The following is a 72,089-nucleotide window of genomic DNA, read 5'->3' on the forward strand; positions in this document are numbered from 1 at the left end:
CATCCAGAACTCTAATTTCAGCAGAAACCACCCCCCCATCTTCTGTCTTCTGAAGGTACCAGGCACACTCACAGGGTTCACAGAGGCTGGCAGGCAGGCAGACATACAGCCAGTGTATGTGTGTGATATAGAGCATGCATGTACATGCCCTATTATCCTTTATGAAAGGGCAATGGCACTATTAAATTGGGGTAGGTCTCAGGAGAACACAACCCCAAATCTCTGCTGGGCAGTGAGCACAGGAAACCAGACTCTAAGCTGTAGCCTTGGAACCAGTTCTGGAACTCCCAAGTGCCACCACTACACCACCCAGCTGGATCTCTCCTCTTCTCTGCAGGTGGACATCAGTTTGACTGATGGTAGTGATGGCACTACCCAAGACAGGAACAAATGCACAAATACCACTGTGGGCATCCTAGCTCCTCTGTGCCTACCACTTAGGCCCTCCCTCCCTGTCTCTGCTTTAGAACATGGGGCTAGACCTCCATTGAGAATCTCTAGGAGGAGCCTAATTTTCTACCTCACAGTGCCTGATGGCTCTCTGAACCTTGGTAAGACCAAAGAAGGTTTCCTCTGCAGCCTGTGAAGGACAAGATTGTCTATTTTAATCCCATAAAACCCCTCCTGTAAAGTCATGTACACCTCCCCCCACTAGCCAGCACTGTCTTTCCATATTTCTTTGTTCATATATTGACGTGGGGGCATCTCTTTACATAGCCCTGAAAACATAACTTTCAGAGTTCACAGAGTTCACTCTGCCTCCTGAGTGATGGGATGATATTAAAGGTGTTTTGCTTCTATTTATTGTACACTTAGTTTAATTTTAAATTTTATTCAAGTGTTTCTCTGTGTGTTGAAGAGTTCAGGAATAAGAAAATAAAAATGTAGGTTCCACAAATAAGAATGTAGAAATAAAGAAATATAAAGATATTATTGTTCTTTTTAAAAATAATATGATGATGGGATGTCCCGAGCGGCTCGCAGAGCAGCTGCTTGTGGCTGTGGGTCCCTGCAAGATCTCCAGGATGGTAGCGCCATGCGGCCGGGGGAGTCAGGCGGGTTGTTAGGGCAGATAAAAGGCTCACAGAACATAGTATTTTTTAAAGAGGGAGACATTTATTGCTTAAAGAAGAGGAAAGCAGAGAGACATAGAAAAAACATAGAGAGAACAAAGACACACGTACACATGACATGAGACAAACACACACGAGAGAGAGAGAGAGAGAGAGAGAGAGAGAGAGAGAGAGAGAGAAGATGGCGATGAGGGGGAGGTCAAAAGTGGCTGGGGTGGGCGTGGTTAGTTCTTAAAGTGTTCCAAAGGAATAACAGATATAAGTCTAGGAGAATGAGAACAGACTATCGTCAGCTTTCTCAGCAGATCAAGGATCATTCATTCACAGTGAGCTATTTTCTCAGTTGCTTGGGAAGCCTAGGTCATTTTACAATTGGCTGTTTTATTTACAAGGCCAGAGTTTCACCCTACAAACTGAGAGTAGTGTCCTGGCCATCCCTGATAAACTGAGATAACCTTTAGGAGACAGAGATATGTGACCTCTGGGTTAGACACTGTCTGCATTGTGGAAAACTGGTGCCACCAGAGGAGAGACAAAAGACTCCAGTTTACACCTAGAGGTACCTGTCCCGCACTACCTTCTCGTCCGCAAGAACGACGCGGGGCACTTAGGATTCTTCTGCAGTAAAGCTTTAATGCGTCTTGAGAGGGAGAGCATCAGCTTCCAAAGCGGAGACCTGGAATGAGGGGAACCCAGCCCTTATAAAGGAAACAGTCCTCGCTTCTGACGTGTCACTCTTGGATTGGTCCGCTGCCCATTATCCCAGATGATGCCTCGGAAGTAGGCAGGGACTCAGGAGTAGTAAGTTACCAAGAACATGCGCTGGGATTAAAGGCGTGTACTACAACATCTTGAACTCACAGAGATCTGCCTGTCTCTGCCTCCCAGGCATTGGGACCAAAGGCATGTACTACCACACCTTGAGGTCACAGAGGTCAATCTGCCTCTGCCTCCCAGGCATCAGGACTAAAGGCGTGTACCACCACACCTTGAGGTCACAGAGGTCAATCTCTACCTTTGTCCCTTGAAGCAATGGAGAATGTGGTTGCAGCCCTCCACAGGTACCAGGAGATAGTGAACTAATACAATGGTTTAATTAATGAGCTCTGATAATGGAGGTTGTAAAGTATGGCAGTCAGTATCTTTGTTTTACCTTGAGATAGTGTGAAAAGCTTTCTGCTATCTCCTAAATTCTCAGTCGAAGAATCAGTTAATCCTAATTTATTAAACTTCTAGTATTACTAGCAGTCCCTTTCTGACTAATTATTAAAGACATCTCTTTTCTCGCAATAAGTGACCTTTGCTGTAATCTCCTCTAAAATGTATTTCATGATGGCTGCCTAGTTACCCATTGACATTAACACTCACTCCCCTCTTTAGGCTCTCTGCTGACCAAACCAAGGGTCAGGTCAAAGTTGTAAAAATTCTCTTGTTCAGAGTTAATGCTTGGTGTCCCTACTATAAAAAGTGGGTTCAGAAATCGGCCTTTTGCCACAGCCTAACAAACACCATCTCTGCCTGTGGTCTCAGCTAGCTGATAAACTTCTGTGCCTCACAGTGTTTTATTTTTATTTTTTTTATTTTTAAGTTTGCTTCTAGTTTTCCTACTATCTGGTTTCTGGAATAAAGTTTGCTTCTGGTTTATTAGACTTGGTGGTGTTCTCATCTTTGCGTGACCCCACTGGGACCAACATATGTGTGTGTGTTTGTGTGTGTGTGAGAGAGAGAGAGAGAGAGAGAGAGAGAGAGGGAGGGAGGGAGGGAGAGAGAGGGAGGGAGAGAGAGACTGAGACAGAGGGACACAGAGAGAGATAGACAGAGACAGAGAGAGTAAGTAGAGAGGGTGTTGAGTATAAAGTTATTCTCCAGACACTTTCTAGGTCATGAAAGACCTGGATAAATCCAGATCCCCCTAACAGGAAAATAGAGCCAAAAATTTAACAGGAAGAGAAGAATTAGAAATCTAAGGTTAACCAGTTCCAGGGTTCCAGGAACAAGCTGAAGATAAAGGTAGATTGTAATCTTGAGAGCAATCTTGAGAGACAAAGAGATTCCCCCTAGTAATTGTCACCCCCTAATAATTATCACCGGAATAGGAACTAGCTGATTATGACCTTTGAGAATGATCTTGAGAGGCAGCGAATTGCCCCCTTGTAATCACTGGAATTTTCAGAATCTTTTGTGACATCCTCCCTGCCCCCCCTTTCGGATTACTGGGCTATGTGGTTTCTTCCTATAAAAACTACTTCTCCGGGTCACTAGGGGTCGAACTCTTCCCCTGCATGGGTTATGAGTCTCGGCCCCAGTTCACTGGTCCCTGTCTTGTCGTCTTGTCATTAAACCCCGTGTGATTGCAGCAAGGACGGTTTCTCGTGAGTTACTGGGGGGTTCGCGTCTTCCCGAGGCTCGAGTGAGAGTCTCCCCAAATCGAGGGTCTTTCAGTCACATGTCAAAAGTTTTCATTATAAAAACAAAAGTCAATAAACAACTGTGAACTTTTTCTTTCTTTGTTTGTTTGTTGGTTTGTTCGTCCATTCGTTCATTCATCTGTTGACATATTTGCTTACTTTATTTATTTACAATGGAAGAGTTCAGCTAGGGTTATGAATCACCAGTACATAACGATCCAACAAGATGGAAGGTACAAAGGTATCCTGGGAAGAGAGTAAGATGTCATGACCTTCCCTTTTGGGAGGGAGCATTCTGAGGAGAACAGATCCTGACAGCAAGACTAAGAAAAAAAAAACCCCTAGTTTCAAGTGCTGCCCTCTTCCCACAAGTCCTTTTCACAAAGTCAGGCATTTAGATAAGAAAGGGTCTCCATTCAGTCCCTTTTGAGGAACCTCAGGCTCTGACATTAACATCTGACTGGGGCCTATTGGCAAGGTCAATGCTAGCTACACTCCTCCTCCAGGGACCTGAAGACACACCCAGGTTCACTTCTGCTGGCAGCCATTGGAATTCATTCTCAGATACTGCAGCCCCTTCAGGACACAGATCATTTCTTTTAGAAATCCCTTCCCCACCAGCCACATATGTCAGATACATAAATACTCACCAGCAGAAGCTTGAAAGCACTTTCTAAAATTTTTTTTGATTTTTTTTTTCTCGAGACAGTGTTTCTTTGTGTAGCATTCCTAGCTGTCTGGCCATGAACACGCAGAGACCTGCCTACCTTCTTTGTGGAGTTTTGGGGTTATATCCCTGTGCCTCCACCAGTTCATTTCTTTTTTTTTTTAATGCCAGGTTATTTAGTTTAATTTTAGTTAATATTCTGAAATTGTATGCTTCCTTTTAAAACCGAACCCATTGATGTACATTAGCAAGAGACTTGCTGTTGATTTTGGCATAAATTTCCAGCCAATCTCACAGGTCTGTCTTTAGATTAGAAGCCAGTTTTGGACCACGGTGCTGAGTTTCTTCTGCTCACCCGCCCCGTCACTCAGACCGCACCAGCCAATCAGAACCTCCAGCAGACCTGCCACTCAGATGGGAGGGTCCTAACGGTAGCCAGACTTCCGATCCATTTCCCGGGCTTCGGTTCTCTTGTGGGGGCACATAGCAGTGTGAGCTTGGCAGCTGCACCATGGTGAGTAAGGGATTGCTCTACACAGATGGGAGGAGTGGCCGGGCTTGGCGAGCGAGGGGCTGCTGTCCCCAAAGTATGTGGAGAGGCGCTGAGACTCGCAGCCCATGTGGTGGCCGGGTGGGAGCCAGCGGACAGACACAGAGTTTAGCGTTTTCTGCTTGAGTAGTCCTAAACTTGCATCTCTCTGTTGGCAGCCGCTGAATCCCTTGACTGCCTGGGCTGCGTATGCACAGAGCAGAGCATGGGGAGCCGCAGATGGTGGTGTCTGTCGTGCATATATCGTTGCGTGTGGAGAGATATCAGCACATTCGCCAAACGCGGAGACTCTTGGTCTCTCCTGGGTCTTCAGAAGTTCTGCACTTTTAACATTTAGCTTTGGGATCCGTCTGTAGTTAATTTCGTGTGGCTTGTATATGGTTTCTACTGTGTAGAGTAGTGCTCCGCTACTAAACTGTGATGTAGAAGATTATAGTGATCATAGAATTAATGGTATAAGGATTTACCGGTGCTTAGGAGACATTAGGTCACACAAAGTAGAATTAAAGTGAGGGAGGGCTGCATCCCAAATATCCAAAGATGAGTAGCATGCACACCATGCCTGTTAGAAATTAGTATGATGAGATGCAAATGTTTGTTCAACAGGATTAATCAGCCATTAAGGTACATTCCTAATGAGACAACCATGATTTACAAGCAGCCAGAAGACCCACTTCCCCATCAAAGGCCTCTGACCTGCTGCTCAGGGCTCGTTAAGGTGTCACAACCTTGTGTGCCAGGAGAGTATAATAATTCTAGAACAGCTGGTTTTTTCAGCTCTTAGGAAAGGAGATGTGACTCAGTGTCCCCTGTGCTGATTGAGGTGGACTTGAATCCTGTCTGTAGCCACACAGGGCATTGCCCTTAACTATTCTCCTGGCTGAACACCATAAATTCTTGGATTACATGTATCCTGCCCCACCGAGCTCTAAAAGTATCAGTTTGAGTCACACAGTGGGACTGTTCATTGCAGTAACAATAAAAGGATTTGCATGTGGAACATGGCTTCTCCCGTAAGACCTGAGAAGTAGGAACCGTGTACTGTGTACATTGGAGGGGGTAAACACACTGGAGAATAGCTAGATCTTAGTCTGAAGTTTAAGGCCACAGGTTGCAGGGGTCTCCATTACAAAGAAGGACCTAATGGGGTACAGTGATTGAATTTCTGTGTAATTTCCCATCATACATTAATTCCTTCCTTGTGAATGAAGACAGACACTGGTGGGTGTACGGTTTAGGGAGGAGAGCTTGAACTCCTAAGTATTTAGTTTCCAATTAGTGAACTCTCCCATGCAGATATGTTCAATCCTGGTTGACACAGTGAAGTCAGCTCAGACGTTTGAGACATAGGCCATTGACTGTAACTCCATGTGTCAGCTTACAGCACTCAGCAGCTAACATTTTACATAGGACAAATTATTAATGGCATTCTCCCTACCAGGGAAGTGCCTACTCTGTTTCAAAGTCAGTATAACTGAGTGTTGTCTTATTTTTTATAATTTTAAGAAGTCAATTATTGGTTATCGTTTTTTAGATTTCATTTTCTCCAATGGCATAAGTGCTATAATCTCTTTGTTTCTATTTTCCAATGTTTCCCAGTTTTTGCATTTCATTCCATTTTTAAAGTGCTGTTTATTTCTCTATTTATTTATATCAGTTTAGAGCAATAATTCTCAACCTTGTGGACCATGATTCCTTTTGGGGGATTAAATGAACCTATCATACCATTGCCTTAAGACCATCAGAAAGTAGAGATATTTATAATTTATAACAATAGCAAAAACATAGTTATGAAGTAGTAGTATAAATAATTTTATAGGTGGGGTGTCACTACATCATGAGTAACTGTATTAAAGGGTCATAGCACTAGGAAGATTGAGAACAACTGGTTTAGATGAATGTCTCCTGTAGCTCAGGCTTGTATCATACTATGTAACTGAGAATTGCTGTGCACACCTAATCCTGCCTCTGCTACCTAGTGCTGGAAAGACAGTCCTGCAAATCCTACCAGGCTAGACCTTGGCTGGTCTGTGTCATGGAGAAAGATCAGTGAGTGAGCATCTTCCAATTTCTGTAGATTTTATTGTGAATTTAAGAGTGAAATGGGACCTGTGTAAGAAATGAGTTCACTGACCAACTGTAAAGCCAGTGTAGTCACCACAGACAAAGGATGGACAAGAAGGAGGGTAAAATCTTTCCTGCTGTGACTGTAGTTGACATTAGCTGTGAGTAGTGAGGTGATCAATTTTAGATGTTCCATAAATGTCCCATCTGGCCACTTCATGGGTCCACAGACCACACAGAAGACCTAGTGTCTTGGAGGAGGAACAGGACGTGCTCTGGGAGAATGGGAGATTTTATTAAACTATAAATTTCCCAGATTAGGGTTTTGTCTGACTATAGCGTGTAAGGACAAAACTGGAGGATGTTTGCTTTCTGAGATATTTGATCTCTGCTCATGCAGTAGGGTAACTGCTAATGTCTTGAAGCCCAGCTGGGTGGTCCTAGTGGGACTCTGGTTGGCAATTAGGAGCACAAGAGATAGTTTACAGGTTCTTTCCAGGATTCTCTTATTCTACTGTACAGAGCTGTAAGGAGGACCACAAGCCATGCCTTGGTGAATGTAGAAGCAACTGTCCTCAGTCCAGGAAGAACATGTTGGCTGAGCTGTCAGAGCTTCATGGACAGGGATGAACCATGAGCCATGGCCATAAATCCTCTTTCTACTTTTCAAAATAATTTTTTGAGATTATAACTATATTGTATCCACATTCTCTTTCCTGTCCCCAAGCCTTACCATGACCCTTTATTATCTTCTAATTCATGGTCCATTTTTTTTAACAACAATTGTAATTGTGACTTGTATTTGGCTGCAGGATTTCCCCGGTATGAGGCAATAGGTTTCCTGCACTGCTCATTGAGTATATAATGAAATGTACAAACAAAGAACCCTGTGATTTGAATGAGGAAAACTGTATGCTCTAGGAAATTGGATGAATGTCTACTAAAATACAAACTTTTTGAACTAGGGCCTTGTCTACTGGACTGGAAGGGCCAAGCAGAAAGTTCTGTGATATCTGAGTAATTTGATCTCTAATCACACCCAGTAGGGGAGCTGATAATATTCTGAGGCCCTGCTGGGTGGCATTAGCCACTGACAGACTCTGGGAAGGCTTCGCAAGCAGGAATAATAGTGGGAGGTAGCTTACAGGTGGTTCTTTCTAGGATTCATCTTTGCTTCTGTTGTAATGAGTTGTAAGGAAGACCACAAGCTGTGCCAGAGTGAGTGTAGGCTGTTCAGAGAAGGTCTGTTAAGCTGTCATTTCTGCTGGAATTTGGACGAACCATGAGCCAGGCTGTGGTTCTATTGCTCTATGTAATGACCTGGGCAGTGGTCCTTGTCCTCTGAGCCTCCCTGTGTATGGATTTCCTGGGGAGAGGGAGACTCTGCAGCCCTGGCATGGTAGGATATTATGCTTGAAATATCACTGTCCAGTGTAGAAACAGAGTCATGCTTTTAGTATGCAGTGGGAAGACAGGTTTGAGAACTGATAATCTGGTTTCTAGAAGTTCTGAATATTGCAGCCTACTTTCAAGTTTGTCTTATATATGTTTCAAATAGTTTAAAAGCTGGTAGAACTTTAATGATGTTGATTTAGCAATGCAGGATTAAAATGTTTCTAATTTTCTGCTACCACCAGCTGCAATAGTGTGATTCAGTGATGTTTAGTTCCAGGGCACAAAGGGAGTTTCAGGTCTGCAGAGGTTTCTTAGGTGTGTATGGTGTTGGGCAGGTAGATAGAACAGAATTTATATCTTGTGCTATAATCCATTTGACAGGAAGCAGAAATTATTCTATATTGTTTTGTGATTGGGCATCAGTATGGCTGGGTTTACCTGAAAACAGAAGGAGGTATAAGGACTTGCAGGACCATAGCAGTAGATCATCTCTTTTTGAAGAAAAGGCTCTAGGCATGGGGCCTCTCAGGAAGAAATACCAGTAGCTGGGGCATCAGTATCAACAGTTTAAGGGTCACTTTGAGTTAATTTTGTGAAAATTATGAAGTCTTTATTTAATTTCTATACACATAGAATCATAGGTATCTGGATAACATTGGTCAAGATAACACATTTCCTGACTAAGTTTCCTTTGGTCTTTTGATTAATAGCTGACTATATTTTTCTACCTTTGGTCTTGAGTTTTTCTCACCATTCTCTTTATTCTTTCCCAAATATCATACACATTCTTGATTGATCAACTTTGTGGTAATTCCACCCCACCCCCCCCAAGAAAAGGTTTCTGTGTGGCTTTGGAGCCTGTTCTGGAACTCTCTCTGTAGACCAGGCTGGCTTCAAACTCACAGAGATCCTCCTGTCTCTGCCTCCTGAGTGTTGGGATTAAAGGTGTGTACCACCACCACCCAGAAAGAAGTCATATTATGTCAGTCTGTGTACTATTTTTCATAATCCCATTGAGTACTCTGTGTGCTTCCAATACGAATGTAGCTTTGTAATCAGCTTTCCTGTTATAAATTGTTGGGAATTATCATTTTACTGTAGTCCTTTAGGTGCAAATTTAACATACACATCATCTTAATTTTGATGCATCCCGTTTCCAAGGATCATTTATTTACTTCTTCATTTATTTAGGTTTTGTTGCTCTTGTTAATCTGTGAGAGACTTTTGGTTTATTGGATAAAAGGTATTATGAAAGTTGGCAGGTGGCTCAGCACATATTAGTTTTGGAGGTGATCTAAGTTCAGATACCTACCATCAAGTTGTGAGGCTCATAACTCTACCATTTCAGATTGAGCGCATCTGAATCCCTCTTTTCTTTGTTACTTGTATACATGTGGAAGAAAGACTCACTCTTGCACAAACATATGCACAAAATGGCAATAAACTTGTTTTCAAAAGTGCTTGTGACTTATAAAGCAATAGAATAAAACAAGTTGCTTTAGGTGTCCACTGATTCTTTAAAAATCTGTTATCTTGCATTTTGTTTTAAAATGTTTTCTTTTCCTCACTCTGATTGCAGACTTACAGGCAATCATCAATCAGGGGGAGCAAAATGGTGTGTAAGTGATCCTAACAGACATACTTTTCTTTACTATAAGATAATGAAATTTTTTAAGTAGTCAAAACTATTTTCTATGAAGTTAAGGAACAAGAAGATTTCAAGTGAATCTCTCCAATTCTGGTAAAAGAGCCTTCTGCACCCAAGCCATTTTCTATTATTGGTAAAGGATAAAGAACTGAAGTGTATAGGATGAGTGCTTGTTAGTAATTTCTTAGAGTTTTATTTTGGTTAGAATCTTGTTTTTATTTAAAGGAGCATAATATGTCTTTGTCAGTGCTACCCATCTATATTATTGATTTTATTCATTTTTATCTAAGTATATTGTTTATTTTCTGGAAAATAATGGTCTCACCAATTTTGTATTCAGAAGGTTTCTCATGTTATGAGTTCCTTGAGTTTTTGTTGGTTTGGGAAGTTTCTGTGCAGTGGCAGTTTTAGTTTTCTCTTCTTTGTCTTAGATGTTTGCCTCTTTCCATTTCCTGGCATATCGATCTTTATTATTGTTTTTGCTGCTTAAGTGATTGATATGATTAATACATTACCTTTAGATCTTTAAAATCTTCTTGTATATTATTGTCTCTTTCTAGATAGCCTTAGCTATCAGCATGACATAGCTTTTACTGATTTGAGAAAATACCAATTGAGAATATGCCTAGATCAGAATACCATATTAAGGTATCTGAGAGAGATTTGTTGATTTTGATTGATATAGGAAGGCTGTTTCGCTGAGTTGGCAGTATCTCTGAGCAAGCAGCCCTGGGATAGATAGGAGAGCTAGTTGAGCACAAGACAGAGACAAAACCAGAAAACAATGGTTCCACATGTTTTGCCTTTAGTTATTAGCTTGAGTATCTATCCTACACTGTCATAAGGAGGAATTGTGAAATAGGGTTAACAACCAAATAAACATGTTCATTACCTGAGTTGCTTTTGATTGCATAATTTAATAACAGTAACAGAGAAGAAAGTTGGAACTAAAAAGGTACTCAAAGAGGATCTTGTTGCTGCAAAGGACCTGGGAATGTTGACTCTTATAAGAATGCTTAAGATATTAGAAAACTGGACAAAGAGCTTAATCATCTGTTCTTGTAGGACCTAGAAGATGGGAATGTTGTGAGTAATGGCAGACAGTGGAGGTCAAGGTCATAGGATTTTACTAGGCAATAGGCTCTTCTGGGAATCATGGACCTGGCCCAGCCTAACTCCCTTGAGAGACCAGGTTAAAGTCCATGCTTACTGGGTCACTATATACCTCCCAGTTCCTGACAGACTGTTGCGTTCCCTCAGGCAGTGAGGCATTGAGGCTGATTTGGGCTTCTTTGTATGATCCCTTAGTAGTCAAGGAATCATGAATGCTTAACAGGACAATTGAACTTAGATATTAATCTTGTGTGTGCTGTATAGCTTGCAAACTTTATTATATCCTTTTATAGACATAAGGTGCTTGGTCATTTCCCCACTGCCCAGACTCATAATAATTATACAGAAATTTTATGAATTATAAGACTGCATACCCAATAGCTTAGGCTTCTTATTAAGTAACTTTTACATCTTAAATTAACCCATTTTTTAATTAATCTGTGTATCACCACATGGCTGTGACCTACTGGTAAGGTTCCATCCAGCATCTGTCTCCTTCAGTGGCTACATGGCATCTCCCTGACTCTGCCTTCTTTTCTCCTCTATCTCCATTTGGCATTCTTATCTTGTTCTATTCTGTGCTGCCATAGGCCCAAAGCAGTTTCCTTATTAACCAATGGGAATAAAACATATTCACAGCATACAGAGTGTTACTCTTACATATTAATTTAATCAATTTCTATTAATCTGTGTATTGCCATGTGGCTGTGGCTTACCAGATAAATTCCTCAGTGTCTGTCTCTGTTGGGGCTACATGACTTCTCTCCAACTCCGCTTTCTTCCTTCTACCATTTAGTTTAGTTTTCCCCACCTACCTAAGTTCTGTCATATAGCTCTGTTATAGGCCCAAAGCAGTTTCTTTATTAACTAATGATAATCACAGCATACAGAAAGGAATTCCACAATTTGAGTTTCTATAGCCTCAACCCATTTCCTGTTCTTTGTGTCTGCTGTGTTGTGGTTGAAACTAATCAGTCAGCTTTCTTCTTTTTCTGTCATAACTTTCCACCATCATAAACTCTATGACTCAATCACACTAGATTAAATATACTTAACTGCTATTTAGTGCTAAGGTGGTTTGGTAGCCTACTGTTTTCATTTTTGTTTGTTATATTTTAAAGACAAGGTTTGCCTGTGTATCCCTAGCTGTCCTGAAAGTAGCTCTATATATCAGTCTGGCTTCAAACTCAGAGATCTTCTGACTCTGACTCCCATGTGCTGGGGTTAAAGGTGGGCTTTTTAAAAAAAAAAATAAAACAAAGTTCTTTATTAGCCAAAGCAAGAGCGGCTATCACATTTGGTATGATTGTTCAACCTGATGCGTGAGTTTAGCATTTTTTTCACAACTAATTAGGGCTACCCAACCTTCGGCAATGTCAGAAAATCACTGTTTATCCACCTAGTCCTGTAATGCTATTTTTTTTTTAATTTTTGATTTTACCCTCCCGCTTCCCCCACTCCCTCTCCTCCTCCCTCACCCGTCCCAAGAGCAGTCAGGGTTTCCTGCCCTATGGGAAGATCAAGTTCCTCCCCCTGCCCTCCGGGTTCAGGAAGGTGAGCATCCAAACAGACCAGGATCCCAAAAAGCCAGTACATGCAGACGACACAAGACCCAGTGCCATTGCCAATGGCTTCTCAGTCAGCCCCCATGTCAGCCTCATTCAGAGGATCCGGTTTGATCACATGCTCCTTCAGTCCCAGTCCAGCTGACCTTGGTGAGCTCTCATTCGATCAGTCCCCTTGTATCAGTGGGTGAACGCACCCTTCGCGGGCCTGACTTCCTTTTTCATGTTCTCCCTCATTCTGCTCTTCATTTGGACCTTGGGGGCTCAGTCCAGTGCTCCAATGTGGGTCTCTGTCTCTATCTCCTTCCATCATTGGATGAAGGTTCCCTCTGGTTCTGCCTTCCTTGATCACCTTCTCCCTCCCTCTGATTCTCATTTGGACCTAGGGAGTTAAGTCCAGTGTTCCAATATGTGTTTCTGTCTCTATCTCCATCCTTCGCCAGAAGAAGGCTCTATGGTGACATGCAAAATATTCATCAGTATGGTTATGGGCTAAGGCCAGTTCAGGCACCCTCTCCTCTGCTGCCCAGGGAACAATCTGGGGACCTCTCCCTGGGCCTGGGAACCCCTCCAGAATCAAGTCTCTTACAAACCCTAAAATGGCTCCTTTAGTTGAGATATAAACTTCCCTGCTTCCATAACCATCTTTCCTCCCATTCTGCCAAGACATCCCCAATCCTCTACCTCTCCCCTCTCCCTAACCTCCCCTTACTTCCGTCCCCCCCCACCCCGTGCACCCAAGTTTGCCTGGCAATCTTGTCACTTCTAATATCCAGGAGGATAACGAGATGATTTTCTTCAGGTTCACCTTCTTATTTACCTTCTCTAGGATCACGAATTATAGACTCAAAGACCTTTAACTATGGCTAGAATCCACTTATAAGTGAGTACATACCATATTCCTCTTTTTGGGTCTGGGTTACCTCACTCAGTAAAGCATTTTCTATTTGCATGCAGAATTCAAGATGTCATTGTTTTTTACCGCCAAGGAAAACTCTAATGTGTATATGTTCCACACCTTTTTTAACCATTCTTCTATTGAGGGATACCTAGGTTGTTTCCGTGTTCTGGCTATTACAAATAGTGCTGCTATGAACATAGTTGAACAAATACTTTTGTAGTATGATAGGGCATCTCTTGGGTATATTCCCAAGAGTGGAATTGCTGTGTCCTGAGGGAGGTTGACTCCCAGTTTCCTGAGAAACAGCTACAATGATTTCCACAGTGGCTGCACAAGTTTGCATTCCCACCAACAATGGATGAGTGTTCCCCTCACTCCACATCCTCTTCAGCATAGGCTATCATTGGTGGTTTTGAGTTTAGCTATTCTGACAGGTGTAAGATGTTATCTCAAAGTTGTTTTGATTTGCATTTCCCTGATCTCTAAGGAGGTTGAGTATGACCTTAAGTTTCTTTTGACCATTTGAAGTTCATCTGTTGTGAATATTCTGTTCAGTTCAGTACCCCATTTTTTAATTGGGTTAATTAGAGTTTTAGTGTCTAGTTTCTTGAGTTCTTTATATATTTTGGAGATCAGACCTTTGTCTGATGAGGGCTGGTGAAGATCTTCTCCCAGTCAGAAGTAGCCTTTTTGTCTTACTGACAGTGTCCTTTGCTTTACAGAAGCTTCTCAGTTTCAGTAGGTCCCATTTATTCATTGATTCTCTTATTGTCTGTACTACCAGGGTTCTACTTAGGAAGTGGTCTCTTGTGTCTATATCTTGTAGACTACTTCCCACTTTCTCTTCTATCAGGTTCAAAGTGTACAGATTAATGTTGATGTCTTTACTCCATTTGGACTTGGTTTTGTGTATGGTGACAGATATGGATCTACTTTCATTCTTCTACAGGCTGACATCCAGTTATGCCAGCACCATTTATTAAAGATGTTTTCCTTCTTCCATTGTATACCTTTAGCTCCCTTGTCAAAAATTAGGTGTTCATAGCTTTGTGGGTTAATATCCGTGTCTTCTATTCAATTCCATAGGTTGACTTCTCTGTTCTTATGCCAATACCAAGCTGTTTTCAATACTGTAGTTCTGTAATAGAGTTTGAAGTCAGGGATGGTAATGCCTCCAGAAGTTCCTTTATCGTATAACATTGTTTTGGCTATCCTAGGTTTTTTGTTTTTCCATATAAATTTGATTATTGTTCTCTCAAGGTCTGTGAAGAATTTTGATGGGATTTTGATGGGGATTGCATTGAATCTTAGATTGCTTTTGGTAGAATTGCCATTTTTACTATGTTGATTCTCCCAATCCAAGAGCAGGGGAGGTCTTTCCATTTTCTGGTATCCTCCTCAATTTCTTTCTTCAAAGACTTAAAGTTCTTGTCAAATAGGTCTTTCACTCCTTTGGTTAGAGTTACCCCAAGATATTTTATGCTATTTGTGGGTATCGTGAAAGGTGATGTTTCTCTGATTTCCCTCTCTGCTTCTTTCTCCTTTGTGTATAGGAGGCCAACCGATTTTTTGGAGTTGATCTTGTATCCTGCCACATTACTAAAGGTGTTTGTCAGCTGTAGAAGTTCTTTGGTAGAGTTTTTGGGGTTGCTTATGTACACTATCCTATCGTCTGCAAATAATGAAAGTTTAACTTCATCCTTTCCAATTCGAATCCCCTTGATCCCCTTATGTTGTCTTATTGCTATTGCTAGAACTTCAAGCACTATATTGAAGGGGTATGGAGAGAGTGGACAGCCTTGTCGTGTTTCTGATTTTAGTGGAAAGGCTTTGAGTTTCTCTCCATTCAATTTCATGTTAGCTGTCGGCTTGATCTATATTGCTTTTATTATATAAAGTTTGATCCTTGTATCCTCAGTCTCTCCAACACCTTTATCATAAATGGGTGTTGAATTTTGTCAAATTCTTTTTCAGTATCCAATGAAATGATCATATGGTTTTTTTCTTTCAGTTTATTTATATGATGGATTACATTGATAGATTTGCGTATGTTGAACCAGCCCTGCATCTCTGGGATACAGCCCACTTGATCATAATGGATAATTTTTCTAATGTGTTCTTGGATTCGGTTTGCCAGTATTTTATTGAAAATTTTCGTGTCGATGTTCATGAGTGAGATTGGCCTGTAATTCTCTTTCTTGGTTGTATCTTTGTGTGGTTTTGGTATCAGGGTAACTGTAGCTTCATAAAAGTAGTTTGGCAATGACTCTTCTGTTTCTATATTGTGAAATACATTAAGGAGTATAGGTATTAACTCTTCCTGGAAGTTCTGGTAGAATTCTGCATTAAAACCATCTGGTCCTGGGCTTTCTTTTGGTAGGGATATTTTTGATAATAGATTCTAATTTTTCATGACTAACAGGTCTATTTAGAGTGTTCACCTGTTCTTGGTTCAACTTTGGTATATGGTACTTATCTAAAAAAATGTCCATTTCTTTTATATTTTCCAGTTTGTGGCATACAGGCTTTTGTATTAAGATCTAATGATTCTCTGAATTTCCTCTGTGTCTGTGGTTATGTCCCCCTTTTCATTTCTGATCTTATTAATTTGCATGTTCTCTCTCTGCCGTTTGATTAGTTTGGAGAGGGGTTTGTCGATGTTGTTGATTTTCTCCAAGAACCAGCTTTTAGTTTCATTGATTCTTTGGATTGTTTTCTGTGTTTCTCTTTTGTTGATTTCAGCCCTCAATTTGATTATTTCCAGTCTTCTACTCCTCTTGGGTGAGTCAGCTTCTTTTTTTTTCTAGAGCTTTCTAGTGTGCTGTTAAGTCTTCAATGTGTGCTCTCTCCGTTTTCTTTAATTGGGCACTTAGTGCTATGAAGTTTCCTCTTAGCACTGCTTTCATTGTGTCCCATAGGTTTGAGTATGTTTTGTCTTTATTTTCATTAAATTCAAGGAAGACTTTAATTTCTTTCTTTATTTCTTCCTTGACCCAGGGGTGATTCAGTAGTTGACTGTTCAACTTCCATGAGTTTGTTGGCTTCCTGGGGGTACCATTGTTGTTGAATTCTGACTTTAATCCATGTTGATCTGACAAAACACAGGTGGTTACTAATATTTTTTTGTATCTGTGGAAGTTTGCTTTGTTACCGAGTATGTGGTCAGTTTTCGAGAAGGTTCCATGACCTGCAGACAAGAAGGTATATTCTTTCCTATTTGGGTGGAGTGTTCTATAGATGTCTGTTAAGTACATTTGATTCAATACCTCCAATAATTCTCTTATTTCTCTGTTAGGTTTCTCTCTGATTGACCTGTCCATTGGTGAGAGAGGTATGTTGAAGTTTCCTACTATTAGTGTGTGTGGTTTGATGACTGCCTTGAGTTCTAGACGTGTTTCTTTTGCATATGTGGGTCCCTTTATATTAGGGGCATAGATATTCAGGATTGAGACTTCTTCCTGATGATTTGTTCCTGTTAGGAGTATGAAATGTCCGTCTCCATCTCTTCTGATTGATTTTAGTTTGAAGTCAATTTTGTTGGATATTAGAATGGACATACCCACTTGTTTCTTAGGTCCATTTGCTTGGAAAACCTTTTCCCAACCCTTTACTCTGAGTAGGTGTCTGTCTTTGTGGTTGAGGTGTGTTTCTTGTAAACCACAGAATGTTGGATCCTGTTTTTGTATGCAATCTCTAAGTCTGTCCCTTTTTATAGGTGTATTGAGTCCATTGATGTTAAGTGATATTAATGACCAGTGGTTGTTGACTCCAGTCATTTTTTTTTTTTTTGGGTAGTAGAGTGTATGTGTTTTCCTTCTTTGAGTTGTGCTTGTGAAGGGTCGGTAGATGTCTGAGTTATTGTAGGCAGTGTTGGGAATTATGGATTCCTTGGATTATGATTTTCCTTCTAATATTCTCTGTAGGGCTGGATTTGTAGCTACATATTGTTTAAATTTTTTTTTATCCTGGAATATTTTGTTTTCTCCGTTGATAGTGATTGATAGCTTACCTGGCTATAGTAGTCTGGGCTTGCATCCATAGTCTCTTAGTTTCTGCAGTACCTCTATCCAGGACCTTCTGGCTTTCATGGTTTCCATAGAGAAGTCTGGTGTAAGTCTCATAGGTTTACCTTTATAAGTTACTTGACCTTTTTCTTTTGCAGCTCTTAATATCCTTTCTTTAATCTGAATGCTTTGTGTTTTGATTATTATATGGTGAGGAGATGTTTTTTTCTGATCCAGTCTATTCGGTGTTCTGTAGGCTTTTTGAACCTTCAGAGGAATATCGTTGTTTAGGTTGGGAAAGTTTTCTTCTATAATTCTGTTGAATACATTTTCTGGACCTTTGATCTGCCATTCTTCCCTTTCTTCTTTCCCTATTATTCTTACATTTGGTTTTTTTTTTATCATGTCCCAGATTTCCTGAATGTTTTGCGATGATAATCTGTTGGATTTGTTGTTTTCTTTGGTCAGAGCGTTTGTTTTCTCTATGGTGTCTTCATAATCTGAGATTCGTTCTTCTGTCTCTTGTATTCTATTGGTCATGCTTGTTCCTGAAGTCTCTGTTTGTTTACCTAGATTTTCCATATCCAGCCGGCCCTCGGTTTGTGTTTTCTTCATTGACTCCATTTCAGTTTTCAATTCTTGAACTGATTCCATTACCTGTTTCATTGTTTTTTCTTGGTTTCCCAGGGTATCATTTACAAATTTACTCATTTCTTCAAACTTTTTGTTATATTTCTCTTCCATTTCTTTACTCATTTCTTCAATCTTTTTGTTATATTTCTCTTCTATTTCTTTAAGTGAGTTTTTCATACCCTGTTTAAGAGACTCTATTGCTTTCATAATGACACTGTTTTCCACTTCTTCCAGAATAGGGTGTTCAAGTCCTTCTGTCATAAGATCGCTGGGATCTGGTGTTTTCATGTTGCTTTTCAGATAGTTGGAGGAATTCTTGCCTTGGCGCCTACCCATCTCTTCCTTCAGATGCTTTCCAATGGCTCTTCCCTCCGCTGGGTCTTCTGATACAGGATAAGTGCCCCTTGATAGCCAGGAATTACTTTGCCTGCAGTCCTACCTTGCTGCAGGCAGGCTATTCAAACAAAGGAACTCCCTCCTGCCTGTTTGCACTCATCGCCCCATCCATTGGCGCCCACACCGGCTGAGGTGGAAGATTTTATGCCCTGAAAAAGGGAGAGAGTAAGGGAAGGGGTTCCTGGCTGAAAGCAGGGATGTGGAAGGAGGAGAGAGGGTTTAGCTGGGGGAAGCCGCCCCTTCAGAATACCCAGGGAGATAAGGATGGCAGGAAAATTGTGTGTTCCCTTACCAGGCTTGTGTGGTGGGTCAGGAGCACACTTACCCCTCCTTTGTATCTTCTGCTACAGGATCAGTGCCAGTTGCTGGTCAGAAATCTCCCTGCCTGTAGTCTTACCTTGCTGCAGGCACCCTATTAAAACAAAGGAAGTCCCTCCTGCCCATTTGCACTCACTGCCCCATCCCGGCAGTGCCAATGGTGGGCTTTTTTGTTATTATATTGTTGTATGGTGGTTTTGTTCCTATCAAGCATATGCTGTTGTGCTGAGCTTCACCCAGATCTTGAATTTTAAAATTTGACAGAGGGTATCATTATGTTTCCCAGGATGGCATGTACTCATGAAATTAATACTGCCAGTGCCTTCAGTGTTATTGGATTATAGGTACATAACCTTCTTCCTGCCTGTTTTGTTTGTTTTGAATTTTTATTTTAAAAAAAGTATTATACCTGGATGCATGGATATGTACCATGTGAGTACATGGTCCTTACATTGATGAAGAGATGGTATTAGAAACCTTGAACTCGGAATAATGGATAGTTGTGATTCCCCCATGTAATTCCTTGAGCCCACCTGTATGCAAGAATAGGAGAACTCTTTGCTGTTGAGCCATCTTTCCTGCTCTGTGTTGATTATTTGTAATCAGCATATTAATTTCTATTGTTTTCATTTGTCCATTTGTAATTTTTTAAACACACAGTGCCTTTTAGTAAAATCTCATTTTTGTTGCAGTTTAAATTGGGCAACTTTAGGTTTCTGGTAGATGAATAAACAGTTGAAGTGAATGTGTAACTCTTTGTAGAAAGTTTAGCAAAAACCTATGAGTTATTTCTAGCCTTTATGTTTCTTTGATTAATTTTTTTCCATGTGAAATAGGCATTTAACATGTATTTCTGGCTACCCTAGAAGTGATTGCATGAACTAGGGTGATTTTCAACTCATGGTCAGATAGATATACATGCCTCTGCCTTCTGAGTGCAAAGATTAGAGGCATGATTCAATGCATCTAACTTTTTCATTTTATTTTCTTTTTGTAGTTAGAAATTAATCATTCATACAATTTTTTTTATCTGTACTCTATACTGGTGACCTGTTTATGTATCTTTCATTGTTGGTTAGTAGGCATTTCTCTTGCAAGGTGATATCCCATTCAAAGGGTTCAGAAATGACAGAGGTGAACCTCCTATTCAGTTTGCCTCTGAAGTGACTTGGTGATTAAATTATGATGTCTTTGTCATGGAATATGTATGGGGAGAACCAGAATTATATGAATATACTGTCAAAGAAGTATACATTTGCAGTGTTGTCAAAATCATACTTTCTGTTGTACACCTATATGGGATATTTTAGAATTCAGTGACCTATGATGACGTGCATGTCGACTTCACTTGGGAAGAATGGACTTTGCTGAGTCCTTCTCAGAAGAATCTCTACAAAGATGTGATGGTAGAAACCTACAGAAACCTCACTACTACAGGTAAGACTATATTATCTTTCATGTTTCATATAAGGAAACAACTATTCATTGGTTAATGATGCTCTTTTGTAATATGATTGAGAAAGAAGAATGGGGTAAATAAATCAGGCATGGTTGTAAGGTTTGCTTCAAACGGTAACTAAATTTTTTACAATTTTTAACATAAAACATACAATTTCTGGCATTATATTTTAGGATACGGTTGGGAAGACCATAATATTGAAGAACATTGTCAAAATTCTAGAAGACATGAAAGGTAATTTTCATGTATAAGTTGATAGAAGTGTACCTCTGAAGAATTTGTAATTAATTCTATATGTTTTAAACAAAAGCAACAATGTAAATAATAAAGTAAGTTGATGTTTATTAAATTCTCACAAAATCATATACCTTAATTTCAGATAGGTGAACTACATTTGCAAGTCATTCTTTTAAGAAAGAAGAAAACAATGTCTTAACCTATATTACCATTTGAATCATAATACAAGGAGAGCTATACTGTACAGTTGTCAATCCATTTATCTCATATTATTCATATTATGAAAGATATACATGTTGATTAGGTGATAAGTAGATCTCTAAAACTATCTATTACACTAATAGTCCATAGAAAAGGTAGTTTAACCCATATACTTGTGGCTGTGTTAAGTTTAGTGAGGAGGCATTTAGGGTTATGAATCAAGGGGCAGCTGTTTTGCAGTGGCCTTAATCCATATACCACAAGTCTATGAGGACAGAAAGTCAAACTGGGTGAACTCAATGTGGAAACCTTATATTTGTTATTCTTCCTTTACTAGGTACATCATATATTACTCTGGATACAAGCCACATGAGCATAGGGATGTGAAAAGATATAACATACCTCTCTCTCAGAACAAATATAAAATATGTAGCAGTCCCCATGTTGAGTATACTTGTTGAATTTGATATACACGTATACAAGTAATTGGTTTTCTAGTCCCATTGTTAATATATCAACAAATTCACATTTTAGAAAAGCACCATGAGTACTAGGACTGTGTAAATAGTTCTGTTTGTCCTAGTTCACTTAGCAAATGTAGCATCACTCGCGGTATAGGAAACGTTATGAATACAATAAGAGTGGTAACGCTCTGAGTTTTTCAGTTCTCTTCAAATACATGAAAATTCTCATATAAAAAAAATTCTGTAAATGTGAACCATGTTTTAAAGGCTGTTTTAAGTTATCTTCAATGATGAAAAGCAAGCCTTAATGAAGGGGAAAAACAAGATTGTAAACAAGGTGATAAAACCTTAACATATAATTCCTCTTTAAAATAGGACTAAATTGTAAAATTAATTTCTTCAGATAAAAATATTCAATAATGTATTAAATGTAGTAATGCTTTCACATGTACCATTATAACTGTAGGCATGAAAAAAGTCAATCTAGAAAGAAACAGTCTGAATATCCTCAATGTGTTAAAACCTTTGCATGTGACAGTCATCTTCACAGTCATGAAAGAATCCATACTGGAGAGAAACCCTATGAATGTAATCAGTGTGGTAAAGCCTTTGCATATCACAGTAGTCTTCAAAAACACAAAAGAACCCATACTGGAGAGAAACCCTATGAATGTAATCAGTGTGGTAAAGCCTTTGCACGTCACAGTCATCTACAAAGTCATGAAAGAACCCATACTGGAGAGAAACCCTATGAATGTAATCAGTGTGGTAAAGCCTTTGCATGTCACAGTCAACTACGAATTCATGAAAGAATCCATACTGGAGAGAAACCCTATGAATGTAATCAGTGTGGTAAAGCCTTTGCAGATCAGAGTAGTCTTCAAAAACACAAAAGAACCCATACTGGAGAGAAACCCTATGAATGTAATCAGTGTGGTAAAGCCTTTGCACGTCACAGTCATCTACAAAGTCATGAAAGAACCCATACTGGAGAGAAACCCTATGAATGTAATCAGTGTGGTAAAGCCTTTGCTCGTCACAGTCATCTACGAATTCATGAAAGAACCCATACTGGAGAGAAACCCTATGAATGTAATCAGTGTGGTAAAGCCTTTGCACAGCACAGTAATCTGCAAAGTCATGAAAGAACCCATACTGGAGAGAAACCCTATGAATGTAATCAGTGTGGTAAGGCCTTTGCACAGCACAGTAATCTGCAAAGTCATGAAAGAACCCATACTGGAGAGAAACCCTATGAATGTAATCAGTGTGGTAAAGCCTTTGCTCGTCACAGTCATCTTCAAAGTCATGAAAGAACCCATAAGGGAGAGAAACCCTATGAATGTAATCAGTGTGGTAAAGCCTTTGCTCGTCACAGTAATCTTCAAAAACATAAAAGAACCCATACTGGAGAGAAACCCTATGGATGTAATCAGTTTGGTAAAGCCTTTGCATGGCACAGTAGTCTTCGAAAATATAAAAGAACCCACACTGTAGAAAAACCCTATGAATGTAATCAGTGTGGTAAAGCCTTTGCATGGCACAGTAATCTACAAATGCATGAAAGAATCCATACTGGAGAGAAACACTATGAATGCAATCAGTGTGGTAAAGCCTTTTCACTTCAGTGCACTCTCCAAACACATAGAAGAACCCATACTGGAGAGAAACATTATGCATGTAATTAGTGTAGTAGACTTTGTTTATAATAGGCATCTTCAAAGACGAGCTAACACATGCTGGAGAGAAGCCCTATGAATGTAATAAGTGTGGTAAAGGCTTTGCACTTCACAGTACTCTTCAAATGCATAAAAAAATCACACACTGGGGATAAACTTTATGACTGTAACTAGTGTGGTAAAGCATTTGCATGTATGAATAATCTAAATCATGAGAAAAAATCATACTGCAGAGAAACCCTATAAATGTATTCAGAGTGATAAAGTTTTGTACTTTATATAGGAGTAAAACTTTTGTGTGCAACACTCTGTTAAAATCTTTGCATATTACAATAGACATTGACTACATGAAAAAGATACCGAGGACTTCTTATTATAAAGTATTTGGTAAGATCTTTAGCCAAAACACCAATAATCAGCTACACAATGATTTGGGATTCTCTTTTGTATGCTGTGAATGTATTTTGTTACCATTGTTTAGTAAAGAAGCTGCTTTGGGCCTATGACAGGGCAGCATAGAGGAAGGCAGGAATTCCAAGCAGAGATAGTAGAGAAAAGAAAGTGGAGTCAGACTCCATGTATCTGCTGATGGAGACATATACCCTTACTGGTAAATCACAAATTTTGTGGAAAATACAAAATAATCAGAATGGATTTATTTAAGATGTCAGAGTTAGCTAATGAGAATTCTGAGCTAATTCTAGGCCAAGCAGTGTTTTAATTAATTAATATAGTTTCTTTGTGATTATTTCTTGTCTGGGTAGCTAGGAATGAACAAGAATCCTCTGCCTACAACACAAGACTATTTCTTCTGTAGAAATAAATTTGACAGTGTTAACAATCTTTTCAAGCATTATTATGTCCTTTTTATAATGTTTGTACTTAGAAACTCATGGTAAAATGAATTTGTGAATTTATAAAGCTCTATGTGTAGGGTAAATGGGCCAGTCAAAAAAAACACATCCGGACCCTGAAACCAGAGTCAGTGAAATGCATGATTTTGACTGTGGAATTGGCGCCAAAGAAATACATTCTGACTCGAAAACCGAGACAAAGAAACACACTTTGTTCCTGAATCCAGAGTCAATGAGAGAAACACCTGACCCTGAAACCGGACTCATTTCTTAAGTCCTCCCAAATGATTTATTCCATCAACTTAGAAGGGTTGATTTCTCAGACTTCAAGCCTACCTGATTGCTTCATGGTGAAGAAAAACTCTGTAAGCCATTGGGTACCTTAACAGCTGTATTATAGGAATGAATTCTTACAAGAGAAAAACATTCATGAGTGAAAATATGTTTAAAGAGTTGTTTTAATTGTGATTATGTGATATCAGTGTGTTTTTCTGTGGGTATGTGAATGTGCATACTGGTTTCTGATAATGTTAGACCCTAGGATTTTTTAGCTGAAGTTACAGGAATTTGTGAAAAATTAGACCTTGGTCCTGGGATTGTACATTTCTTAACTGTCCAGCCATGTTTCTAGTGCTCTAAATATTTTAAAGCCCATGTGTTTCAATTCAAAGTCAGGAACTAGGGATAAACTCACACAGATGAAAACTCTAAATCTGAAAATGATTTTGTAAAGACTTTAGACATCATAGTTGTCTTTAGCTTCAAGAAAAAATATTTCATTTATTTATTTTTTTTATCATAGCCCCATGAAAATGTCATTAATAGCAGTAAGGTGTGATTGGTTGTTCCAAGTTCATCTTTACCTCAACCTTGATGACTCAGAAGATTGATAGCATCAGAAACTAACTTAGACTTGGGGCTTAAAGAATTTTCCAAGCCAAAATCTCCACAAAATGAGGGAAAAGTACAGTGAATGATCAGGAGAGAACTGACAATAAAAGTCTTTTAAAGATGGATGACTATTTAACTATAGCCACAAGAATGAGTTTATTTCCAATAAGGTACTGATATATTTTTTATTTCAATTCTAATGTATAAGCTAAAAGATAGTTTTGATCTGTAAATCTCCATCTGACTAAGTAGATAGACTTGCATCCTCCTGTCCCTATTTAAACTGTTCAATGTATAACCTCAGGCCTGACCCTAAAAAAAAAAAAGACTTAAGGATGGCAGTGTATGCAGAATGTCAATCTGGGCCAGGTTGTCTCCTCTTTTAGCATTAACCACCATTGAATGCATACTGTTGTTAAAGGAATTCATGTCTATTAAACTTTAAGTGTGTGAATGATTTATTCCTGGGAAGGCATATTAATTCTACAATAGCAGTACCTCCAGCATTGTAGAAAAATGTTTTTGAGACAAACTTTTGTATGTTGGATAAGGTAGCCTTGATCTCAAACCATTGCTCCCCAGAGCAATGATCTTGTTTCCCTTGTGATTAAACTAAATTATTAGATTAAAGAACTCAACCACCACTGAGCTCTAAAATTAAAACTTCGAGTCATGTAGTCAACTGTCCATTTTATTAATAGGAAAAGGATTTGTATGTGGAGCATGGCTTCCACCTTCAGACCAAAGAAGAGGAATAGTTTACTGCATACACTGTCAGTAAGCAAATAGCTGCTGGTGTCACCATTATGAAATAGCATCTAAATGTGAGAGGATCAGTGATTTTGTAATTTCCCAGCACGTGTTAATCTATGTCATGTGAATGAAGGCAGGATAGATTTTGGGTGTACAATTCGGTAAGGTTAGCTCGAATCAATAAATATTGAATTTCTAACAAGGGAACTCTCCTATGCTTATATGTTCAATCCTGCCTATCATTATATCCATTAGCTGTAGCTGTGTGTTTCAGGTCACAGGTCTCAGCAGCTGACCTTGCACATAGGGGCATGGTGATGTAATACCTTTTTAATGTCAGTCTTTCTAGTAGGGAATGTTTTTATCTTTTTCAAAGTCAGTATAACTGTGTGTTTTTAAAAATTATTTTTATGTTTTTTTAAAAAAGAATTCCTGTTTTTACTTTTTAAATTTTATTTACTTTATATGCATCACTGCTCTAATCTGTTTCTATTCCCTATTGTTTCCAGTCATTAAGAATTTCTTTCCATTTTTCTCAAATGCTGTTGATCATTTCAGTCTTTGGTAGCTTAGGCTTATCTCACACTATAGAATTTAAAATTGGTTTGAACACCTAATCCTGCTTCTGCTGCCCAGAAAGCAATTCCTGCAACTGCTTTAACACTGGGCCTTAACTGTTCAGTGAGAAGGAAAATAGATGAGTAAATGAGTGTCCTCCAGTTGACAAACTATAAAGCAGGTGTAGTCCCAGCACAGAAAGGGATGATGAAGAAGGAGCATGCAAATTTCTCCCCTTAGACCATAGCTTACATTAGAAATAAGTAGTGAGGCAATCCATTTTAGATGATTATTAAATGTTCTGACTGGCCATTTCTTGAATCCAGAGAGCAAGGAATCAAGAATCTGGATAAAGAACATAACTTATCATGAAACCAATTTACAATAGTTACACTAGTTTGACCAAAATAGAACTGAATAAAATGGTGTGGCCCTGCCTAAAAGAACTGTTATTTTACATATTTAAGATGCACAGCCTGAGATAAAATGTGTGACTAATATTTTGTTGTCTCTAATACAAATCCCGTCTCTATAGCACGTGATCATAAAGCCTTTTTATCAATAATTTTTCTAGAATAATTTTGTGAATTATAGTTACATCATTTCCATCATCTCATCATCTCTTTCTTGCCTCTAAGCCCTTCCATAAACACTTCATTGTTTTCTAATTCATGGCCTCATTTTGACTTAACAAGAGTTATTGTTTTAATGTGACCTTTGTTTGGCTTCAGAACTTCTTAGCTCTGAGTGAACTGGTTGGTTGCACTGGTCAGTGAATCTGTAATGGAATACATGAACAAGGGACCCTGTATCTGGGAAGAAGAACAGGAAGTATTCTGAGAGACTGGAAGACTTTCTACTAAAATACAAATTTACCAGCCTAGGGCCCTGTCTTCCCCTAGGGTGGAATGGCCAAGCTGGGAAGGGCTGTGCTGGCTTAGTCCTGTAGGGAAGCTGCTACAATCTTGCATCTCATCTGAGTAATACTAGCTATTGAGGGACTCTGGGCAAGTCTAGCAATCAGGAACACCAATGGGAAGTAGATTGTGAGCCATGATGTGTGGCGCGCTTCCCGACCAGCAGGAATGGACTACCACGAAGTCGAAATTCCTTCCCAAATCATGCCTTTATTTGGAGCTACTCAGTTGAGGAAAATCGGGGGAAGGGAAAGAGAGAAAAGACAGAGAGAGGGAGAGCAGGTGAGAGAGGGAGAAATCGAAAGAGGAAGTGAGAGAGGGGTGAGAGAGCCCAGAGGCGGCTGCTTTTAAACGGTGGAGAGGCTTGGAAACTGTCCTGATTGGATAATACCCTTCTGCTGGTGCCCAAGACTTTTGGGGTAGGCTAGGGAACCAAGGCTCTGAAATGCAAAACACAGGTCCCAGGCACTCTGGCCTGCAGGGCAGCATCAAAGGATCTGTCTATCACCAAGCTGTAAGACACCAGTACCATGGCGACGTTCTGATGGCTCCTTACAATGATGGAGCCAATAGGAAGTCATGAGGGTTTTTAATTTTTTTATCCTAAATTGTCTAGTTGATTTCTACCTCCAGTGCTTATCCCACCTTTCTCTGAACAGGTAACACTAACTATCATTGTGGGATTGGGGCAGTGACTGATCTGGTTTTCCTACCTGAATTTGGGTTATCAGGTGGCAGTATTGTGATACCCTTACAGAGAGGGATTATTTTAAAGACAAAATTCTCAGATGTGGACAGAAAAGCAATTCCTTTACTGTTGTCTGAGAAGAACTAAAATATTAAAAGTCCATAATGCATTCTTGATTAGCTCACAATAGTCCCCATCTATTAGATGTTTCTCTTTAATTCTACGGTTGGTCTTCAGAATGATGAACCCACAACCAACATTCATACCATTTTATAGCTGTTTTATCAGCTATAAAAGCTGAAGCATGATGCCCTTCCCATGTAGCTTCTGAATAGAGAGATAAAAGGTATTTAGCATCATTTAATATGAATGTTAAAATAATAAATGGCATGTCCTTCTTTGCTGTGGAAAGGTGTTCCAAGGTCTGTTATCTCACATCTGTACAGAATCTTTTTATCAAGAAGATATTAGTGAAATTTGTTATCTAAATAACATCTCATGTAGACTTACATCTAATGCCTATGGAGTGTGAACCCTTGTGTTGTTACAAATCCTATAATCCTTTGATCAAAATTTCTTCTTGAGTACTGAACAATGTAGGTTGCCAGAATTAATCTTTCTTTTTGTGTTGTCAAGGCCGGTTGAGTATCTAGTCTTTAGAGGTAACTTATACTTGGAAGGAATCTCAGATTCTGCAAGTCTCTCTATTATCAGTTGTCCATCAATGTGAGGATAAATCAAAAGCTTTGCTTTATGTACTGTGGCTTCCTTTGAAGCCTTGAAGAAATCTTTCCCACATTGAGCCTCCTTTTGTAGACTTGATAATGATTTCAATTCATTGATTGGGTTATCCATGGCCTCCATGAACAGCACAATAAATGATCAATAAATAGCCTTTGTTCCTAGGGACCTCACTGACCTTGTATAGAAATGAGAGAAATATTCTGCCTTTTGGTCCCTCTAACGACATTAGAATAGCCTCTAAGAATGATTATTAAGCTCCTAGAAGATCAGTTTTATACTAGTTTTGTACTTTTCCTACTTTATAATACTTCAATAGTCAGATACAACTCAGTAAACTTTGTTTGACATACCTTTTCGGCAGTCCTTGAAATAGTTGGAATCTGACCTTGCAAATTTTAATAAATATATAATCCCTAAATCTCATCCTTATGTACTTTAAACAACTTACTCAGACCTTCAGAGCTTGTAAACCCTTTCCAGTCTTCTTTATCCTGGAGCAATCCAGTCATAATCATGTTCATATATCTAAGTCCTTTTTTACTACGGTCATTTGCTGATCTGGATGTACAATTCTCAGCTCTTTCTCCAGCACCATTTCTGCTTGCATCCATCATGCTTTCTGCCATGATGATAATGGACTAAATCCTCTGAAAGTGTACGTCACCCTCAATCAAATGTTTCCCTTTATAAGTGTTACTCTGGTCATGGTGTCTCTTCACAGCAAAAGAAGCTGTAACTAAGATAGCCAAAATCAGACACATAGGCATGTCTCCATCCAGTATGTACAATGGCTCTCCCATAGCTGCATATGTGGAGCTTACCTTCTCTCTATACTTCCCCTGCTCATATACTCTCCATTACAATACATTTCTCAGTGAACGAAGGAAGGAAGCCTTATAGCACTTAAGGTAAATTCCCACTTTTAAAGATGGCTTTCTCATAGGTGCATACACAGAATGTACACCTTCCCAAGTCTTTCCCAGGCTATGTACTCTAGCTCATTCCTAAAACCACAAGGTCGTATATCATGAGGGATGAATTGCATATAGTTGCCTGAAAAAGAGGCTGTGTACTCAGATGGAGGGGATACTTTCTTTCATGATGAAATACTAACAGACAGCAAACCTGGTTGTGGTCATCCTTTGTAAGCAGGAACAGTTAGTTGATCATAGGAAGGTACCAATTGTTTGTCCTAAGATAGTGCTGAGCAACAACAAATAAAAGAAAGCTGAAAAGAAAATGTATATGATAATGTAATAAATTAGTATTTTTAGGTACAAACTTCAACTAAACCTTAGATAAAAAACAAAACATTATTCATATGATGCATAGCATCACTACTTTAACCATGGTTTTGTATTTTAATGTGAGTATGTAGTTGATACCAAGAAATAGCAAATACATAACAAAATATCATGGAAATGATGCTCCCAGCATCCAGTCCAACACAACTCAGAAATCCCTCTTAAAACTATGATGCTCCAGCTTACTCTAGAGAGTTACACAGGAAGACTCTCTATCCTTTCTATGGGTGAGCATCTCATTTGCTCTTTTCACTAAAGACATGTATACACAAAAGGTAAATAAACATTTACATTTTAGCATCCAAATTTCTAATAGTCCTGATTAACATAGTACTTGTCTTTGGGGGTATTTCAGAGGCAGCCCTCCCTCAGCTAAATTCTATTTTGTGTGGCTTACTCTCTTCTAAGCATTGGTCAATCCTTTATATCACCAATTCTACTTTTCTACATTGCGACTTAATAGTGTATTTATTACACAGTACATGAGACCCCATTTTCAACTTTCACAAATTAACTCCAAATGGACCTTTCACCTAAATGTCAAATGCTAAGTGCAGAACTTTTAGAAAATACTTGAAATTAGGCCTCTCTGACTTTGTCAACCTGCCTAGGCTTTGGGAGGTTTCTCTAAGGCCCAGATATATAAAGCAACAACAGAGCTCTGCCTCTAATCTCAGGAATATGCTTGGGAGAGCTGGTAAAGATGTGGGGCCAGGGCCTTTGGAAAAGGGTTGTTTCAGATTCTCAGAACCCAAGACTTTTCACAGAAGGGTGAAAACTGTGGTTACCAGTTCCAACACCACTGTGGACTTTGTTTATAATGTTCTTGATTTATCCAATGTTCCTCTTGTGCAGCATTGTCTGATTAGCCTCTTCCTGAATTTGTATACTTCCTTTTAAAACTGAACCCATTGATTTACATTAGCAAGAGACTTGCTGTTGAATTTGACTTATATCTCCAGCCAATCTGGGATATGTCTGTCTTTAGATTAGCAGGCAGGGAATGCTGTGCTGTATCCCTTCTGCTCACCTGGTTCTGACACTCAGACTTCACTAACCAATCAGAGCCTCCACCACTCAAATGGGAGGGTTATTCTGGGAGCAGGGATTCTGGTTTAGCACTTCCTGAAGAAATCACAGTCTCTCTCATGCACTGTACCTTGGGCTCCCTTGTGGGGAGAGTTTTTCAGCTCGGTAGCTGCACATGGTGATTGAGTGGTTGCTCTCCACAGATTGGAGGAGCAGTGGGCCAAGGTAAGTAAGGGGTCAATGTCTCCAGGAGTGGCTGGCCTTGGTGCGTGGGGCTGATGTCCCCACATGCAGAGAAGTAGCTGGGCTTGGCGAGCATGGGGCCACTGTTTTCAAACTAGGTGGAGCATCCTGCTGTGGCTCTTGGCTGGTGTGGTGCATCCTCTCCTGGGTGGGTGGGAGCCAGTGAACAAACACAGAGTTAAGTGTGTTCCTTCCTTATCCTAAGTAGTTCTAAGTGATCCTTTCAACACCCTGCTGGCAGTCTCTGAATAACTTCACTGCCTGGACTGTGTCTGCACAGACCAGAATTTTGGGAGCCACAAATGGTGGTGCCTTTATTGCTTATATTGTCTCATGTGGAGAGATAACACCAAATTTGCCAAACTCAGAGACTGCTGGTCTCTTCAGTATCTTCAGAAGTTCTGCACTTTTAACATTTAGGGTTAGGATCCATCTGTAGGTAAGTGCGGAGCTTGTAAATTGTTTCTCCTGTGTAGAGTAGCATTCCACTGCTAAACTGAAATAGAGCATAATTGATAATAGAATTAATGGTATAAGAATTTACCAGTTCTTAGGAGACATTAAGTCACACAAAGTAGAATTTAAGTAAGGGAGGACTGCATCCCAAATTCCTCAAAGATTAGTATGCTAATCATGCCTGTTAGATATTAGTATCATGAGATGCAAATGTTTGTTCACTGTAGGGCCCCAGGTCTACCCTTGCTCCTGGGGTGCATCTTGAGGACAGTTTCTGGTCAGCCAGCTAAAACATCCTGTTTGTTCCTGTGCTCCCTCTGCCTCCCCTGGTGATTAGCTGCAGGGCACTGTTTCATCTTTGGTATGGTAATTTCCTACCTTCCTGGGTGGAAATCCTTCTGCAGCAGCTAGGCATTATAGATTTTCCCCAAAGTTGAATAAAAGGCATTCGGCTGATCTCCTTTTGAATGACCCAGGTCTCTTGTGTGTTCTTTCAATCTCCAGGCCCTTGCCCAACTCAATATGGTACAGTGGCACACGAACTGTACTGAGGGGGTAACTCAGAATTGGGTGTTACAGTTTGCCAGAATTAATAAGCCATTAAGGTACATTCCTATAACAAATGAGACAACCATGATTTACAACCAGCCAAAAGACCCACTTCCCAGTCAAAGACTTCTAACATGCTACTTATGGGGCCATTACAGGGTCACAACCTGTGTGCCATGAAAGTATAATAATTCTAGAACAGTTGCATTTTTCAGTTTTTAGAAAAGCAGTTTACAGTCAATGTCCCCTATACTTGATTCAAGGTGGACTTGAATCCTGTCTGTAGGTCCATAGGACATTACCCTTTTTATCCTCTTGGCTAACCACCATAAATTTTTGCATTACAAATATGCTGTACCACAGATTTCTAAAATTATCCATTTGAGTCATATCTTGGGGCATCCATTGCAATAACAATAAAAGGATTTGTGTGGAACATGATTTCCCTCTTCAGACCAGAAGAGTAGGAACAGTATACTGTGTACACTGGAAGGGGGAAAAAGTCTGGACAGTAACTAGATCAGAGAATGAAGTTTAAGGAACTGAGCTTCAGGGGTATCCATTACAAAGAAGAACCTGGTTGGGCACAGTGTGTCTTTCTGTGTAATTTCCCATCATACCTTAATTCCTTGCATGTGAATGAAGACAGACACCAGTGGTTGTACAATTTATGGAGGATAGCTGGAACTACTACATATTTAGTTTCCAATTAGTGAACTCTCCCATATAGATATGTTCAATCGTGGTTGACAGAGTGAAGTCAGCTCAGATGTTTGAGGCACATGCTATTGACTGTAACTCTATGTTTCAGCATACAGGACTCAGTAGCTAATATTTTACATGGCACAAAATCATGGTTCTAATTGCCTACTCTGTTTCAAAGTCAGTATAGCTGAGTGTTCAATTATTTTTTATCATTTTAAGAAGTCAATTAGTGGTTATCATTTTTTAGATTTCATTTTCTTCAGTGGCATGACTGTCATCATTGCTTTGTTTCTATTTTCCAATGTTTCGCAGTTTTTGAATTTCATTCTATGTTTTAAGTGCTGTTTATTTATTCATCTTTTTATTTATATCAGGTTAGAGTAGTGATTCTCAACCTTGTGGTCCATGACTCCTTTTGGGTGGATCAAATACTGACCCTGAATGAACCTTTACTTGGAATCTCTCATAGGGTTGTAAGAATTTCCTGAGAATCCTCAACAACATGTCATCAGCACAGATCCTAAATCTGTTTGCCAAATGCAATGGCCTTTCTCCTATCCTGCCTCTTCTATGTTAGTTTGTAGACTGATGTTCCCCTGGTACTTTGAAAAAAAATATTCCCACAGACCACTGGGAGGCAAAGGTGAGCAGTGGTGAGGGTGGCCACACCAGCCTGCTGAGAGGAAATGCTTAAGCAGCAATGAGACAGGCTGAACAAGGCCAGACCACAGGAAGGAGAAGCATGAGAAACAATACGTGAGCCAGACTAGGATACTAGGAAGAGCAGTATAAGCAGCAGTGCAACAGGCCAGTCCAGGCCAGATGGCTAGGAGGAGAAACATGAGCAGTAGCACAGAAGGCCAGGCCAGGCCAGGCTGGGAGAAGAAGCATAAACATCAGCATGAAATGCCAGACTGTGTCAGGCTGTGGGGAGGAGAAGCATGAGCATAGTAGTGTTATTGGGACAGACCACTGGAAAGAAAAGTGGGAGCCGCAATGTAGCAGGCCATGATGATAGCAGTGGCCTCCAGACATTATCTGACCACTGGAGCTTCAGCTTCAACCCTGCCAACACCAGGATGTATGATCATCTGAGTCTTGGGCCCATAAGCACCTAGTGGAGAAATCATCAAAGGCTCTCCTTCACAAACACCTGAAGAAGCAATCAACAGCACCACAGTTCCCAACTACAGCAGTTGGACAAAATGGACCCCCTGAAACACAGACTCTGCCTATTCTGATTGGAGGAAGACATGTGTAGGCAACAGGGTTAGAATACACTCAACAACATAAAGAGCAAGACAGCACCACCGGATACTAGTGGTTCTATAACAGCAAGGCCTGAATATCCCAATGCAGGTGAAGCAGAAGAAAATAACCTTAAAAATAACTTTATAATGATGATTGAAGTCTTTAAATAGGAAATAAAAATTAACTTAAAGAAATGGAGGAAAAGACAAACAAGAAATCAGCAAATTCCTTAAAGAAAACCAAGAAAAAGAAATCAAACAAGTGATAGAAATAGTTCCTGACTTGAAAACTGAAATAGAGTCAATAAAAAATAAACACAAACCAAAGGAAATATGGAGATAGAAAATCTGAGTAAACAATCAGGAACTACAAATGTAAGCATAAACAACAGAATACAAGAGATAGAAGAGAGACTGTTAGGACTTGAAGACATGATAGACTAAACAGATACACCAGACAAAGAAAAATGCTAAATCTAACAAATTCTTAAGACAAAATACCAGGAAATATGGGACACCATAAAAAGTCCAAACCTAAAATAACAGGAATTGAAGAAAATTCAGCTCAAAGGCACAGAAAATATATTCAACAAAGTCATAGGAGAATGCTTTCCTAACCTAAAAAAAGTCATACCTAAGAAAATGCAAGAAGCTTAAAGAATACCAAATAGACTGAACCAAAAAGAACATCTCACGTTATATCAAAACCCTAAAAAAAATACAGAATAAAGAAAAAATATTAAGAGCTACAAAGAAAAAAAAACAAGTAACATATAAAGACAGACCTATCAGAATTACACTCAACTACTCAGTAGAAACAAAGGGACTCAGAAGGTCAGGCTAAGAGACCATGGATGCCATACAGACTACTATACCCAGCAAAGCTTTCATTCAACATACATGGAGAAAACAATATATTCCATGATGAGACCAGATTTAGTCAATATCTATCCACAATCCAGCCCTACAGAATGTACTAGAAGGAAATACAAGAAGGAATAAAAGGAACATACCTAAACATAATAAAGGCAATATACAGAAAATCAACAGCCAACCTCAAACGAAATGGTGAGAAACTCAAAGTGATTCTACTGAAATCAGGAACACGAAAGAACACTCTCCATATCTATTCAGTATAGTACTTGAAGTTATAGCTTATAGCTAGAGCAATAAGACAAAAATTGAAGATCAAGGGAATTCAAATTGGAAAAGAAAAGTCAAACTTTCATTGTTTGCTGATAATATTATACAGAAGTGACTCAAAAAATAACACCAGGAATCTCCTACAATTGATAAACACCTTCAGTAATGAAGCAAGATATAAGATTAATTCAAAAAAATTAGTAGCCCTCCTATATATAGATGATAAGTGGTCTGAGAGAGAAATCAGAGAAACATCATCTTTTTTTAAAAAGTTATTTCTTTATATTTTTTGTACGAGTACATTGCATAGACATCTTCAGGCCAGAAGAGGGTGGCAGATCTCATTACAGATGGTTGTGAGCCACTATGTGGGTGCTGGGAATAGAACTCAAATCCTCTGGAAGAGCAGCCAGTGCTCTTAACTGCTAAGCCATCTCTCCAGCCCCCGAGAAACATAATCTTTTACAATAGCTACAAATGACATAAAGTATCTTGGGGTAAGTTTGGCAATGGAAAGACCTGTATGACCAGAATTTCATACCTCAAAAACATTACTCTACTTCATATAGAAAAGCAAAAACCCAGGATAGCCCAAACAATTCAGTATAGTAAAGTAACTTATGGAGGCATCACCATCACTGACTTAAAACTTTAGTATAGAGCTACAGTAATGAAAACCACTTGATATTGGCAGAAAGACAGACAGGAGGACCAATGAAATCAAATTGAAGGCCTGGAAATCAATCTATGTACCTGTGAATATACGATTTTTGACAAAGAAACCAAAATTATACGATGGAAAAAAGAAAGCATCTTCAACAAATGGAGCTGATATGACTGAATATTGACTCAAGTCCAAAGGGATCAAAGGCCTCAACATAAAGCCAGTCACAGTGAACCTTATAGAAGATAAAGTGGGAAGTAGCCTTGAACATATAGGCACAGAAAACCACTTTCTAAATATAACCCCAGAAGCACAGACATACAGAGAAACAATTAATAAATGGGACCTCCTGAAACTAAAAAGCTTCTCTATTGCAAATGACATGGTCAATAAGACTAAAATGTCAGCCTACAGAATAGGAAAAGATATTCAGTAACCCCACATCAGACAAAGGGATGATCTTCAAAAATACATAATGAACTCAAGAGACTAGATATTAAAAAAAAAATCCAATAAAAAATAGAGTACAGACCTAAACAGGGAACTCTCAACAGAGGAATCTCAAATGGCTGAAAGACATTTAAGAAAATATCAACATCCTTAGTCATCAGAGAAATGCAAATCAAAGCAACTCTGAGATACCATGTTACACCTGAAAGAATGGCCAACATCAACAATGCTCATGACCATTTATGCTGGAGAGGATGTGGAGTAAGGGGAACACTTCTGCATTGCTGCTAGGCGTGCAAACTAGTACAATCAGTTTGGAAATCAGTATGACAATTTCTCAGAAAATTTGGAATCATTGTATCTCAAGACCCAGAAATACCACTCTTAGTCATATATCCAAAGGATGGTCAATCATACCACAAGGACATTTGCTCAACCATGTTTATAGCAACATTATTTATAATGCCCAGACCTGGAAACAGTCTCAATGCTACTCAACTGAAGAATGAATAAGGATACATTTACACAATGGAATACTACTCATTGGTTAAAAAAAAACAACAAAAAACAGCATCTTGAACTTGTCAGAAAAATGGATGGAGCTAGAAAAAAACCATACTGAATAAGGTAATCCAGACCCAGAAAGATAGTTATAATATATACTCACTCCTAATTTGCTTTTAGACATAAAGCAAAGAATAACCAGCCTACAATCCCCAACCTTGAAAGAAAGCCTAAGGGAGAAATAAATGGATCTGACTAGGAAGGAGAGAAAGACAAGATCTCCTAAGTCAACTGGGAGAATGTGGGTCAGAGGGGGAGAGCGGAAGGGGAGAGAGTGATGTTTCTCTCTCTATGAGAAACATAGAGGGGTTTCATCTGTCTATGTGTTACTTTCATTGGTTAATAAAGAAACTACCTTGACTTTTGATAGGACAGCAGTTTAGATAGGCAGAATAGACAGAACAGAATGCTGGGAAGAAGGCAATGAGGCAGATGCTAGATCAGACATGCTGAATCTTTCCTGGTAAGCCACGACCTCATGGTGCTACACAGATTATTAAAAATGGGTTAATCAAGATTTAAGAGCTAGCCAAGAAGAGGCTGAGCCTAATGGGCTAGGCAGTATTTAAAAGAATACAATTTCCGTATAATTATTTTGGGTAAAGCTAGCCAGGCGGTGGGAAGCAGCCCGCTGCTCCTTATGCAACAAGAGAGGAAGAAGGAAAGGGAGTAGGGAATATATATGTAGCCCAATTAAAAATAATAAAAATCAAACTAGATTTCAAAGCCAAGTGTCTATGAACTTGAGATAGATAGTAAAGGATATATGTTTAACTTCAAGATTACCATTCAGGGAAAATAGCAGAATGATACAAATTAAAGGAAGTCATGCAAATAAATCTATTGGAATATAATCTAGCACACAGGGGAGGCTTAGTAAATATCTTGATAAAAATGTATTACCCTCAAAATAAAGAAACAATATCTATATTCTAGTATATATATTTGCTTTTCAGTCAGTGTTTCTTTTTGGTGAGGTTTAGGCAGTGCAGCCCTTCCAAGAAAGTATGTTAAGGAGGTGAGCTGTGATATTAAAAAGACTTGTCACACTTCTAGTTTATTTTCTATGTATGTTTCATGCTCTTCACCGAGGATGTGAGCTCTTAGCTCCCTGATCTGCTTCCTGGGTTCTCAGGCTTGTTGGACTTGTGCCGCTGGAAGAGTAAGACCATAGAAACCCTTTATTCTATAAGTTATTTTCATTGTGCTATGTTGTCATGTCAAGAGATAGTAACTAACACCCCTCCATCCCTCCTAACTTACACTTAGACCTTCTGCTTCTTGTACATGTAGATGGCAGAGGCACCGATTACCAGTAGCATTTTGGGTCCAAGGAACACAGCTACAAGGATTTCAGCAGTATCTGAGCTGGAGAAATGGCTCAGTGGTTAAGAGCACTGCCTGCTCTTCCAACGGTCCTGAATTCAATTCCCAGCGACCACATGGTGGCTCACAACCATCTGTAATGTGGTGTGGTGCCCTCTTCTGGCCTGCATGCATATATGCAGACAGAATACTGAGAATACTGTATACATAATAAATAAATAAACCTTTTTTAAAAAAGAAGCTGAACCTTCAAACTGTACCTTTTGTGATTATTACTAACTTTTTGAAATTTATTAAATTGGAGTGTTTGACATGTAGCAAGTCCAAAGTCAAGTTATCTTGGGCCATATTCAGCCCTCTTATTAGCCATATATTGCTTTCCTCTGCGCTTGACATAACAGTTTTGTGAGAATTAGATAGATAATTTGAATGTACAAGCAGAATATTAGTTTCCCTTTAGAATGTATTAATTTAGCAGATCATTAGCTTCCACTAACCAAGATACCAAGGGTGTCATCAGATGGCATCTGAAGCCTCTACCTGAATTCTCTGCTATGTTGTAACCAATCTCTTCCGTGTTTCTACCAGTGCAATGTGACTGCCTTGACTTATGGCTTTCTTTGTTTTGTTCCTGCAAAAATTGCTTAAAAGTTCTAAGGTGATCTTTGAGGTGACCTAAATCTATGCTCCTGGGCATGATCACACATATTTTGATTTATTTGAATTATTATGGTTTAAGTATTACTATTTACTCTTCATTGTGGAAGCTGATCTGTAAGTAGGCTCACAAGGTGAGTGGGATTCAGAGAAGCTCCTCACTGCTGGTATTTAGGATGATCCCTGGGACACTGTCCTTGGACAAGACAAACTCAGTCTCTCAATTACCCAGCAATAGCTGTGACAGGACATGCACACAAAGATGGTCCATTGAAAGAAAGACAATTGACACAGTATCTTGTTTACATAAAAGCATCCTGAAAAAAAATCCAGATTTGTGGCATAAGGGAGCCTGGTCAAGTGGCAAACAGCCTGATCAAAGCACTTGCTGAAAACATGCAAATGAAGGATCAAGACTCTATAGATGAGTCTATGAGAATAGATGTTACGGTTTGTGGCCTCAGCCATTGTAGAACCCCTGTCCACCCCAGTGTAGATGCCTTCTAAAATTTTTCTGTTATTCAGGAAAGAAGTGGTGTTTTAAATTTTGAAATTAATCAAAGGTTAAAATTTGGTTTTAGGAATAGTAACAGACTGGTTCGGTTGTACATTGGTTGTAGGGATTCCTAACATGTAAGATTAGTTGGGTTCCTATGTTTGATCCCCAGCACAACAGCAACTACAACAACAGCAACTACAACAACAACAACAAGCAACCAGTCTAGCAGTCAATGCCTATAATACTAACACTAGCAAGGTGTAAATAAAAGCATCTATGTGTGAGTTCTTACTAGCCCAGGTTTCCTGTGACATTGTCTATAACTGGTAGTTGTAAATGTACACCTACCTCAAGCTAGATTTGCTTAGGAAGAACATTTCAGCTAGGAATTGTATAGATATGGTTGCTCTGTAAGTGTATCTGTGGCAGATCAACTTGATTGTTAGTTGAGATGGTAAGGAGAGTGTTGGTGGCACCATTTCATTAGACACAGGGTTCCACACTGTGTAAGAAGAGTCCCTGCGATCAATACTAGAGCTTCAGCCATACTAAGGAACTCCTCTGTTCCAAGGTGATAGCTGTGTCCCAGACACAGACATTAACTATTTGTCATCCTTGCTTTGTTTTTTTTGGGGGGGATCATTTTTTTTGGCAGGATTTGTCCTTCTGTTTTATCCCTTGTTCTATGGTCTCTAGAGTTTAACAAAGATCCCCACCTGTAAATGAGGAAGGGCAAAACCAAGTGGGATTGTCATTCTGGACAAAGGGAGGCAATTATCAATGTATTTTATATTTTCTATCATTTGCTTTGCTGGCTTCTTCAGGAAACTTTGCAAATTTAGGGAAAATATTTTTACATTTACTCAGGAAATAACATCATAGAAGGGCCACAAAGCTGGAACCCTTCCTGTTTCTCCCAGTCATTTGCTTTCTCTTATTTTACCTGCACACTAAAAGGTCTCATCTGTGCTAAGCCTGAGTTTAACATTGTAAGTTCAGTAGTCTGCATCTCTAAATGGGCTTCAGTTGGACTTAGTTTGAGGTTGAAAACATTGATTATCCTCTGGAGAAAAAACTAAAGGTGGTTCATGTCCTCATTGTTAATCATGAAAGACACAGACAGAAGCTAGTTAAACAGGCAGTAACACTTCCTGGTTGAAAACATACATTTGAGTGGACTAGTGGGAGGAAGGCAGTGTGCTATGCAGATGTCCTGTCCTGAGGTTAGTATGTGTGACAGGCTGCATTTGGAAATATCATACACATTTGTATTTCTTCATATGTGTCTCCTCAAATGTGCATCAAACCAGGAGTGTAATCAAGTGTCAATTGAAGTCATTCTACTTAAATGTGAGCACACGTGATATTCCTATAGGTTTGAGGGACCAGCCACTCCTTATCAGGAGTGTTTTGGTCGTCTTGACATTGTTCAGTTTCCAGTGACCAAACCTTTGGTGGGATTAATATCAGACTGCACATGGATAGACAATTTACACAGGCCAAATGACAAAACTCGTCTCACCCCAACAGGTGATTAATTTGCATCCCAATCTTCATCTAATGTGCATCAATGTTCCCTTCCATAAAAACTGAACAAAAACATCACCATAGAAAAATGAAAATGAAGGTAGACTCCTATGCCTAAGTAGGTGTTTGCAAATCTGTCCCACGCTACCGTCTCGCCAGCAAGAATGACGCAGGGCACTTAGGATCCTTCTGCAGAAAAGCTTTAATGCGTCTTGAGAGGGAGAGCATCAGCTTCCAAAGCGGAGACCCAGAATGAGGGAACCCAGCCCTTATAAAGGAAACAGTCCTCGCTTCTGACGTGTCACTCTTGGATTGGTCCACTGCCCATTATCCCAGATGATGCCTCGGAAGTAGGCAGGTACGCAGCAGTAGAGTTACCAAGCACATGCGCTGGGATTAAAGGCGTGTGCTACAACACCTTGAACTCACAGAGATCTGCCTTTCTCTGCCTCCCAGGCATTGGGACCAAAGGCGTGTACTACCACACCTTGAGGTCACAGAGGTCAATCTGCCTCTGCCTCCCAGGCATCAGGACTAAAGGCGTGTACCACTACACCTTGAGGTCACAGAGGTCAATCTCTACCTTTGTCCCTTGAAGCAATGGAGAATGTGGTTACGGCCCTCCACACAAATCCTATGTATTACTGCAGCTGTTACTAGATGTGAGATCATATATTTATTCTTTGCCACTGATAGCCATTATGGCTAACATAAATGAGAATAATGGGTTAATATAAGTTATAAGAGTTAACAAGAAGCCTGACCTAATGGACCAATCAGTTTATAACCTTATGGAGTCCTGTGTGTGATTTCTCTTTGGGATTTGCCGGCTGTAGGGTACCGGGCGGGAACAGATACCCCAACAAGCCGGCCCGTCATGTTACAGATAGCTGTAGCAAAATCCATAAAGGTGTAACATGGCATGCCTGTAGATTGTCTCTGCCCCTACTCTGAAAAACCTATGTAAGGAGCAAAGCCTCTATCCTGGGAGTTCTCAAACTTCATAATACTGCAACGCTTTGTTTCTCATGTGGTGGTCCCATAAACCATAAAATTATTTTTATTACTGCTTCATAATTGTCACTTGACTACTTTTATAAATCATAATATAAATATCTGATATTAGTCTGCTGTGAAAGTTCTGTTCAGCCAGCAGACAAGTCATGAACCACAGGCTGAGAAACACTGTTCTGTACCCTGACAATCCTCCTCTTTCTTAGTGATCTTACTAAGTTGTCCAGTGGCTTTTACAGCACAATCAGGACTGCAAGCACTTCCTCCAGAGGGGCTAATTATAGAGAGCAGGCGACCATGAGAAGGTTGAAGGACAGAGCTCAGCAACATACTGTGTCATTGAGGTTGAGTTCTAAGTGAAAGATGAAAATGTCAGACCTCAGAGATTGTTCTTCTGTAGTCCCGTGCAATATATGAGAGTTCTACCCTGAAATTGGAGTTGAACAGTGTTCTGACTTGGTTGGATGTTGGGGACCCTGGGGTCTCCTCCCTGAGAAATGTCCCTGGCATTTCTCATAAGAGAAATATTCATAAGAAATACCAATTACTTGGTCTCTAGGGTATTGTGTCAGCATGGTGGGCACTGCTATTCTGAAGCATAAGGGATGGTCCTGCCTTACCTTGGTGATGTAACAGGTCTATCGAGGGACTAATCATGAATATCTCCTGTTGTTTCATAAAATGTATCTAGGAAATTTTAAACTCAAGCTGCATATTAGAACATTCTGGAAACATTTAATATTTCAGATGCTGAAACCCATATCGGATCAAATAAAGAGACATGGATCTTAGATTTATCTCTGTTTCCCACATTATTCCAAGGAGAAAAGAGAAACCAGGTTGAGAATCATCAACCCCCTACCCCAACTTAATTGATAACTAAGGCCTGGAGAGGGAAAATAAGAGTCCAAGGTCACATGGCTTCTGAGTAACAAAGCTCACATTGATGAAACATTTCCTACAAGTAAGGAGTTTCTCTAAATGTGTTATATGACTTCACTCCTTCAGCATAGCAGGTCTATATAGTGTGCTTGCAGGGAGAGTCTGTCAAGTGAGTCCCCAGGTGGAGGGTTGACTTCACTCTTTCAGTATAGCAGGTCTATATACTGTGCTAGCAGGGAGAGTCTGTGAAGTGAGTCCCCCCCCTGTGGAGAGTTTCCCTGGGCACACATGAGAGAGGAGAGTAATGGGATGCATATTGGGATGCCTATGCAGACACTGTCTCAGTCCTCTCTCCTGCAGACCACTGCACTATAGCTGCCTTGGAATGTCACTTATATCACCATCTAGAATGTGTCCATACCCTTGACCAGGGAACATGGCTGTTATCATCACAGGAAGTGATGACATTACCTCCTGATGCTAATTTCTCAGTAATTCTCGGGGTAGTCATAGCACTCTGGAAAAGTGGGTGCAGGTATCCAAGTTCTACAGAAGGAGAAACTGTCATTCAAATCCAGTAAATTATCTAAGTTGCACAATGATGATGTCATGTTGATTCTTGGGTGCTGCTTTCCATGTGATATGCAGAGGGCCGAGCATCTCCCTCTAAAGGATCTGGGATCATCACCATGCCACACTGAGGACACTGAGGCTGGAACAGGGACTCTGTTCCTCTTCCCTGCTGTGTCTCAGTGGTCATTTCCTGTGCCTCACTTTCATTTACCACAACAAAGTAACTGTCCTCATTTCTATAATTCTGCCTCTGCCTCTTCTTCTCTAAGAATCAAACTTGAGGAATTCTAGCCCAAATTCCCATTCCAGGTAACTCCAGAAAGGAGGCTCTTTCACAAGGGGCTCCTACAGAACCTGATTTTCTCCTAATTCCAAGGATAGCCCACATTTTCAAGACTGGACATAAGAGGCAGCTATGCCATTCAGAGAGAATAAGCTATGTAGGAGGAATACCATTTTTGCTGTGTTACTCCATGGGGCAGGGTGATTTAGTCAAACTTATATAAAATTATGATGCAAAGTTATATAAATAATTTTCTCAAAGTTCCATAATTTGTTGAACTGGAAATCCTAAATTCCTAGACCAAAATTTTTTAAGAAAAAATTTAAGGCCTGGAGAGATGGCTCAGAGGTTAAGAGCATTGCCTGTTCTTCCAAAGGTCCTGAGTTCAATTCCCAGCAATGACATGCTGGCTCACAACCATCTGTAATGGGGTCTGGTGCCCTCTTCTGGCCTGTGGGTATACAGACAGAATATTGTATACATAATAAATAAATATTTTTTTAAAAAAAGAAACAAAAAATTTAGGAAAATCATAAAGATTAAAAAGACCAAATTAGTTTTTTTTTATTAAGATGAATTTAGGTGCAGAATTTGAAAAATGTAGCAACTCTCAAAATTTCATGTACTGATTTAATATTATATTTAAAAACAAAATTGTAACTTCCAATTTTATTGATCAATGGGACCTATAATGTAGATACAGAGATAAAACAAAAAGTATAGAAAACGTATGTATGGCCTGTTTTTCCAATAGACTTGCTTAAACATGACATATGAGTACTAGCCATTCCTCTGTATCATTTCTTATTAGCAATGATGCTCTAACATATTTAGTAGAAACTAAAATGAAATAATATCTTTGTCACTTAAAAAGTAGTTTGATTCTATAAAAGTAAAATGGTAAATAAGGGGAGATTTAAAAGTCAATGTCATGTGTTTGGGACCCACCTCATCTTTCACAAAGAACTAAAGCCATAGCGAGCTACACCTTGAGGCAGCCAACTATGAAAGAGAGAGAGAAGGAAGTCATCAAGTGAGTGCTAGGACCGTGTGTTTCTGGGAGGAGAGAACAGAAAACTGAACTGATTATCCTGACATCTGTGAAATCTGCTTTGAAGAGTGGATTTGAGACTCTCATCAAATTTTGTTTGCATGGATGAAGATGATGACAGCTAGTAGAAGCATCCGGTCCTTCCCAGCTTAAGCTGATTTAGGGAGAACTGGAGTCTGCACAGAAGCTTTCTTCTCTGTCCCATCTCTAGAGTCCAGGCTGCTGTAGCTGTGTACTACCTAAGCAAGGGAAGAGTTTCTGAGTTTACCCAGTTAGGGTTGTGGAAAGTAGACAGTCCTTTACACACCCTGATCCACGAGTCCACAGAAATCATACAACACTACCACAGAGTTTACAACCTCAATATTCAATATATCCAGGAGTGTAGGGGTCGTCCTTCCATGCCACCCACATCCCACGAGTTCCATATTGTCCTAGGGGTTAAAACATAAGATGCACACACACAGATACAGAGTTCCAGTCATCCTCAAGAAGAGAATGCCCCTTTATTCAACTAAATCCAGGGTTAAAATACCTTTGGCCCCAGTAAAGGAAAACTCCTCCCACCCAGAGGGGGCTGGGGAAACTGGCCTCTGTGGGAGTTTTTCCCCAGGCAGGTGGTCGAGGGTCTAAGGCAATGTCAGACAGGTTAGATGGGCCTTGGAGCCTGAGCTTCTTTGAGGCAGGTTGAGAAATTACCATTTTAAAGTAAAATAGATCCCTCAGGCTAATATACCAGGCTGTAGCAGAACCAAGGACAGAATTAGCAGGAAGCTTAGCTGGTTAGCGTAAACATTATTTGCATCCAGTATTTTGGCCTCAAGGATCAAGGAGGACAGGTTCCCACAAGTCCCCCTTTTATATAAAATATGATGACTAGCACCTTGTCTTAGGTGGTGATGGCCAGGCAGACTCTTTACCCGTCGTGGAAAAAGTATTCCAGGTCAAAATACCTTTCTGTCTTAGGTAGAGTCTCCTCCCATTCAATCCTTACCCGTCTTTGGTTACTAGTCATACATTGAGTCCAGCCAGATTATGCTGAAAGATATTTTGAGGCAAATGCCAAAAGGACTTGACCTGAGTAGTCCTGACTCCAGCTTCATGAGATCATGAATGTCATGCTCCAGCATATACAAGCATTCCCAAAGGAGATTGTGCTTTGGCACAATCCTGAAAACTCTGCTCAGAATAGAGCCCCTTTAAGTAAGGTCTCAATAGCACTGGTGTAAGGTCCCTGGGAAGCTAACTAGAATAAATGACAGCCAATTAGTAAATTTTGTATTTCAGGGACCATGAAAAACAGTAAAAATCCTATTCTGTGACCAGCAAGGTCAAAAAACCATGTCCAATCTGTCAAGATTAACCTCAGTTTCCAAATTCTTAATTTGAACAACCATGGCATTTTGCAACCTGCCTTGAAGATACCCATAGTGCTCAGCAGAAATAGCTGACAAGATAAGAAAAACTGATAGCAAGCAATAACTGACAAATCAAGGGGAAATCCAGCAGTACAGCAATTGTACAGCAATAACAATATAGCAATGTACAGCAATAACAGTACAGCAATAACTGATAGAACAAGGGTAGAAGCTGGATCACTTTTTAGGAACCCGCCAGCTCCGCAGCAATCAGGTCAGACAGCTCCATAGCAGAGGCTTTGTCCTCAGGCCTCTGGACAGATGAATCCACGGTCCACACCAGACATTGAGGGACGGGGTGCTTTGCATCCTGTGGAAACACACAAAAACCGCTTCTCTTCCCCAAATCAAAACCCAGTCCGGACCATGTACATCAGTACATGACCTGGACCTTGCCAGACGTTAGCTGAGGCAAATCCTGCCTGCGTGCGCCATTGAAATTGGCTCCCCTCATTGGTCTTTGGGAGCAATGTGCTTAGCTGTTTAGGATCTATACTACAACCAAGCAGATCTTGGACATACAGAGATCTGTAGGTCTCAGTCTCCAAGGAGCAAATTCTATTGGCCCGTGCCACTGCAACCGGCCTAAATATTGGGCTGAATTAACCAACCTCAAAACATTATTTTTATTATTGGCCTGCACCATCATAGCAGGTTTTGAACTGGGCTGAATGGTCAGCCTCAAAACATCTTTTAGAATCAGTTCCACCTGGAACTTTTCCAGGGACAGAAAATTATTATCTGATCCAGTACATGAGCACTTACACAACTGGACGGAATTATCAAAATTATCTTTATGGGGGCACATTGCCTCCCGCCAACATTAGAGAAATAATTAATAGGATCGACATATCTGGCTATAGATATGGAAATCTTTATCAGTCATCAATCCATATAAAAAAACATTAGGACTACATAAATTAGTCCTCCAAAGAGTAATTAATCAAATTAAAATACATGCAATAAACCTAAACTGAAAACTCTCAATAGACAAACTTAAAATGACTGAAAGACATTTAAAAAAATCCTCAAATATAACATCTTTAATCATTGGAGAAGTGTGAATCAAAATAACTCTTGACTCTTATCTTATCCCTTAAACATGATCAAGATCAAATATTGTTCATAACTTTTACTTAAGAGAAACTCCTCCACCACTGGTGAAAATGCAAACTAGCACAGTTTGGATTGCAGAAAATTAGGCAACAAACCATCCCAAGATTTAGCTAACCTCTTTTGGGTCTGTAAAACCTTTGAATCTATCACAATCTCCACTTAAAACTGTTGAAGCTGCTCTGCACAGCAGGGGGCAGGACACAGACCTGCTCCCTCCGGCTGCAAACTGTCACCTGAGATTTGGCGGGTGGATTTTAACTATTCTTCGTACCATCAAGGCCTGCTATTGTCGCTTTTTTTCCACTGCCTCTGTAGTCCAGGCAAGCCCTCCAAGCCAGCCCAGGTGCCCACCAATAAGCTGCGAGCCCCGCGGAAAGGCCGGGCGCCGTGCCCTGTGTGCCCTGCGCCTTCCTCCCGTAGCCCCCGCCCGGGAGGTGCCGGAGTTTGTGAGGCACCTAGCACTCTCTTTTTATCTGTCTGCTCGGGCACAGCCACAACCAGCATAGCCCTGTCCTAGGTCCCTGTGGCCCGCCGCTCACTGGCCACCTTGGGCTAGGGAGCCAGCATATGTGACTGCCTTTTGTGTCGCCTTTCTGTGTCTGATCAGCGCAGCTGTGCCTCCGGACGAGTTTGCACCCGCGGCTGAATGTACTGGCACACCGCTGCGTTTTACCCTCCTTGGCCTGTCTGTAATGGTCCCGCCATTCATAGGCAGGGCTTGGCGGCTGCCTGCGCTTCTCCCTGCGTGATACAGCTGCCTGTATCTCTGTTTAAAGTGCACCTTGCAGCACCTCAGCCACAGTGAGTGACCTAGTGCGGTCCTGTGACCCGCAACCAAACATTTATGGGAGCTTTCTAGTCTCCCTGAAAGACAAGCTCTGTGAAGCTTTTCTTTTGTTGCTCAAAAACTCTTAATAGAACTCATAAACATATCTTTTGAATCCTCTCTCAGCCCGTTCTCTTCAACCAAAATTAAAGTCCCGTGCTAGCAAAGCCAGGGATTGAATTCTCTCATAAAAATTAGGCAAAATATCACCTCAAGAAGCAAACTGTCTTAATGAACTCTCATGTGGTGCCGTCTACCTTAAAATATTGGTGCTTCTCCAAAAGCACTGTCAATTGACCTCAATAGGCCTCCCAGTTCCAAACAAGAACAGAGATACTTACATTTCAAAATCCCAATACACCCTTCTGGCTAACCTTTTTCCTTTTAGGGTGACCCCATAGGTTTACCTTTCCAGAAACTCGTGGCTGCTTCTTCTTCGTCTCCCAGCGGGGCCTCCATCTGTAGGGGTCGTCCTTCCACGCCACCCACATCCCACGAGTTCCATATTGTCCTAGGGGTTAAAACATAAGACGCACACACACAGATACAGAGTTCCAGTCATCCTCAAGAAGAGAATGCCCCTTTATTCAACTAAATCCAGGGTTAAAATACCTTTGGCCCCAGTAAAGGAAAACTCCTCCCACCCAGAGGGGGCTGGGGAAACTGGCCTCTGTGGGAGTTTTTCCCCAGGCAGGTGGTCGAGGGTCTAAGGCAATGTCAGACAGGTTAGATGGGCCTTGGCGCCTGAGCTTCTTTGAGGCAGGTTGAGAAATTACCATTTTAAAGTGAAATAGATCCCTCAGGCTAATATACCAGGCTGTAGCAGAACCAAGGACGGAACTAGCAGGAAGCTTAGCTGGTTAGTGTAAACATTATTTGCATCCAGTATTTTGGCCTCAAGGATCAAGGAGGACAGGTTCCCACACAGGAGAACAACAACAGCCACACTCAAGCCTGTCAAGTGCCACAGGATGCAGGAGAAAATCGTTTCAGCAAAGAAGAGAAAAGAGCACTTTACATAAGAGTAAAAGTAAAGAATAGTGGATTCCTTTTGTCAACAGTCTCTACTTCATAGTCAGGACTCAACAAATTTTCCCATAGGTGTGGTTTGCTCAGTGAACATCTTCCCTTGTGACTCAAACCCATTTAAAATTGCTAATTTCTGTAGAAATAGAAACCTTATTTCCCATGTGAATGACATTTCCGAAGGAAAGCTGTTTTCATGTAAGGAAGCTGAAGAGCACAGGAGCAGAAACCTATAGACCCTGTCCTCATTTCACCAGCTAAAGCTCATGGGAGATCAAAAGTCTCTGGGAGGAGTGATTGCTAATCCTATGACGTCAGTCCATCAGCCTGAATTCAAACCACAGCTCTAGACGTTGCCATCAGGGTTGTTTGTGCTTCTTCTTCTTCTTCTGTGTCTGTGGCATTGTGACAAGAGTATTAACCTGACATATAGGTCCATATGAGGTAGAACAGTGGAGTACATCCTACAGTAGTTGGGACATGGCGAGTGCTTACGCTCACGACATTGAAAAGTAATTCCTCAGCTGATTTTCTGGGTCATGGATCATTCACTCACACTGGGTATCTGCATAGTGTCATGGACCTTGGTTCAGATTATGGAGTTCCATCTAGTTCTAAGTACAGATGTAGATCTGGTGATAATTATAGCTTGCCAAATTATCTTTCTATTGATTTGAAAAATACTGGAGGGTGCAAAGAAATAATATTACATCTGTCTCCATGTTTCAGAGAGTTCAGGGGTCACAGTGCTGACTGGCTCCATTGCTGTGGTCTCAGGGGAGGCCGAACCTCCTCATGCAGACAGAGGATAATGGGACAATATTGTTCATGTCCACCTTACCTTCAAACACCCAATCATCTCTCACAGTAGTTCCATCTGCTGGGAACAAAGGCTTTAATACACATTTTTGCATATATTTAATACTCCAAGTATGACATTTGCACAATACTTTATGAAATAGTGACAACTTCACAATACTTAAGTAAATTCCTGAGATAAATTATCCAATAAAAGCCAAAGTTGCACTAAAAGTCACAGTTTAGAAATTTCAATCTGCTGGCTATTCTGTTGTACTGGAGACTGTAGGAAAACAGATGATCATGGTAGGGAGACAGGAATAATGCAAGCAAGGCTGAATAAAATGTGAATATAAAGACAGAGCAAGGACACACAATGTCTGTCAGTGAAAAATATTCTCCTTTAATGCTATCATGTGCAGTGGTGTTGTCCTTGTTCCAGTAACAGTATATGGACTGAGCAAATTGCTTTTATATATTTAGGAAGATGTGTGTTTGTGTGTGTTTGAAAGAGAGACAAAAACAGAGATACAGAGGAAATATGCATATAAAGAAAGTGAGGAAGAAAGAGAACAGTTAAAGAAACAGTCAATAAGTAAGAGAATGGGACTAGGGAAAAAAGATGTAATTATATATTAATTTTAGAAAATAAAAAATGTTTCAGAAAGTGCTCAAATCACTAGAAAGACTCATCATTTATTGCTAGTATCAGTTGCAGTGAGAGTACAGTAAGGACAGATTAAAAGTTTGACTTCTATTATTAGATGACACAATAGATCCCCTAACCAAAGTGGGAGCCTGAGGGCTGATAAGCCCTGACCTGAAGTCATCAAGTTTTTCTAATGAACAAAGAAGGAACTGAAGTCAAATTGTCTTTGAGAATCATGAGCAGCGACCACACAGAGTATCAATCATCCTTATATGATATGAAGGGAAACAAAGCTCCCTGGAGAATATCAACAAGATCAGAGATGAGTGAGTACATGGTATAGATGAATTGCTTACACTCTACATATCAAAGCCATAGTCCAGTACCTCATAATGTGACTATATTTGAAACAGGGTCTTTGAAGGAGTAAAATTTAATTAAGGTGGATCTTAACCCAATGTGACTGGTTTCATTTCAAGAAACAAAAGATCCACAGAGACATTCTGAAGTGAGATCTTGTGTGGAGAGAAGGAGAAGGTACGATTCACAATAGCAGAGGCATCACGGAAGAAAATACCTTAGTGGGCATCTTGACCCTGGGTTTCTAGCCTCCAGAACTGTGATGAAATGAGTGTCTATTGTATTGATTACCAGTCTGTGTACAATGCTGTGGGAACCCTACCAATAAAACACACTCACTAGTAAGACAGCAGCACTCACTGAGAAGTTTGTGGTCACACGAGGAAGGAACTGGAGGACAGAATGAGGAAACTTAGTGAGAAGGATGATGGCTGAGCACTGCCAGAGACACTTCCCTCTAGCCATGTCACTGACCTTGACTCAGGAAGTGAGCAGAGAGTGCAGAGTGTGGAGACAGACAGGCCATCAACCGCTTTGGAACTGACATGCCGTCTCTGATGGGACTGAGAGTTACATGGATTTAAGTGGGATTCTACTAAAATAAGTTTGTCAGCTATAATATTAGAAACATTTCATTATTATTTTTTAATGATTTTCAGACAGAATGTTTCTGGTCACCTGTGGGAACCCATGGACTCACATAGCAGTACTCCAGACATGGCCTCTAGAAAATGAACAATGTTCTGAGCTTCTCTCCTGTGGCAGTTCTGTTGTTTACCAGGAACCCTTCAGTTCTGTTCACAGTGAAGGGGACACTAGCCCACTGGAGGATGTGGCTCTAACAGACATTGACTTTCTCCCCAGTTCTTTCTGCCTTGCTAAAATCCATCAGATTACATTCCTGAAGCTAGTCCCCTAAGGTCTGTTCCAGTATTTGGACAATCCCTTTTCCTGAGGCTGATTGCCAAGGTTCTGCTATCAATGCTTTAAAATCTAGCAATCAAAAGCCTTCTTGGGCTCCAGCTAATTAATATGCCCAATTAAACTTAAGCACCTCTTTCTAACACGGGGTTTCCTAGTTTTTCTTTATAAAATGACATTTTCCTATGTGCCACATCTGTCTCCTCTCTATCCAGAGGCAGTACTTTGTCCCTCCAGGACAAAAATCCAGCTTCCTTTCCTTGGTTTCCTTCCCCTCTTTCTCTGTTTCCTGTCATTATCTCTTATCCCTACCCTCTGTCCCTCTAGGGCAAATAAACCTTTGTCCTGAGAACTTGGTCTAAGAACTTGAACTTGGGGGTCCTGAGTCAATACTTCCCTTTCATACAGGAGATACTGTTGTACTCCTGGGCATGCTCACCTGAGAGTCCCAGCAGTAGGGCCAGCAGCAGGATGCTGTGAGGAGTGTGAGGAGTATGAGTCCAGGAGTCCAGGTCTAGCATGTTGAGAGCGAAGGAGCTTGCTCAATGCAGTGTCTGTGCTGGTGAGATTCCGGGTGCTAATCTGCAGATACTAGGTTCTAATCTGATATATCTTATTTTGCATAAGGGGTGTGACTGTATTGTTCTGAAACAGGAACCATACTGGCTATTTTGAAATAGGCACACAGTCTTGCAGACCAATGGAATAGAGGAGTTATTAATCATGCATTGTAGAGGGACTGAGATATGCCTAGGAAAAGGTATCTTTTCTCCTTCTATAGAAATTATAGAATAATAAATACAAGTCACAGAGTTAGTGTAGCACACCTTCTCATAGTTACTTTCTATGTATAGGTGTGTGATAGAGAGGACCAAATCTATTCTCTTTGCACATCTCTGCTGTGGTACAGTGTTGTGTGAGTGTTAATCCCTGTGAAAAGTCTATGTCTACAGAGGTTGTTGAATAAAACTCAGTGACCTTGGAGGGTTTGGAATGTTGAAGGTCCAGAGTCTAATTAAAATTTATCTAATGTTGTCATTAGTTGCCTAAAGATGTATTCTTCACCCACTTTGTAGTGTGGGAGCTAATATCCTGATGAACAGATTAAAAACACAAAATTTGGACTGTACTAACAAAACCAACCAGAGGTCCAATGAATGCTCTCAGATAGCATTTGAGACTTGTAGCTGAGATCCCTCCCTGCCTGTACCCATCTCTCTGGAGAGCCTAGCCTTGAATGACTAAGCCATCACTTCAGCCCCATCAATGAATTTTTTCAAATGCCTTGTTTTGTGACTTTTGTTGTTCTGTAACTATAGAGACCCCACAAAACAGCCTCCACATTGGCACACAGAATTTGGGATAACCTAAATTTGTGTTTCTGGGCCATGATGACTCAGATTTTTCTCCCAAATAAAATGACTCTCATTCGTGAGAGCTGTTGTTTGATCTTACATGGACAGTTTTTAGCTATAAATTGTCATTCTGTGCTTTAGAGATTTAGGCTTACTCATCCATTTAGCTGTACCTTTATGCCTTTTGAACAGCACCATCCCCCTGGTAATTATGTATTTGAGTTCTTTAGATTTTACATGTGAGATCACATAAAAGATATTTCTCTAGTTTATTGCACTTAAGACAATGTCCTCCAGGTTCATCCAGAACAACAACAAAAAAAATCAAGCAAAGCAGCATTTGGATGAATAGTCAGACTGGTCTCGAACTTGTGAGTCTCCTGCCTCAGTCTTCCAAGTTATGAGATTACAAGACCTGCTTTCTCATTTTTGTTTCATGAGTAAATGAAATTGTCATGATGACAGTGTCTTTACTCACTTTACACTTATGTTGCTTCCGTGGTTTGACTCTTGGATGAACATGGAATACAGACTTTATTAAGGTCTTGATTTTATTTTCTTTGACTATACACACACATAGTGGGATTGCTAGATCATCTGGTAGTTCTAATTTATTCTAAAGATTTGCTTACATATTTTTAAAATTATGTATGCATATGTGTGTCTATGCATATAAGTGCAGGTTACAGTCCAAAGAGGGTGTGCCAGTTACTCTGTAGCTAGAGTTGCAGTTGTCTGTGAGTCACCCAATGAGGGTGTTGGGCACTGAAGATGGTTAGAACACTGTGCACTCTTAGCCACTGAGTCATCTCTCCTGTTCTCCTATTTTTAATTCTTGAGAAAGCTCTGTGTTGTTTTCCATAATACCTATACTAATTTATATTCTCACCAACCAATACAAGATCAACAACCACAACCAAAAAACAGTCACTGTAGGGCCCAGCCATGACAAGCTCCAAAGAGGCCTAAGTTTCACTTTACCCTAAGGCAATACCTGCTTCTGAGAAAGACCACTCAGGCACCACCCAGGAACAGACCATCGAAGAGAACATACCTAACACTCCACAGCCCCCATGAACCCATTTCCCTTTCACCAGGACACCCCCATGAGTGAAATAAATAATTAAAGCCTGCTGCAGAAGACAATTTAAAAAAAGCCTTGAGAAAAAAAATGAAAACTGTAAATTGAAAAGGTAGGAAAACAATTAGTAATCACATGGACAGGGCCCTGCTTCTGTTAAGGAGCTAGGGTGGCAGCTCCCACTCTGGAATAAATGAAACCTGGGAGAACCTGAATCAGATCTACAAGAAGGAAGGGAGAAGTGAGGGCCAAAAGCAAAACAAGAACCCAAACTCCAGGAGGAAACTACCCCAATGGAGCACTTTGTCTGAATTTCCTATGACTTACACCAAGGCAATGTGAGCACACAGCCTTTGAGCCATCCTAGCCTCTGGAGACAAAACATGAGTCCTCCCATTTTCCTAGTCAGGCCAGTGCACATGGTACCAGCAAATGCCTCTGAGTCCTGTGTGTATCCCTACAATAGGGCTCAGCTTCAGGCTATTCTATCCAGATGAACCTCAACCTGAGTCTAAGGCTGTAATGATATGTGGCACCAGGTAGAACTGTGGATCCCATGGTGGTCAAGGGGAGATGGAACAGGGGACGATGATGTACAAACAGGTCATTAGGCGGAACTTTAATGGGAAGGAAGTTTATTGGGAGAAGGGAAGAGAGAGGGGAACAGAAAGACAGTGACCTGCCGCCTAAGAGAAATGGCAGAAAGAGAGAGAGAGAGAGAGAGAGAGAGAGAGAGAGAGAGAGAGAGAGAGAGAAGGTGGAGTTTATCTCTAAAAGGGGCCTTCGCACCTGCATTCAAAGTTCACAGTGAGTTAACAGTTAGAGGTCCCCGGGCTGGCCAGGGTACTGCATGTTTGCATGCAGGGGTTGCCACTCTGCCTCTGCCAGGTCCCCAAGAGAGGGGCCGAGTAGCGTTTGCCTGGTGATAATGGCTTTGCAAGGTCCACACTAAGGGTGTGGGTGTACAGGTGAGCCTTTGCGTGGACTTGCTGTGGTGCTCACTCGGCCCTCCTCATACCCTATACAGCAGTTCCCTCTGGGACAGAACCAGGCTCAGGAAGTCCGCAGAAGTTTATCAGAGAACCTTGATCCAGCTACCCAAGAATGAGACTATGGGACCTGCAGAGACCAGGCAGCTGCTGCCACCTACATCGAGGCCAAACAGTAACAATCAGAAGAGATTCCCACAGATGAAGGAAGTCAGGGAGGAAGCTACCTCCAGCCCTCAGGACAGGATAGGTAAGCTGACATGTGGAAAACCGATCACAGTCCCCTTGGGAAGCTCAGCTTCCAGCTAGACAGCAGCTTCTCTCTCCCCAAACCCTTTCCCCATCCTCCCTCCTTCCATTTCTAGAGCAGTAAATGCTAACTGGCTCGTTTCTATCTTTCGGTGAGGACGGTAGAGTTGTAGAAGCATGTACTTTCTCTGCACGGTCTGGATGTTTTGATATGAGAGGGTGTGGAATCTAGCTTAAAAGTCTTGTCACTACTTCCGGTCATGAGGGACAGTGAGCTTCAAGTGTGTGAAAGGTGAACCTAGGTTTTTATGTTGGGAGATGTTGGTGTCAAGGGAAATGGACTGGAAATGTTATCCTTGAGCAAGGCCCAAAGCTAAATTAATGGAACTGCATAAAGAATAGATGAAAGTGAGGCCCAGAAGTAATTGTTTCATTTGGGCTATCAATTGCGAACTGAGGATCTAGACTCCACCCTGCCCCACCCTATTAGTTATAGATTCCCCTTTCTCTTTATTTTCAGTTAGTGGAACAAAAATACAGCTATCTTCACTGTAAAGTTTGTAACCAGAAGGGAGAGTGCTTATGTGTGGTGCATCTCTGGTACTGATAAAGTAAGCAAATATGGGGGAGGGGCACTGAGGCCTGGAAGGCCCAGGTGTTAGTGGGAGAACTGGGTTTCCATTCCTTCATCTTGGCATCCTTGCTGACAGGCAGCCCTGATGAATTTTATATTGACACTCCCGCTGAGTGTGAAAGTCAATGCCTGAATAAATAAATATACTACCAGGAGCAGTAATGTATAAGCCCATAACTGAAACACTTGGGAGAGGAAGAATCAGGTTCCTGACCAGCTTAGGCTACATAAAAAGACCTTTACACGTGGGGGCCAGCCATAAGCTAAATCTGGGCAGGTCACCCAAAGGAAGTTCTTTCTTTCAACCATTATCACCTACCAGTGTAGATTTATCCCTTGAAAAATTTAATAAGAGGCCCAAGTCTCAGTACTTTATCCTAAAGCAATACCTGGTAACAGAAAAAATCCCACAAACTGAGATTACCAGACCACCACCCAGGAGCAGACCATTCAAAGGAAATGCCTAACATTCCAACCACTGTAGATAGGATCACCTGCCAGCACCGCACCTCACCAGGACACCCCTAGACAAATGTCAGCCAATCTGAACTTCAGAGACTCCTCACCCCCACCTTTACTACTATAAAAACCCAATTCTAATTGAGCTCAGGGCTCTCTGGTTATTTCAATACATTGTGATGATGCAGTGTGATCGGTAATTAAAAGTCCACCAGGCTAGCTTACAAGAGATACAGCTTTAATAAAACAGACAAAAAAACTTACACCAGAATCTCAACTGTCCAGAATGCTGGGTCCAGGCCGGAGAGAGAGAGAGAAAGGGGAAGTGCACCAGCCAGGTGTATAGGTAAACTTTTGCCTTAGGGCGACATGCCCCATGGACAGAATGTGATTGGCTGAACTCCCCAATCCAGTGTCAGGCAAGTGCACAGAATGCTTTGACTGTCTGCCATGTTTCTGTTTGTCTATGTGAAGCCTCCATCACAAAGTGCTTAGATCTTACACACCTGGATATTGGTATGGGGATACCTAGGTCTTCTGTATGTGTGAAAGCTTAGATTATTTTAGGAAACGGGATAAAAGCACAAATTCCATTAATATTTTTGGAGAGAAGGAGGGGGAAGATCCACTACTGTAAGTTTCTTTGTGTCAGCTAGGCAGGAGCCTCATGACTATAATCATGACCCTGGGAGGCTAAAGCGGCAGCTTCAGGAGTTCAAGAGTAGTCTGGAGTTCTTGGCACTCTGTCTCTACAAACAAAACAAAACCAGAAAGCTGTCTGGGAAGAAATAAATGTAAGGAATATAAAGATGAATAAAAATAATAAGACAGAAAACATAGGACAGTATTGGGAGGGTATTTCAGGAATAACTCAGACCCTGAAAATCCGTGTTTATTTTCCCACAGCTTTTACATCCAGTGTAAACTGAGGGAGAAGGTAACAAAAGACTTTACTAACATAATACAGAAGGTTAGCTCACACAGTCAACTCTGACATATCCAGTCATTAGCATTCTGGATGTTAAAATCTTTCATCCACCTTGTCAAAATACATTGAGTTTAAGGAAAGGGTGTGTATTATAGATGTCCCTGTGATGGCTGAGCATTGCACAGACTAGCTGTGTGTTATAGTACTGGCTGAGCACTGCACAGACTAGCTGTGTGTTATATTAATGACTGAGCACTGCACAGACTAGCTGTGTGTTATAGTACTGGCTGAGCACTGCACAGACTAGCTGTGTGTTATAGTACTGACTGAGCACTGCACAGACTAGCTGTGTGTTATAGTAATGACTGAGCACTGCACAGACTAGCTGTGTGTTATAGTACTGACTGAGCACTGCACAGACTAACTGTGTGTTATAGTACTGGCTGAGCACTGCACAGACTAGCTGTGTGTTATAGTACTGGCTGAGCACTGCACAGACTAGCTGTGTGTTATATTAATGGCTGAGCACTGCACAGACTAGCTGTGTGTTATAGTACTGACTGAGCACTGCACAGACTAGCTGTGTGTTATAGTAATGACTGAGCACTGCACAGACTAGCTGTGTGTTATAGTAATGGCTGAGCACTGCACAGACTAACTGTGTATTATTGTACTGACTGAGCACTGCACAGACTAGCTGTGTGTTATAGTACTGACTGAGCACTGCACAGACTAGCTGTGTGTTATAGTAATGGCTGAGCACTGCACAGACTAGCTGTGTGTTATAGTACTGACTGAGCACTGCACAGACTAGCTGTGTGTTATAGTAATGACTGAGCACTGCACAGACTAGCTATGTTATAGTAATGACTGAGCACTGCACAGACTAGCTGTGTGTTATAGTAATGACTGAGCACTGCACAGACTAGCTATGTTATAGTAATGACTGAGCACTGCTCTTGGGAGTTAGGGATCCAATGGTGAAAGAACCCAAGCAGACCCCAAAATGAGAGGATCTGAGCCCCTGTGGTTGAAGGCTGTAAATTTCACATTGCCTGGACTCTGTCAGAGGTGAGGTTCTTAGACCCCAGGCTAAGTTGAACACCCAAATATACCACTGTAGGAGAGCACAGCTGAGCCTTATTTGGTGAGACTCACTATCCCAGGGATTCGAGGAAGTTCAGGAGCACAGAGGTGGCCTGTTGAGACAGAGACAATGTAGGCCTGAAGAGATGTAGGTCATCCACATACTGGAAGAGCATGCTCAAACCTGCATCAAAGTTTGAGAGATCTTGACCCAGAGCTTGGCCAAAGAAATGGGGCTGTCCTGAAAACCTTGAGAGAACAATCCATGTAAGCTGTCTGAAGGACCGAGAGTCAGGATCCACCCAAGTGAAGGCAAAGAGGAAGTATGAATTTGGGTGTAAAGGGACAGTAAAGAAGGCATCTTTTAGGTCTAGAACAGTAAAGTAGGAGGTGGTAGGAGGGACGTTAGAAAGGAGATTGTAAGGGTTGTTAACCAGAGGGTGAACTGGAATGATTGCCCCATTTATGATGCAGAGGTCTTGAACCAAGCGGTAAGCATCAGAGAACTTATGCACAGGAAGAATTGGAGTGTTGCAAGGTGAGTCGATAGGAATTAAAAGTCCATGAGATAGGAGACGGATGATAATAGGCTTAAAGGCCTCAGCAGTGGGTTTTAGAAATAGGAAACTAGAGTCTGGAAAGAAAGGACACAGGGTCTTTAAGGCAAACTAGCACTGGCTTGTGGTGAGTAGCAATCACAGGAATGTAAGTGTCCTATACTTGAGAACCTACTGGATCAGGGAGAGTAGGGACAGAACAGTCTGGGGTAGGAGCCTGTGAGGCTGTTAAAGTGAGAAGAAAGTGTGACTGGGGGGCGGGAGTGAGTGTGGCCCCAAAGCAGCTGGAAATATCTCAACCCAGTAAAGGTGCTGGGCAAACATCACTAAGAAAGAATGAGAGAAAAATTGCCCTGCAAGAATGTAGGACAGTGACAAAGTTTTAACTGGGGAGGAACAGGTCCCGTCTACCCCCATAACTGAAATTGGTGAGGGGAGCATAAGGCCCGAGTGAGATGTTAAAACAGAATAGGTAGCTTCCATGTCCAAAAGAAAGGTAATGGACTTGCCCACTATCTGTAGCTTTACCCTAGGCTCAGATAGGGTTACATGAATTACCAAGTTTGGGCTGCATCAATCCTCTGCAAGGCTGAGAAGTTTGAAGGCTGGTACAGTCTCACTTGCTCATATTGGTGAGACTGGACCTCTGTGGTGTGGCATAGAGGATGAGTCCGCATGGGGACATTGTGATTTCCAGTGTCCAGGTTGCTGGCAGATAGGGCATAGCCCCGTAGGAGGCCCAGGGCAATATTGTGCCAAATGGCTATTTAGACCACACTTGAAGCAGCCTCTGGTGAGGTTGACTTAGGCTGGACTCTACCTGAATAGAGCCTGTAGTTGACTTCCCTTGTCCCCCTTCTAGTGTCCTTAGGGCAACTGTTAAGGCTTGAGTCTGCAGAGTCACCTCCTGTTGTAGTCTTGTTTCTCGGGAATACTCATTTGCTTTTTCTCAGGCATTAAAAATTTTAAAGGCCATTTTCACCAATTCCTTTTTTCTAATATCTGGCGCTGACTGAAAAGTAAAATGGGTAGCCAGGACTGTGGCTCCCACTGGGGAGGCTGGATCTAGCCTGGTATACTGCACCATGGTCTCTTGGAACTGATTTTAAAAAATGGCTGGATTTTCATCAGCTAGCTGTGTAATCTCTTGAAATATGTCAAAATTAATTACTTTTTCTGAGACCATTTCCATACCCCGAAGGAGGCAACGAACCATGACATCTTGCCTCTGTCAGCGCTTTGGCCAGGTTGGTAATTCCAGGGTGGTTCTGTGGCTGGCACAGCCACTTCTCCCATAGGGACTGTACTGTTTACCAAATGAGTCTGGTGTGCATATTGTCTCAGTGCTTCCTGAATTCCACGTTGCTCCTCAGGAATGAGAGTAGAAGCTTGGATGACATAGTAGTCATGCCAGGTTAGATCATAGGCCTGGGACAGATAACAAAACTCTTTAATATAAGCAGAAGGATTAGTAGAAAAGGAAAACGGCTACTTTTCTATCTGAGAGATATCTGGGAGAGAAAAGGGAATATGGACTTTTATTACGTCATTGACTCCCACCACTTCCTAAAGAGGGCAGAGAAGGGCAGAGTTATGGAGGGATCTGGTATAGGAGGAGACAGAGGAGGATTGGGAGGGGCTAGCTCAGTGTGAAGAGGGGATCCAAGGGTACAAAGATGTTGTAGGAGGGGGAGGGAGGGAAGAAGAGAGGTAAGGGGAAAGTTGACCTTGAACTTCCGGTTTGGCTAGGGAGGGGGGTAGGTGAGGGTGGGGAAGAAGAGAAATGTGGAGAATATTGCTTCACAAGAGGGGGTGGATAGTGAGGGTTTGAGGGAGTGGGGGAGGGGCCAGTGCCTCTGACTGCATGGTCCAGCTGGAATTATCAGGGTCCCAATTCTCAGAAGACAGGGAATTTGGAGGTGCCACAGTCCTAGCATCCCAGACCAGTGCTACAAAACACTGGCTACTGAGGGAGGACCAAGAGTGCAGAGTCCCAAAGCCATGGATAGTGGAGAGCTCTGTCTATTTGTCCCCACAGTGACAAAAATTTTCTAGGTCTTGAAGGACGGTAAGCTCAAGGCTTCCCTCTGGTGGCCAATGTGTGCCATTATCAAGATCTTATTGAAGCCAAATCTTAGTGCATAGGGAAATTAACCATTAGGGACAGATTGTATCAGACAGTCCCAATTTATAAAGATTTTGTAAGAGGCATCCCAGAGATGCTAGTGGATTTGGCTTCGAATTGCAAGCTCCCATTTTAAAAGTCTATACCCAACTGTGTGGCTCAAGACTACTACAGCTCATCTGCTAGGATGGGTCTTAGGCCAGAATGTGGCTGTGAAGATTGAATGCTAAGCATCCCTAAAACAAACAAAATTCACCTCAGTGAAAGTCTGTTCTCCCTGCTTGGATCAGGCTCTTTGCGCAGACTGTGTCTTCAATAGAAGCCCAGTAATCGACAAAAGAAAACATGAACAGGTCTCCCAAAACCCTATAGCATGGACAAGAAAAATGGACTCAACAGGACGGAGCCTGTAGTCCAGGAGTCAGTTTTAGCCTGGCATGGATTTCTTTGCTTCTGACCACCTTGATCTCAAACTCTGAATGTAGCCCTGAAAAACACTTCATCTAATTTCTATCTTTAGTCTTTTTCTGAATTTTTGTGATTCGTTTAAATGAATCACACTGATTCTTAGCTTATTCAGATCTCTAGACAACAGCTGCCAACATCAGTTTCTACCTCAGTTTACCAAACTGTTTCCATGACTGCAATGCAGTATTTCTAAGTTAATTTCCATCTTCAGAATTATATAGTTGAGGGGGTGGTGTTCAGTAGTATAGCACAAACTTGACATGTATGAGGGCTTGAGTTCAATCCCTAACACCAAAAGGGAGAAGAAGAAATTGGTTCTCCAACTTAAGGGTCCTCAGACCTTAAATCTGGGACAAATGGCTGAGACGCCTATTTAATATATCAAAGCCGACCTGGCTGCCAGGTTGTCCCAGCATCCTTCAGTCCATGGAACAGGTGTTCCATGTTCCCCCACCCAACCCTACCCTGAACACTCTATCCAGGCCAGAAGTTGGGCTACCCTCACTGCAGTTGCTTCTTCTATATAATCCAGCTATTTTGGCTATGCTTGTCCTTTTAACCCCCACATTTTGGCATTTTTGCCTTCTGGCCTCTTGGCCTCCACACAAAGTTTCCCTCTCCCCCTTTCCCCCCTTTTCTCACAGTCCAGCTCACAACCCTAACCCTAACCCTAACCTCTGAAAGTAGCTTGCTTCCTCCAATACAGAGAGAACCAAGAGGTGAGTGACTAGCCACCTGATATGACACCACACTTTCTAGGCCATCCATAGTGAGGCAAAACCCTGAACCTCTACCCCAACTGCCTCAGGTTTTCTAGCCAGTCAACAAGAGATTTGTCCAGGTAGGCTGGACAAATACTCACTCCCATTCACTGGACCCCCACAAGCAACAAACACCATCCTGAATCCAACTTCACCTATCCTGCAACTTCAATGGTACTCAGAAATACAGCTTGCTACAATACTGAGAGTACCAAGAAGTGAGTGACCAGCAACACAGCAGGGGTCCTCACCAACGTGAAGCAGGTTATCTAGACAGCCAGCAGGAGAGGTTCCTGTAGAGAGGACCAAGATAGGAACTCTACAGCACAAGCAGTGAGAGCCACCAAGGAGAACAGAGCAAGAGAGCAGACTAAAGGAGAACTCAGTGGCTCCCTGAGACACAGAGCAGACCGAGAACAGTTCTCAAAGACTCAGACATCCACTGTAAGAATTGGAACAACAGAATAGAAAAGATGGAAGACTGAATCTCAGGGGTTGAAGATAGGTAGATAAAATGAATTCATCAGCCAAAGAAAACATTAAATCTAACAAATTCTTAACACAAAACATCCAGGAAATCTGGGAACACATCAAGAGACCAAACCTAAGAATAATAGGGATAGAAGGAAAAGAACTCCAGATCAAAGATGCAGAAAATACATTCAACAAAATCATATAAGAAAACTTTCCAAACTTAAAAAAGGATATCCCTACAAAGATAGAAGAAGCTTACAGAACACAAAATAGACTGGATTTTAAAAAGTCCCCTCACCATATAATAATTAAAACACAAAACATACAGAATTAAGAAGGAATATTATGAGCTGCAAAGGAAAAAGGTCAAGTAACATATAAAGGTAGACCTATCAGAATTACACCTGACTTCTTAATAGAAACCAAGAAAGCCAGAAGGTCCTGGGCAAATATGCTGTAGACACTAGGAGACCACACATGCAAGCAAAGATATTTATACACAGCAAACTTTTCAATCACCATCAATGTAGGAAACAAGATATTCCATGATAAAACCACATTTAAACAACACATAGCCACAAACCCAGCCTTACAGAAAGTACTAGAAGGAAAACCCCAACCCAAAAAAGTTAACTTCACCCACAAAAACTCAAGCAACAGATAGCCTCACATCAGCAAAACCCACGGAAGGGAAACACACAATCACTCCCACTGAAAAAGAACAGGAATTATCACCTACTGGTCATTAATAGCACTTAATATCAATGGTCTCAACTCACCTATAAAAAGACGCAGGCTAAGAGAATGGATAGGTAAACAAGATCCAGACTTCTGTTGTATACAAGAAACATACCTCAACCCCAAAGACAGACATTACCTCAGAGTAAAGGGTTGGGAAAAGGTTTTCCAATCAAAGGCACCTAAGAAACAAGCAGGTGTAGCTATCCTAATATCTAACATTAGAATTCAAACTAAAATAAATCAGAAGAGATGGAGAAAGACACTTTAAAATATAACAAGATCAATCTATCAAGCTGAAGTCTCAATCCTTAATGTCTATGCCCCTAATACAAGACCAGGCTGTCCTTGAACTCACAGAAATCATCAGTGCTGGGATTAAATGTTTCTTCCACCACACCTTGAATTCACGGAGGTCTATCTGCCTCTGCCTCCCAAACTTTGGGGTTAAAGGTGTGTGCGACCACACCTTGAAGTCAGAGGTCAATCTACCTTTGCCCCTTGAAGTCACAGAGGTCAATCTAACTCTGCCTCCCAAGTGTTGGGATTAAAGGTGTGTACCACCACACTCAAACTACTCTTTTTCTTTCTTTTTTCCTTTTTTTACTTTAAGAACTTTAACTTTTAGCCTGCATATATTTTTTTAACACACTGTAAACCATTTAGAGGTTTTCTTCAACTTTAAATCTTTCTTTACTGTATATCTGTCTTTTTCTGACTACATGAGTCTTTAAGGAGAGGAATAAAGCCATGGCTTTAGCCGCAAAACCTTGCAGCTCCTTGAAGAGGTCCTGCCACGAAACACTTAAATGGTGTTGATGAAAAGCTGAATGCATGCTTTTCGGTTTTCAGCCATAGCAGGAAAAAAAGCTGCGCCATTTTAAAATGCTGGCTTTCTGGGCCATCCTGCCAGGGCAAACTCTGACCCTTTCAGACAGGCAGTCCAACTGAGTGTGGCCTATGAGCAGAATGCTGCAGCTTGCTTGCTGGCAAGGACCTTGAAATGCTATAGAGTTGTGGCAATAAAAATGACTATAGCCGGTACCTCTGCCATGAGGCTGGAAAGCTAATGAATGGGCTGGATCCAGCCGTCAAAACCATGACTTTAATCCTCTCCATAAAGACTCATGTGGTCAGAAAAAGAGAGATATACAGTAAAGAGAAATTCAAAGACAACCTCTAAATGGTTTACCATCTGTTAAAAATATATGCAGGCTAAAGGTTAAAGTTCTTAAAGTGAAAAAAAAAAGAAAAAAGAAAAAAGAAGTTGGGTATGGTGGTACACACCTTTAATCCAAAAGCTTGAGAGGCAGAGGCAGACAGACCTCTGTGAATTCAAGGTGTGGTGGTGGACACCTTTAATCCAAGCACTTGAGAGGCAGAGCCGTGTGGATATCTGTGAGTTAAAGGACAGCATGGTCTACAGAGTTACTCCAGGACAAAGATATACAAAGTAAAAATAAATGAAATCGACGTTAAAATAAAGCCACACAAAGATGGAAAATACACAAAGAATCTTGATACTATATGTTATTATGCTATCTTTGAATTGTTTGAATGCTGAGGAAAAAGCAACAGCTGCTAAAAGATATTTGTTTATAAATGCTGCTGAACTAATCCAAGATAAATATTTTGAAAATACCTTGATTTCAAAATTTGGATCTAAGGTTATTATGCTTTGAAAAAGTTCTTCTTTCGTTTTCACAGAGGATGAGACCCTGTGGATTGCTTCTATCCCAATATGGTATGATAGACCACGCTCTCCTGAAAGGTTGCTGTGAACACCCTCAAAAAATTACTTAATTCAACTGCCAACTGGGATAAACCTAGCACAAAGGTTTTACTGTGAAAGACCTGATTAATAGCACCCCTGTACAGCAGGAAGAATTTTGGAGAGAAAAAACTGAGCCTATATTGCAAAATATTGTTTATTAATGTTCTTTTACATTTTAAGGGGGATATGATATAGATATGAATAATTTGCATTGGTATGGATTTTAAGGTCAATTTTGTTATATGTATATGTATTTCTGATCTTGATTAAGGTATTGTGATTGGGTAGTTCATTTAAAAATGTAATGTATAATTAGAAAATATAGGTTGTCAATGGATTATCATCCATAATAGTCACTTGTAGTCATGCTAGTTAGATTTTCTAGATATATATAGATATATTTCAGCTAAATAGGCATTCTTCATATCTTTCAAAGACTACAGAATATGGCATTTAATGTTTTAATAAGTTAGGGCTTTTCAGGACAATGAGACACGTCTGCTCCTGGCAACACCAGTCTACTTCAAGAGAAAGATGGGCATCGAAGAGGCTCCTTATGGAGTTCGATAGCCATTTGGACAAGAAACTGCTCTTGCCTGGACTGATGCATAAACTGGACACAAAGAACCTGCAGAGAGAGGACTGCTGAACTTGCCTAAAGGTGAGATGGTCTTTTGGGGTTCCTGACTCATGAAAGAGTCTGCGAGACATTCTGCAGAACACAGCATATAGTGACTTTGAACTGCCTTTGAAATTTCCTGCTTCATGGAAAAGTATGCTGGATTTTATGGGCCTGAAGCCTGAAGATCGATGCCCCAATGGTACAGAAGAACTTTGGGTGACTGTCCAGGTAGTGAGATGTCTCTGTCATTTCTAGAGTTTTGGAAGTTGCTTTCTTCTTGTTTATTTAGGTAATATTATATCCTTTTGGAATCTTTGATGGAGTTGAAGAATAGATAGTTATTGTTTTCCTTTGTTATGATAAAAGATAAAGTAGATATAAATATTGTAACTGTAATTCTTTCTTGATAGCTGTTCTGTTGTATGTAATTTTACTATGTTAAAGTGAAAGCCTTTCTTTTTTGTTTAAACAGAAAAGGGGAAATGATGTAGGAGAGTCTTCTATCTATCTGTTGCTTTCATTGGTTAATTAATAAAGGAAACTGCTTTGCCTGATAGGTTAGAACATAGGTAGGTGGGGAAGACAGTACAGAATTGTGGGAGAAAGAAAGCAGAGGCAGGCAAACAAGGAAGCTTAGGCCCAAGATAGACATAGGTTAGAATCTTCCCAGTAAGCCACCACTTTGTGTTGCTATACACATTAATAGAAATGGGTTAATCAAGATGTGAGAGTTAGCCAGTAAGAGGCTACAGATAACGGGCCAGGCAGTGTTTAAAAGAATACAGTTTGTGTGTTGTTATTTTGGGTGTAAAGCTAGCCATGCGGGAGCCGGGCGGGGTGAAAAGCAGGCCTGCTTGCCTCATTACTACACATTTGTTGAATATGCTTTTTTCCATTTTATATTTTTTGCTTCTTTGTCAAAAATCAGGTGTTCATAGGTTTGTGGATTAATAACCAGGTCATCGATTCAGTTCCATTGGTCCTCCTGTCAGTTTTTATGCCAGTACCAGGCTGTTTTCATTACTGTAGCTCTGTAGTAGAGATGGAAGACAGGGATTGTGATGCCTCTAGAAGTTTCTGTATTGTTCAGGATTGTTTTGGCTATCCTGGGTTTTTTGCTTTTCCATATGAAGTTGAGTATTGTTCTTTCAAGGTCTGTGAAGAATTTTGCTGAGATTTTAATGAGCATTGCATTCAATGGGCAAAAGCAATCTGTAGATTGCTTTTGGCAAGATTACCATTTTTACTATGTTAATTTTCTTTCAAGGTCTGTGAAGAATTTTGCTGGGATTTTGATGGGCATTGCATTAAATCTGTAGATTGCTTTTGGTAAGATTGCCATTTTCACTATATTAATTCTACCTACCCAAGAGCATGGGATTTCTTTCCATTCTCTGGTGTCTTCTTCAATTTCTTTCTTCAAAGACTGAAAGTTCTTGTCATACAGTTCTTCCACTTGTTTGGTTAGAATTACTCCAAAATATTTTATGCTATTTGTGGCTATTGTAAAGGGTGATATTTCTCTCATTTCTTTTTCAGACCATTTATCATTTGTGTAAAGGAGAGTTACTGACTTTTTCAAGTTAATCTTGCTTGTATCCTGCTACATTACTGAAGGTGCTTATGAGTTGTAGAAATTCCTTGGTAGAGGTTGCTTGCTCAGGCCTGCTCGCTCTGTGTACTCTTCTTTGTACCTGCTCCTGTGGAGATCACTGCCTCAGCCTGTTCCTGTGATGGTCACTGGCCCAGATCTGCTCCTGCAGAGGTCCCTGGCTTGGGCCCCATCCCTCAGAGGTATCTGGCTCAGACCTGCTCCCTTGGCAGTCACTCCCTTGTACCTGCCTAATTAAACCTATATTTCTTATCTACCCTGTGCATACAGTGGTACCTTATTTGAACAAGGGATATTCATCTTGCTTCTTTCTGTATCTCTTGAAACTCTTGAAACTCCACTGTTTTTCTTCCCAGTGTCCTTAGTCTGGTTTTCCTGCCTAACCATATCCTGTTCAGCTATTTGCCAGTCAGCTTATTTATTAAACCAATTGCAGTATAATTTAGAAAAGGATTATTCCATATCAGTAGTCAAGTTGACAGCCAAGAATGGCTCTCATATAACTTAAGTAATTTATGTCTGCTTTTTCTGCTGGGAATTAGAAATGTGTTTACAGAAGTCATGTTAATGTCATTAGTCTGCATGTGGTCATTTGTGTGTCCTCTTTTGTTAAACATAATGTTTTATTGATTCATCTGCTTTTATGCCTATCAATACTTCATTCCATGCTATTTACAAAGGAGCATTTATTAAGTTATAATCAGCCTACAGCAGTATTATTGGATCAGATTCTGCCCATACAGTTAACCTTTTTAACACTGCAATGATGTCTTCCAGAATTAACCATTTTGAAAATTGTATTATTCCAGATGGTGGTCGCACAGACCTTTAATCTCAGGACTCAGGAGGCAGAGGCAGTAGAATCTCTGTGAGTTTGAGGCTACCCTGGTCTACAGAGTGATTTCCTGGACAACTAGGGTTGCACAGAGAAACTCTGTCTTAACCCCTTCCCCCAAAAAAGGATAAAGAAGAAGAAGAAGAAGAAGAAGAAGAAGAAGAAGAAGAAGGAGGAGGAGGAGGAAGAGGAGGAGGAGGAGGAGGAGGAGGAGGAGGAGAAGGAGGAGGAGGAGGAGAAGAAGGAGAAGGAGAAGAAGAAGAAGAAGAAGAAGAAGAAGAAGAAGAAGAAGAAGAAGAAGAAGAAGAAGAAGAAGAAGAAGGAAAGAAAGAAAAAGAAAATTGTATCACATATATTTTTTGATGTGTGGATGTGGGTGCCCACATGGTGCTTGTTTATGTGTGCACAAGTCACCACATGTATGGAGAAGTCGGAGGATGACTTATAAGGAATTGGTTCTCTCAACCCAGCACGTGGAGCTCATCCTCAGAATGGAACTCAGGTCATCAGGCTTGCCAGTAGGTTCCTTGCCGCTCTAAGTCATCTCTCCAGCTTATAGAGTAAACAACCGTATGTTCCTACTCCATATATGAGTAAAAGCATTGTAGCCTTGGTAAACTTTGGAAGAATCAATAAGGATGTGAAATGACATTTCAACATCTGTGATAATTTGGACTATTGTTCTTTGATTTTTATGTCTGTATTATTGTATGGCTGGATGTCAGCTCGATCCTAAAGATGAGAGGCATCAAACCTCAACATTTTTTCTGCCATGGTCTCTATAGCATTGGGATAGTCATTTGTTCAAATGTTTGTGATGATTTACTAACAATTTCTTGAAAAAAAATGAAATTTGGTAACAGATTTAAAAGTTGAAATGGAGTTCAAAAGCTTCCCATGACTTCTTAAATCAATTTAGGTAAATTTTACTGGATTGTTCTGTTGACAGGTTTTGGCTAGTATTCTACACACTTGTCAGGTACATGTGTATAAATTGTTTGTTGTGTTCTCTTGTTTGTGATCCTCCTTTAATTTTAACCAGCTTAGCTAGAGTACTAACCATTCAATTCATCCTTGGAAAGAAATTACTTCATTGTGTGTCTTCAGTGTTTCATTATCAAAGTTATTTTTCTATTTATTTTGGGTTGACTTTATTTAATTTTTGAAAATTCTAAATTTTAGTGTTGACATATGATATACATACTTAAAACTTGCAGATTCTTTAAATACTGTTTCAGGTTCATTTCAATGATGTTTTAAATTATTTAAAAATATTTAAACTAGACATCAAAACAAAACCAAATAATCCAATTTTAAAAATTGAGTATGTGCCTAAACAGAGAATCCTCAACAGAATTATCTTAAATGGCAGAGAAACATTTAAAGAAATGTTCAATATCCTTAGCCATCAGGGAAATGCAAATCAAAGCAACTCTGAGATTCCATCTTACACCTATCAGAACGACTAAGATCAAAAATATAAGTGACAGCTCATGCTGACAGGGATGTGGAACAAGGCAACACTCCTCCTTTGCTGGTGGGAGTCCAAACTTATACAATCATTTTGAAAATCAATATGGTGGCATCTCAGAAAATTGGGAATCAATTCACTTTAAGATCCAGCTATATTACTCTTCGGCATATATGCAAAGGATGCTCAATCACACCACCAGGACACATGCTCAGCTATGTTCATGGCAGTTTTATTTGTAATAGCTAGAATCTGGAAACAACACAGCTGTCCCTCAGCAGAGGAATTAATAAAGAAAATGTACATTTACACAATGGAGTATTACTTAACTGTTAAAAACAATGACATCAGGAAATTTGAAGGCAAATGGATGGAACTACAAAAAACATCCTGAGTAGGCAATCCAGACCCAGAAAGACAAACACAGTATATACTCACTTATAAGTGAATATTAGCTGTGAAGTAAAGCATAATCATGCTATAATCCACAGACCCAGAGAGGCTAGGTAACAAGAGGAACCCGAGGGGGGCGGTAGTTTGTAGCTCTCTCTGGGAAGTGGAAAAGGAAGAGATCTCTGGGTTAGGAACTTGAGAGTTGAAGGGGAAGAGTATTGAAAGAGAAGCATAGAAAGGGATAGGCTTTTGGGGTTCAGGTTGAAACCTGATGCAATGGAAACTCCCACAAATCTACAAGCATAAACCCAGCTAAGACCCCTAGGGGAGTAGTCTGAGCTGGTCATCTCCTGTGACCAGATTGGTGTCTACACTGATTGTCATCAGAGAGTTTTCATCCAGTAACTGATGGAAACAGATCCACAGTCAAACATGAGGCTAAGCTTGGGGAATGCTGTTGAAGAGAGGGAAGAAGGATTGTAGGAGCCAGAGGAGACAAGAACACCACAGTAGCAACTGACCTGGCTCATCAAAACTCACAGAGTCTGAACCAACAGCCAGGGAACCTGCATGGGACCAACCTAGGCCCTCTATACACATGTAACAGTGTGTAGCTTGGTCTACCCATGGGACTCCTAACAGTGAGAGCAGGGACTTTCTCTAACACTTAGCCTGGCTCTTGGGAACCTATTCCTCTTACGGCGTTGCCTTGCCCAGCCTTAATACAAGGGGAAGTGCTTAGCCTTGTGGCAACTTGATAAGCAGGCCTCTGTGGGAGAACTGTTCCTTTCTGAACAGAAGCAGAGAAGTAGATTAAAAGGGTTGGAAGGGAGGTATGGGGAGGGGATGAGAGGAGAGGAAGGAGGGAAAACTGAGGTAGACATGTAAAATAAAAAAATAAATTTAATTAAAAAGTGTGTGCGTGTGTGCCTCTCTCTCTCTCTCTCTCGTGTGTGTGTGTGTGTGTGTGTGTGTGTGTGTGTGTGTGTGTGTTTCCCTTGGGCTGGGGGAATGGCACAGTGGGAAAGGATTTACTGACCAGACATGAGGACCTGAATTTGAATGCCCAACACCCATGCAAACAACACTGGCAGGGGAACAGAAAAATAGAAAAAAAAAATCCCCTTTAGTCATTTTATATCCAGCGATGTTTTGTTTTGACCCAGGTCATGGTCTGTCATTTTCAGTACCCTGTGTGCACTGAGAAAGAATGTATAGAGTGCAGATGCTGCTGGAGGATTTAGAAACGTCAGTCAATTGATGCAGTGTCAGCTTACTTTCATCTCCCGAATTTTTAATGTCTTGTCATCTTGTCTCAGTTTATTAGTTTATGGTGCTAGGAACAAATGCTGGATGTTTAGGAAGCTCTGAGTATATACTAACAGACAATCTGTCACTGAATGGCACCATAAACCCCTTCTGTGACTTTGTCTTATTAATTGCAATCACAGAATATCCAAGTATCTAACTATTTGGTTCAGTTTCTTTGTATAACCTGAGTAAAACTGGATCCATTCTTTGAAAAGACAACCTGGTGATCTCATAGAAAGAAACAGTCTGAAGATCTCATGTGACGAACCTCCGGAGGCTGAGAATACAGCAACCTCAGTATCCAGCTATGACACCCTTAGGTATACAAACAAATGAGTCTACATTCTACTACAGAGACACTTGCTCATCCATGTTCATTTTTTCTCTATTGATAATTGGAAACAGTTTATATGTACATCATCTGATGAATGAATAATGAAAAGGTGTTATATTTACAGAAAATAATATTATTCTGTTGTTAAGAAAAATGAAAGGAGTCCAGATGGTGGTGGCACACACGTTTAATACCAGCACTCAGGATACAAAGACAGCAAATCTCTGGGAATTTAAGCCTAGTTTGTTCTACAGAGCAAGTTCCAGGACAGGTGCCAAAGCTACACAGAGAAACCTTGTCTCAAAAAACCAAAAAGAAAAAAGGAAAAGAAAAGAAAGAAAATGAAAGGAAATTCACTGGCAAATGGATA

At 40.6% G+C, this 72,089-nt stretch overlaps 1 protein-coding gene and 1 pseudogene across 1 annotated transcript; both read left to right on the plus strand.

Annotated features, from left to right (window-relative positions):
- Window positions 1-4,563: 4,563 nt before the first annotated feature.
- LOC148118762 (uncharacterized) lies at window positions 4,564-25,475 on the plus strand. Its single transcript, XM_087899420.1, has 4 exons — window positions 4,564-4,662; window positions 20,046-20,172; window positions 20,368-20,428; window positions 21,563-25,475. The coding sequence occupies exons 1-4, from the start codon at window positions 4,660-4,662 to the stop codon at window positions 22,782-22,784; spliced, it is 1,413 nt and encodes a 470-aa protein (XP_087755546.1). The 5' UTR covers window positions 4,564-4,659; the 3' UTR covers window positions 22,785-25,475.
- A 28,843-nt stretch (window positions 25,476-54,318) lies between these two features.
- LOC148118763 (protein ZAR1-like) lies at window positions 54,319-57,154 on the plus strand (annotated as a pseudogene).
- Window positions 57,155-72,089: the final 14,935 nt, after the last annotated feature.

Source organism: Myodes glareolus, chromosome 20, assembly GCF_982192425.1.
Source record: "Myodes glareolus chromosome 20, mMyoGla1.1, whole genome shotgun sequence".
Classification (NCBI taxonomy): Eukaryota; Metazoa; Chordata; class Mammalia; order Rodentia; family Cricetidae; genus Myodes; species Myodes glareolus.

Coding starts and splice junctions, on each gene's coding strand:
- LOC148118762 (XM_087899420.1), top strand. Junction 20,173..20,367: donor CAGAAACCTCACTACTACAG/GTAAGACTATAT, acceptor ATTATATTTTAG/GATACGGTTGGGAAGACCAT. Junction 20,429..21,562: donor AATTCTAGAAGACATGAAAG/GTAATTTTCATG, acceptor TTATAACTGTAG/GCATGAAAAAAGTCAATCTA.